The sequence below is a fragment of the Triticum aestivum genome, chromosome 5D, assembly GCF_018294505.1.
Source record: "Triticum aestivum cultivar Chinese Spring chromosome 5D, IWGSC CS RefSeq v2.1, whole genome shotgun sequence".
NCBI classification, from domain to species: domain Eukaryota; kingdom Viridiplantae; phylum Streptophyta; class Magnoliopsida; order Poales; family Poaceae; genus Triticum; species Triticum aestivum.
The window spans coordinates 270,131,844-270,203,932 of NC_057808.1; positions in this window are offsets into that span (position 1 = coordinate 270,131,844).

Sequence of the window (72,089 nt, forward strand, 5' to 3'; positions counted from 1 at the left end):
AGGTTGGGAAGTAGGAGGAACTATTTTATCTCATGAGGAACTTGATGGAGAAGCTTTGGTTGTATGTCGTTCACTTAACGCACAGGTTGTGGAGGAGGAAAAGGGGCAGCGGTATAATCTTTTCCACACCCGTTACCTTATCAACTCAAAGATATGTCGAGTGATTGCCGATAGTGGCAGCTGCAACAATATTGCAAGCACGGAGATGGTCGAGAAGCTTCAATTGCAAACAAAACATCACCCACACCCATACCGCATGCAATGGCCAAATGATTGCAGCGCAATTAAGGTGATTAGCAGCATGCAAATACCAATTTTAGTAGGGACATATCAGGATGATGTTGAGTGTGATGTGGTGCCGATGCACGCTTGTCACTTGCTTCTTGGGCGACCATGGTTGCATGACCGTGATGTGCAAATCAGCGGGCGTGCGAATCGCTTATGTTTTGTCCATAGAGGAGAAAAGTTCACTTGGCTTCCCATGACACCTGAGGAAGTCTATCTTGATGAGATGAAAAGAAAAGGAAAGAAAAAGGGAGAGAGTGATCATACACAATGAGTGAGCCACCAACATAGTGAGGGATTGTTTCCACAGCCAAATATGACCAAGCCCCGGGAAAAACAGGGATTAGTTATGATGGCTAGGAAAAGGGATATGCGGGCATTGAGAGAATCTAATACTCCATTCTTTGTACTCATGTACAAGGAAACTTTGTTGGCTACTAACGACTTAGCATCAAATCTTCCTAGTGTTGTCTTTGATCTTTTGCAGGAGTATGAGGATGTTTTTCCCAAGGAGGTACCACCTGGTTTGCCACCAAAGCGGGGCATTGAGCACCAAATCGACTTGGCTCCAGGCACCCCACTACCAAACTGACCACCATACCAAGCAAACCCCGAGGAGACGAAGGAAATTCAGAGGCAAGTAGAAGATCTTCTTAACAAAGGGTATGTAAGGGAAAGTCTTTCTCCTTGTGTTGTTCCCATTCTTTTAGTTCCCAAGAAAGACGGTACCATGCGCATGTGCACTGACTGTAGATCCATTAACAACATAACTGTGAGATATTGGCACCCTATTCCTAGGCTCGATGACATGCTTGATGAACTTTGTGGCTCCACCATATTTTCCAAAATTGATTTGCGAAGTGGTTACCACCAAATAAGAATGAAAGAGGGTGACGAATGGAAAACTACATTTAAGACAAAATTTGGCTTCTATGAATGGTTGGTATGCCATTTGGATTAACAAATGCACCTAGTACTTTCATGAGATTGATGAATCATGTGCTTAGATCCTTCATTGGCTAGTTTGAAGTGGTTTACTTTGATGACATATTGATTTATAGCAAAACTTTGGAGGATCATGTTCGACATATAAAATGTGTGCTTGCTATCCTACGGGAGGAAAAGTTGTATGCTAACGTGGAAAAGTGCACATTTTGCACAAACAAGGTTGCGTTTCTTGGCTTTGTTGTTTCAGCAAATGGTGTGGAGGTCGATGAAGAGAACATCAAGGCTATTCGTGAGTGGATGCCTCCACAAAATGTGAGCCAAGTACGTAGCTTCCTCAGACTTGCAGGTTTCTACCGACGGTTCCTGAAGGATTTCAGCACCTTGCTGCACCCATGAATGAGTTAACGAAGAAAGACACTCCATTCCAATGGCGAGATGCCCAAGACAAGTCCTTCCAAGAACTGAAGATGAGATTGAAATCAGCCACATTGCTTTCACTTCCTGATTTTGGTAAGACATTTGAGATTGAATGTGATGCAAGTGGTGTTGGCATTGGTGGAGTTCTAATGCAAGAAGGTAAACCCATTCCCTACTTTAGTGAGAAGCTTAATGGTCCAACTCTTAATTATTCCATCTATGATAAAGAATTACATGCACTTGTTCGATCTTTGGAAACATGGCAGCATTACTTATGGCCAAAAGAGTTTGTAATACATTCTGACCATGAATCTTTAAAACATCTAAAGGGCCAACTCAAACTGAACCGTAGACATGCAAAATGGAGTGAGTTCATAGAGTCTTTTTGTCAAGTACAAGAAAAGGAAGGATAACATTGTTGCCGACGCATTGTCTCACGCTGGTGGTCTCTTCTACTTCTTGAGCTTGCGTTGGTTTTTCCTTGAAGAGGAAAGGGTGATGCAGCAAAGTAGAGTAAGTATTTCCCTCAGTTTTGAGAACCAAGGTATCAATCTAGTAGGAGATAACGCGCAAGTCACCGAATACCTGCACAAACAAACACCAACTTGCACCCAACACGATAAAGAGGTTGTCAATCCCTTCAAGGTTATTTGCAAAGTGATATCTGATAGAGATGGATAAACGGTAAAGTAATATTTTTGGTGTTTTTGGTTTATGGAACGGAAAGTAAAAGATTGCAAAGGAAGTAAATCGGAAACTAAAATTGTAGATCAGAAACTTATATGATGGAAAATAGACCCGGGGGCCATAGGTTTCACTAGAGGCTTCACTCAAGATAGAAAATATTATGGTGGGTGAACAAATTACTGCCGAGCAATTGATAGAAAAGCGCATAATTATGACGATATCTAAGGCAATCACTACAAAAAAAATACATTTCCGTGATGATACGTGTTTGTCGCAGTAGGTAACGTTTTCTATCATGCATGTACATCCATGACGATTTTATGACAGGATCAAGATAGTCATACTTGTGCTGTTGTAGAAGTGTTCCATGACATTACCAAAATTATAATCACGGAAGTTTCCACTTCCATGACGATAAATCGTGCATCATAGAAGTGCTTTCATCAAGGGTGACTGACACGTGGCATCGACCGTAACGGGTGGACGTTAAGCTATCGGGTCCGGTTTTGGATCCGATAACCCGTTAACAGCCCAGACCAATGGGGATTTTCCACGTGTAAAATTCTCATTGCCCGGAGGAAACACGTGTTGGCTCACCGTTGGGACAGATGTCATCCACTCATTGGACAGGAGGCGCCTATGATACGTCGAGACGTGGCACAGCCAACAGAGGCCCATTTCAGTGAAAAGGCCGGCCCAGCTAAAGGCCCACCATGTTTTTTCAGACACTAGTGGGCTGGCCCAATTTATTTTGATCAAACTTCCTCCCTATTAACCTGGAAGTTCTTTTCAGATTAACAGCATGCCATGTTTTGGGTCAAATTGAGGCCCATACCAGATCAGGCCCGTTCACGGCCTGCCGTGTTTTGGGACAAATTACGGCCCATATAAGATCAGGCCCGTTAACACGCCACTGTTCTTCTGGGACGTTGCCGGCCCGGTTTAACTTTAGGCCATTTAATGGCCCATGCAGAAACTGGGCTATTTCTTGTCCGAAGTAACTTTAGGCCTCTTAGTGGCCCTTAGTCTTTGTGGATAAATTTCAGCCCAACTGGCCTGTTAATGGCCCGTGTAACAGTTGGGCCTAATTACAGCCCGCGTTGAATCCGGCCTGCTTACAGCCCATCTGATAATGGCCCGTGACACTTTTAGGCCTATGGCCCACGTAGATACCGGCCTGCTTAAAGCCAATAATTTTATTGGACCAAACAGGCCCGAGATATATTTTGGCCTGTTAACTGCTCGTCCTATTTGGGCCAAACATGGGCCTTAGGCAATTTCGGCCTGTATTGGCCCGTGATTTTTTCAGCTCAACGCTAGTGCAATCTAGGTTTTAGCCTGTTAAAAGCCCATGGCATTCTCTGGCCCAGCTGGCCAGAACTTTACTCGGCCTGTTAAAGGCGGGAAACAACTATAGGTTTAGACCTGCTAATGGCCCAAGATGATTATAGGCCCACGTTTTGGCCCATATGAGTAACAGGCTGGCCTGAAGACTGACAACACTGAGATCCACTGAACCTTCCGGCCTAAATTACAACATAAATAAACCTAGACTATACAACAAAGAAATTACAGCATATTACATCCCCTCGGCATCAAAGTTCGCCGCCAGTGATTATAAAGGGCAACCAGACCGCAGATTACATAAACTGGGCAGGTCGCCACCAGTGGAGTTAACAGGCGGACAAAATAATAGACAGAACCGACAGCACTCCAACACAGTTCAAGAAAGGTTAGCCCGGCCCAGGAGCTGCAGCGCAAGCATCTTAGCAACCTTATGAGACTGCACTTCTTTGGCGCTCATATCCACCAACTTAAGCTGCATAGCATCAATAAACGTCATGTACTTACGATTAATCTTGCATAGAGATTGGATTTCTAGTCGTAGTTGAGCGCAAGCTTGTATTTCTGCTAGAATTTCAGACTGAAGAAGTCGAATAGATTCAGGCGGCAACTTCATCGAGCTTGTGTCACTGAGTAAGTTTGACACTACATCAAGATGTGACTTCGTGGTTTTATCCCTACCCTCAATATGTGTTGCCTTCTCCTCTGGAATATGTGTTAGAGGGACAAACAATGGGTTCGTCTCACTATCATTGTGGCAGTTCTTACTAGCAGCAGTGTTGTCACCCTGAAAGAGAAACAAGTAGGTAGATAACAGGTTTTGCACGTATAAGCATCAGCGCTGTCAATTCATCTCATTTCTTTGTCAAAAATAAAGAGACACGGTTTAAAATAGCATTAACATAATAGGCATTATTCATAGTTAAGACGGCAGGAAATGGCATTGTGCAGGAGCGGCCAGCTTCACCAGACCACTAGATTACAGATCAAGAACACAAGCATAGATGTAGTTCTAAACAATGTATAAGCATGAATGGGAGTGTACTATCAATTTATACCATTTCAGATTGGTAAATAAAGAGACACGATTTAAATAACATTAATATAATATGGCATTGTTCATAGTTGAGACATAGCATGATATGACATTGTGCTGTTGTTTGTAGTCTCACCACACCACTGGATTACAGATCAAGAATACAAGCATACACATAGTGGTAAAGAAGATAACTTGCTATGCTTAGTTTAATTTACATGGTACGAATAAGTAACTAGATTATACAACTATAGACTAAAATTGAGAAGGACAAACTTATGTTTATGAACTTCTACTTTATAAACTTTGAACAAGCAATTTGACGCAGGCGATAAAAATAAATAACATTTTCATTCATAGCTATCCAAATATAAACAACAACGTTTAAAGGCTCGAGGAGGACAAACTTACATTAGTAGTGAAGACAGGCTCTATAAAGGCCTTGTCCATATTGATGGGGGGGGGCAATTCAAGAAGTTTACCGCACACTCTTCTTCAAGAGTATTGCCTTTATTCTACATTTGTTAAGAGTAAATATAGATGTGAAAATATAGGAACAAATGGCGATTATTTAACTTAAGATGCAGAGTACAAATGTAAATACAGCATACAGGCAGAAGGCACTGACAAGAGCAATGCAGAGCTAAACTTCTTCAGTAACATTGGTTTTATTCAATATTTTGGCAAGAGTAAATGTAGATCAGATGTGTAGAAAAATGGAGGACAAGGGAAAATAAGCCGCAAAGTGTACATGAAGAACTAGCCGACAAATATAAGTACAGTGATGAAGGACAACAGATACTTACAAGAACAATGCAGAACTAAATTTCTTCATAAGAATTGGGTTTATTCTACATAAATTTAAGCATTAATATAGATATGATAATTTGGAGCAAACAGTGGATAAGCAAGCTATAATGCACAATGATGTCACATAATCCACCAGGTATGAATGAAAGGACATCGATAGGACAATAGGTATTCACAAGAGCAAAGCAGCGACCAGCATAGTTGCGATATCCTAGGTTTTGTGGCGCTGGTTCTATCGCCAATATACGTCGGGTGCTATGTGATTTCTCCACTAGCACCACCTTTTTCAAGGACTTTGCTTGTACTCCTTCAGGTTCTGCAATCACCTTCTTCCTTTTGGATGTCTGAAACACAAGAACAACATCTGAATGGAAAAACATGGTATGACGATAAATGGAATAGGTGTTGATAATGCATGGGCATGGCATCTTCACATATATCATGAGTAAACTAAGTAGATGGCGGTGCAATGAAGCAAAAGAAATGCAAGACACCTTATGCAAGATATGTGCAACCAATAAAACCTTGCCAAATTAGAACAGGCACCTTATTGGGTGAACAGGATAGGCCATCTGCCTTTGACTCCTTGAGCTCAGAATAGTCATTAGGATCATATTCTGAATACGAATCTATAGGTCGGGAGCATGTGGGTTTCATTGCATCCACAATGGACCTCAATCCCTTGATGCCAAGTTTGTTACCCATTGAACTGTTCTGCAATATTCTTCTCATGTGCGCATTCTTATATTCATTCTGATTACGTACAATATCTGTAAAGCATGAAAACACAAATAGTAGTGAGATTATCTTTGAAATGCAGAGGATATTGTAATATAATAGGGGCTCCCTGTAAACCCTTGTGTGCTATCACTGGATTCTGATGAGAGAGCCCATGTGTGCTGTAATATGGTGAGTAGATTAATATAATCTGGCACAACTACACAAAAAATAGGCTCCCTGTTGGGGGGCCCCAGATGTAAGGATAGTTGGCAGATGATAGGTTCATAATATACTGTATAGAAAGTTTATTGCCAAACCATGACAACGAGAGCGCAGAGCCAGTAGGCAGATCATAGTGTAGATAATAGGGGTACACCATAACCAACATAAATAAATCGGGAAAGCGGAATTGGCTGGAAAATATAGTGTTTTGCCGCTACTAATATGAAGCCTATCGATCACCTACAGGCCAGCTCTATTCATCTGAAGGCGCACAACTGTTACTATCAGTTTAGTCTATCAAAGACCGCGCGGCTCCCACCATTTCCGGGGTATTATGGAAGACCAACTCGAAGTGCAAAATCATTTAGCAGAACCGGCCCAATAGAGGTGTCGACTGCAGATGTCCCTGCTCCCCTTCCTGACAAGGAACATACTATGCTTACTAAAGAAGAACAGAAGAGGAACATGTTAAAGAACAGAAGAGGAAGCATATTATTGAGATTCCCCTTCTTTCTATACAATGTTGGTTGCCCACCCATGATGAATCAGAGCGCCCAAAGAAATGCAATTCCATGATGTGTCTCTATATGTGGCCACATGCATTTGGAAAATCAAGTGGGAACATTACCTGACCAATTAAATGTGTGTCTGTTAACTAATGTCAGTATCATATCACAATTCGTATTTGGAGATGTAAGCTTCGGACTTATGATTGGTGTGTTTTTTAGCTTCAAGAGTGGACTGCTGCTAGTGCGACACAAAGCAGCTACACAGATCATAGTGTAGATATAACGGAAAAACGGTAAGCATCAGGAGTAAAACCAGCAAAGTGGAGGAATATATGTGCTAGTATGGCCGGTACGGCTAGAAAGGCTTTGGATACCAGGTCTCTTCAACTGAAGGTGCGGTACAGTTAATATCAGTGTAACTCTCAAAGGCGACACAGCTCCCCGCATTTCCTTGCTAATCTTATAGGATTCAAGTGGGCAGGCCACTACAATTCCTATTCCTATGTTTATAAAATCCTACGAATCAAAGAGGCCCGAAGAGTTCAAAGTGTCCATCACAACCGAGCATATAGACCTCTACACTGCAAATGTCCCTGCTCATCTTCACTATAAGGAACATAATGTACTACTATCATACTCCCTCCATTCCAAAATATAAGTCTTTGTAGCGATTTCCACTATGGATCACATACAGATGTATACAGATACATTTTAGAGTGTAGATTCACTCATTTTGCTCCATATGTAGTCCGTGGTGGAATCTATACAAAGACTTGTATGTAGGAATGGAGAGAGTACTTATTAAAGAAGAACGGAAGAGGAACATGCTAAAGAAGAGCAAGCAGATTTTGGATAGTTAAATGTTCGTTGCGCAGTGCCCACACATGATGAACCAGAGCGCATTAAGAATGCAACTCCCTGTTGTCTCTCTATATGTGGTGCACGTGCTTTTTGAAAGTAAAGTAGGAACATCAGCTGACCAATTAAGCGTTATCTATTTTAGTAATATCATCATCATATCAGATTCGTATTTGAGCAACAAGTTTGGAATTATGAGTGGCACGTTGTTTAGCTTGATGGGTTCAGGAGCAGTGCTAAGCAGCTACGATGATGGTACTGAATATAAAGGCATGTCTGCATGCAAGTCGCGTGACTTTTGTCATTTGGGTCAGTCGACCATTTCAGGCGGTTGGATGAAGATCCTATGTCTCCTAACCCTTCTTCTTCCTCGTCTATGATTCTTCCCATACAGAACACCGCACGGGCCGCCGGCCGAACCACCGGCCCTGACCCCTCCGCCCTCCCCTGAACCGCCCCCACCGTCTGTGTTCCTCCACCAGCCCCACCCCCACCCCCGCCCCCACCCGCGTCAAGTTTTCTTTGTTCAGCGAGGCCCCACCACCGCCCCCCACAACCACCATCCCCACCCGAGACCCTTCCTTCACACCGGCGAACTCCGGCGAGCTCTCAAAAATTGACTGACCCAATTTTGAAATTTAGTCTACTGTCATTTAACTAGTGTGGAATATAAAAGGGGGAAACCATAAGCATTGTGAGTACAGTGTTGAGCGTGCCATGGTGGATCTGAAGGTGCAAACCGACCAAAGGAAACTTCACAACCAATGTTTGCTTTCAACTAACAAGTAAGTGATGGACAAGAAATCAGAGTAAAGTAGTGGCGATCTATTTTCTTGCTGCGATAAATAAGTTGAGCAGATACGAAAGAGTACCGCCTCTGGTGCAGCGTCGTGTATGCATCTGCTGAGAATTTGACGGTGCCGCGGTAGCAATGGCTGTCGGCGGCGTGAAAGCAGATCTAGGAGGGTAGACGAGGGCGGCGGGGCGCGGTGTGCGAGATGGTCGTAGGAGCAGCGCCAGCAAGGTGGACGACGGCGGGGATGAAGCGAGAGGACGGGATGCAAGGATCCCGGTCCGAAGCCGTGGATGAGAGAGGTCAATCTCTTGTAATGGACGATGGCGTCGGGGTATCAGCTCCGGCATGGTGGAGGAGGATGGCGGTGGATGGGTTGGCGGACGGAGGAGGCTGGGGTGGAGAGGGTGTTTTGGCGCCCACGGAGTACGAATGGGGAAATGGAGGGAGAAAGGGAGGGGGGAACCATGTCTTCAGGGCGCGCTTGTCTCAAATGCAAGGAAATTTACAAACCTATCCCCCATTTAAAATTTCCTACATCACAACAATATTAGTTGGTTGGGGATAGGACGATAATCTCGCATACACCAAATATTTGCCGACGAGAGTTTGTTTTGGCGCCCACCGTGTATGAATCGGGGAGGGAGTCGGTTTCAGCCAAGGAGACACTGTGTTTTTGCGCCCACCGTGTATGAATCCGGGTGAGAGGCAGTTATGTCATGTTTGGGTGAAATTACAAACCTACCCCTATCTAAACCTATAGAAATCGAACCGATAGGCTTTGCGTGTTAGGGATAGGCAGTAATTTCCATCTCGCAGATTTTGGTTTCGGACTGTTATTGTGACTTTCCCCGCTTCGTTCAAAATTTTGCAGAGCAAGAGTGGACGTTTACTGTGCCAACTCAATTCGAATCCAGTTTGTATTCTATTTTTGTTCGGGCAGGATCCATTTTATACATCACTTTCTTATATATACTTTCAAAAGCACAACACCCTTTATACATAAATATGGTTTACAAATGGCATGATCTCAGATTCGTAAGGTTGTATCCATCTTAATTTGGATTTTCAAATATTTGAAACCACTTTATGTTGAAATCCAATGTATGCATTCCTCGCTAACTGTCTCCAATTAATGTGTGTTTCATGCGTTTTTTTACTTCTCAAACATGTATAATGTGTTTCACACACGCAACATATAGTGTAATCCCGTTTAGACATTAATTGCATATAAACCATGCATTGTCTCTAATTAAAGAGTCTAAGGATCACTAATATTGATAACCTATATAACATTACACGTGTCCCCAAATTCAAATGAATATGCATGTTTGATACACCAATTTGCGTTATGATATTATTGATGTCGTAATCTCCAGTTTAAATATTTTAATCCCCTTTAATCCAGATATTCGTCTCATATAGCTATCACTCATGCTTATAAAGGAGTTTCTCTAGACCTATACGCGTTCATCGTCTCTCGGGTATCTCTTGTGCTACCTGTATGTCGACAATGATCTTTTATCTTCGTAACACACTGACAGTACTCTCTCCCTCGACCTTCATCACTCTATCTCTCTCTAAGTATATCTCGCTCCCTGCTATGTGTCTCTAACTATGATTCTCCATGTGAAATCTCTTTCTCTCACAGAAACACAAACTTCGTCTCCCGGGGTCTCATTTCTCTCTACTATTCCCCTATGTGTCACTCGCACACCCCTCTCACACAGAGATGTCTTTCGCTCCTTAGGTATGAGAAGCTACGACTCTTCCTCTTAAATATCTCTTTCTCACACACAAACACAAACTCTGTCTCCCAGGGTCTCATATCTCTCCACCATTCTCTTGTATGTCGCTCACACACACTCTCTCTCCCTAGATATATCTTGCGCTCCCTCATATGTCTCTCTAGGTCTCACTCTCGTTGTGAAATATCTTTCTCTCTCGCAGACACAAAACTCTGTCTCTCGGGATCTCATTTCGCTCTGATATTTGTTTGTATGTGACTCACATGCACCCTCAATCTATCTCTCTCACACCCACACACATAACTTAGCCTTCTGATCCACTCGACTCCTATCTGTAACGCACACTAGCTAGCATCTTTATCTTTCTATTTATCTGTTTCTCCATCAACCTTCTTTCTCGCCCTCACTCTTGCTTCCTATCACGCACACTATATATGTTTCTCTCTACATGCAGTCAAGTGCCCTCTTTTTATTTTTCTCTCACACACACATAACTTCACCCTCTGAACCACCCGGCGGTCATCTCCAACACTCAAACTAGCCTATGTCCCTCTAGCTAGCATCTCTATCTCTGTATCTATCTATAGTTCCTCCGTCAACATTTCTTTCTCGCACGCACTCTTGCTTCTTATCACCCAGACTATATATGTCTCTCCATGCATGCATTTATAGGTTGATCTCTTTTGCACAATCGTTGTGTCTCGCTCCCTCTGCTCGCCATAGATGCATGCTCCAGCCCACGCCACTATCTCTTAAAGACAAAAACACATGCTCAATTATCGGGCCTTCTTCCCTGCACTCTCACATGCATGCATATTGTCATACCGATCCGTCTCTGCCATGTCGTTGATCTTATGACTTATGTCTTCTTTCTTTTATCTCGATCATGCGAGCGTGCACACACACACATCCCACGTATACATGTATACCTCTCGCACATGCATGTTCAAGTTCTCCTATGTCTCCATACGTAGTTAATTACCCTCAACCCTAACGCCACATTGAATCGTTCTCTTCTTGTGTGCACATAACTTCCGCCTTGATGGGTAAAACACACACTCACACTTAACAATATCCTTATAGCTACCCCCCTCTCCCACTCTTCCCCTATATCCCCGAAACCAATAAGACCATCCCTTCGTTTAATTCTCGCCTAGATGCACCATCGATATATAGTAGTCTTCCTCGGTGTCTCTCGAACAAACACGTTCTCTCGATGTCGACTCCGCTCACGCGCACACGCCTTCTCTTCCCTCTCTATGGGCCTTTTCTCTCTCGCACCCCTTCGTTGGTGGCCTCTGCCATACACATCACCTCTCTATGATGAAGCCACGCACACTTAAATTACATCTGCCATCGAGGACCCCACGTCACACACACACGCACCCCCCACCCACCCACCCACCCCCACACACACACTAAGACTCCATCTCACACACACATGCTCTAGGCGGAGCATTTGTTCCTACCACCCTTCGTCCAACCTTACCCGTATGATAAACAATCACCTTAATTTACTTGTATAACATGGACAAATTCCACTTTACTTTAGTAGTTAGCAAACTTATCATCTCTACTCTTATAAAAAAACGAGTTGGGTGATGATGGTGTGCCTGCCATCTTGTAATATAGACCGTCTGATCTATATCTAACGGATAGAAAGCAAACTATGACAATTTTACAAAAGATACCCGCACCTCTCTCCACATTTAGAGCATGATTGGTTTTCTGCCAATATTTGGCTAGCCAAATGTTGGAATTGCCAAATATTGGCAATACCAAGACTTGCCAAATATTGGCAACTTTATGTGAGATAGGCAGGACAACTCGGTAACCAACCAAGTAGTAGCGAATATTTGGCACAATGCCAAACATTGGCATGCCTATTTTTGGCACCAAACCAATTATGCTCTTATGGACAAGGCCTTGCCTCATTCATCCTTATCTCCCACAACCTCATTGCTGAGCAATTAAAAAAGGAAGTCTCTGGAACAATCTAGCATGGTGTCCGCTGCCGCCTGCTGGCGCCGTCCATCCCCATGCCTCCGCCTAGTCCGACCACCAGTCACCACCATGCTCCACTCCTCCTCACCTTATCTCTCATCTTTCATTTTTTTGATGAAATTCTCGAGATACCAGTTTTCCAATAAAATTCTCGAGATATCATTAGTTTTTATACATGGGATTACTCCTGCATGGGTTAATCACAACAGGTGTTTTGTAAAAAAATGCATATTGATGTTCCGTGCAATGCACGAGCATCTTTCTAGTAATTATATAACACAAATCACGAGCAGGAAGTGACATTTGTTTTACACAACCACATTAACATGGCCACGTAAATCACTAGCTAAAGTGTAATACCATTATACTTATATCCCGATGCAAAAGGTTGAGTACATGTCCGAAGCGTAGAGTCACACACATGCACTATGTCTCTCAAAATCTGTCACACACACACCAGTTACGTGACGCCCACTTAAGCAGACACATATGTTACAATTTGTGCACCCACGAGTACACGTGATGGTGCACATTTATTTAAGCCGGACGGCGAACCCAAACAATAGCTGCATTCATTCCCCTCTCGCTGCCTCTTCTCTGGTCGCTGTCGCCCGGTAGCCATGGCCCGACCGAAAGTAACGACATACGCCATACTCCCGCCGGAGCGGCGCTTTAATCTGGAAATTTTGGTGGTCATGCATGCATCTTTTTGTGCTAGCACTCCTATATAAGGGTTGACCGGTCGCTTCCCGCGGACGTGCGCGGGCGGTGGAAGAGGAAGGAGAAGGGAAGCGGACTGTGGAGTAACGTTTTTACCACAATTTCTTAGGAAACTGAGTGCAATAATTGAGTAGTTTTGCAAACTACCAGTACTACACCTGATACGGTTCAAAACCAATACCACCACCACGCCCGCGTCTGACCACCCTGGCCGACCCAACCCCCCTCCCTCGTCGGCGCATGCTTCCCGTGTGAAACGGTCAGCGTCGCCCCGGAACGTCAGTGCCGCATTAATGCCCGGCCAGAGCGGAGGCGACCTCTCACTGGTGCCGGCTTTGAAGCAGTGCGACGGCCGAGAGAGCGCCGCTTCCCAATGCACGCGACTGCTCCGCGTCGAAGCTGGCCATAGTTTGGATGGGTCTCCATCGTGGGGAGCCACACTAACTGCGATGATATGGACTCCCGTTGCCCATGGTTATGGATCTTTCCATCTATGAAGAACAAATGGGACTGGAACTACGAGACGGACATGTACCCAGGAGTGGACGTACGAACCTGAGTAATGTAGCGCAGTAAGTGAAGTAGAAAGGCACAAATAGTATGAACATGTGTGGCATATAGGCATTTGTCTCTTACTACCACTAAATGTTGTACGTGCAATGCACGGTGATGTTATGGAGTACGTGCCTAAGTACTCTACTACTACTATATTAATTGGAGGCACATATTAGGTTTTATATTTGTTTACCTGTATGCCCCGAGACCTTCCAACTAGACGTGTCTTTCTCTCCGGGTCGCACTTTGTATCATTCATACCACTAGTACTACTACGTGTGGTCTCCGACCCAGAAGTGGAAGAAGTGGAGACGCTCTACCACGATGTTCATGTCCCACTCCTTTCGCTGACGTGTGGGACATCCAGCACGTGCCGTGTTTGGCACTCCTTCATCATAAGAGTTGAAACGCTAGCATTCATCAGAAATAAAAAATAAATATAAATCAGCAGTGATACTATACCACGCGGTTTCCTTGCTCCTCGATATTGGAAAGAATACTTCCATTCACCGACATGTGGGACGTCGACCATCTTGGTCAACTTGCCATGCATGCAGAACTCCAAGGGAGAGTCACCCCGGTCGTCGCGCCACAGTAATAATGACTAATGAGTCGTCAAATTATAGGCCCAACCATTCCCACTGTGAAGTTGCTCGGATGAAGGAACCATCATGACTTTGTTGAATTCCGCTTCTTGAAGAAAACTACTGTACCAGCAGTACTGCTAGCTACAGTAGTTACTCCAGCAGAGGCCTCCTTTGGTTCATAGGATATGAACTTTATATTCCTATAGAGAAATAGATGCCATTTGATGCATAGGATAGGAATTTTTCCATTGAGTCTAGGCTAATGTACTGGTAATTTGCTCTAAAAACTACAGTAGTAACTAGTACCGGTACATGCTCATAAATAATTAAACAAACATACGGGCGACATAGACACGCACACTAACTACTAGTACTACTACTTCTCACATGCTGGCCATACACCGTCGTTCTCCTTCCCGGCTTTGTCAGCGACACCCCACCATGCTTGGATCTCCGCCGTCCTCTCCGCAGCAGCGCGTGCATCCTCTTCTTTCTTGCGGCGGCGGGCCTCTCTTTTCTTGATTGCTTTCTGACTTTTCCGCTCCCTCTGTGCGGCATTGGCCGCCTCTTGCTCTACCGCCCATTCGGCCTTGGCAGCTTCAAATTCCGCCCACGTAGGTGTGAGGTCGCGAGCGGCGGTGAACTCGGCACTGCGGGATGCCTTCGCTTCCCTACCATTTTGTGTGCGGTCGTGGGCGGCGAGGAACTCGGCGTGGCGGGATGCCATCGCTTCCTTACCGGTTAGTGTGCGGCACGGTGGCATGAAAGATGCTTGGTGACAGCTCTGGGGTGGAGTGGCCGGACAACCGTATAGTGCATTGGTTTTTCAAGAGCTCAAGGACAGAAGACGAAGGAAATCTGGACGCCTGGTTGCATGGACGCCTGGTTGTCAATACGTGCCGCATACGCTTCAAAGGCTCGTCATCCATGAGTTCACATTTTACCACCACGCCAGCGTCTGACCGCCCTGGCCTACCGAAACCCCTTCCATCACAAGCACACGCTTCTGGCCTGAAACGGTCACCGTCTCTCCAGAACGTAAATGCGCATTCACCAGACTTAACTGCAGGTGCAGTTGGTGTGTCACTAACATGCGGGCCAGATGCCCATTGGGCCCACATGTCAGTGACCCAATGCACCTGCAATTAAGTCACTGAAGCAGCGTCTGCATTCACGCCCGACGCGACCTCTCACTGGCGCCGGCATTGCAGCAGCGTGACGGCCGAGAGAGCGCCACCTGCACGGCATCCCGGTGCAAGCGATTGCTCCGTGTTAACGACACAATGGCCATCCTTCCGTCCACCGCCCACATTAATGACACGCGGCTGCCGATGAACCTACTCCGGCGCCAGCCAGCCATCAGTCTGTCGCGGGTCATTGACATTCGCCTGCTATATTAACTTGAGCCCCAGCTCCCAGCCATAGCCAAAGACCCACACTCATTCTCCTCCGGTCCCTTCGTTCTGTCGGCACCACTCCAACCATGGCCTCCTGGCGCTCCAAAGCTCTCTTGGACGTACTGTCGCAGGAGCAGACGAAGGACATCGGCGGCTCCGCTCCGGGTGCGCTCCAAAGCTCTCTTGGACGTACCGTCGCAGGAGCAGATGAAGGAGATTGCCAGCTCCCCCCCCCCCCGGCCGCCCTCCGCCGCCACGACCACGAAGCCGGCAGCGAGGAAGAGTAGTACACGGTAGGTCGCCGCCGCTCTAGTCCCAGGAAGGCCACGGCTCCTCCACTCAGTCGACGCCAAGCTTGGTGGGATAAACATCAGCGGCCGATTAGCCGCTTGACGGCGACGTGGAGGCGGAAATCTTCAGAACCTTGTGCTCCGGAGGAGGAGGTTATCGAGGCGGATGAGGAGGAGGCAAAGGCAATGGCCGACTTTCTCGGATTCATGGCCAGACATGGTGGTCGGGCGCCAGCGGTCATTTAGATTAGGTTTACAGTAGATTTTAGTACAGTTTGTGCGCAGTATGTAATGAATTTCATCCAGTTTATAGGAAAAGTTTTCAAAATGTAATGAATTTCATTCGGTTAATTTGAAATTTGCTTTGTTTGCACGAATTTCGTCCGATTAGTTCATATAGTTGTCGAAAGGTATGCGGGCAGCATTGGATGGCATCCATCAGTGTCCTCAGACAAATGCCGTTGTAAATTTGTGGTCCAGCGCTGAAGATGCCCTAACTATCATGTTATAATTGCTAATAGTGCTCCATTATTTCGCAGGGAACAGTTATCCCTCGATCAAAATCAGATCCGTCGTGTTTCGCACTCCTCCCACGTAAGAGTGTAGACTCTTGCTTACATAAAAATGGAGCAAGTGGATGGCACTGTAGCACGTCATATCACTCAAACTAGCCCGCCTAACGCGCGGGAAAGCACCGCCCTCGTCATTATTCTGGATTTCTATCGATCGATCGCACGAAAATGTTACGCTTTGCAAGTTCAAAAGGAAAAGGCGGCACACTTACGACTCGTACGCGTTGCACCCCCGACAATCCGGCTCGCACGCCGCTCACCAGAGGGGACACGCATTGTCTTGCAATTTCACTGACATGTGGGACTGCAATTGAATAACCCGTCGATAGCTGAAATCTAATTGCTCGGCGGGCGTCGGCTGAGAAGAGAGAGACGAGGGAGGGAGAAGAGATCGCCTGCCCGTTGCGCATGGACTCCAAGAAATATATGGTGATATGTGAGGTGGGCCATGCGGGAGTCCGGACCGCTTCCAAGCCCTCTTCTGACCGCCCTGGCCCACCAGAACCCCCCCCACCACCACCTCCCCGCACGCGCTCCCCCCTCAGACGCCAGCTGCCCGCATTCATAGCAAGTAGTACTAGTAAAATTCTGGGCTATAAGCCCGCTTATGTGGAGGAGAGAGGGGCATTGAGAAAGTCAAGGAGTGGGCTCTGCAAGAGCCCGTCTCTACACGTGCTCTAGGTATAAAAAAACTTATTCTAAAATAAGAGGCATAGAAAAACAATTGTGTCTAAAAAAAGAAAGGTAAAAAACATTTGAGAGGAAATAGATAGAGAGAAAGTGAGAAAAAGTTGTAACCTTATAGCCAACCTTATAGTCAACACTATGGTAGTATTACATGAGGAAGGAGGGAGTGGTGCACATGCCAAGTTCACTAGGCTGCCGTGTTTCACACTCCTTTGTCGTAACAGTGGAGACAATAGCTTTCATAAAAAATAAACAATGAATACTCGTTGCTCGTCCTCTATATCGAAAAGAATACTTTCATTCGCCGACATGTGGGACGTCGACCATCCTGGCCCACCTGCCATGCACAAAATTATCCTGGTCCACCCAGGTCGTTGTGCAGGCCCAACCTTTCCCACTGTAAGTTGGTCGGACGAAGGAACCATCATGACTTCGTTGAATTCCGCTTCTTCAAGAAAACTTAATGTACCCACAATACTGCTACCACATGCGAAGACTGGATGGCACTGTACCACGTCATATCACTGAAACCCACTAGGCCAAACTAGCCCGCCTAGGATTTGTACTCCCTCTGTTTCAAAGTTAGTAGTACAAAGTTGAGTCATCTATTTTGGAACGGAGGGAGTACGTCTCTGTAATGCTATGATTTTGTGTTGTACGTCTCTGTACTTTTGCTACGATTTCCCTACCCTATGAACCAAATGAGGCCTGAATGTATCCGTGTCGACTATTGTCTGATCGATCGCTAAGCCTACTATTTTAGGAGCTTGGGCTATTGGCCGATCAACGACGGACCAGTATAAGCGTACCACAAGCTCATCAGCCCCAACATTTCTCTTCGGTGAGTGTTTTGCAAGTACTATAGCTTGGGCTACTAACACCAAGAATCATCAAACAAGCCCTACTGATATGATAAACAGTTCAAACTTACATCTAAGCATGCCATATATTACATCAAAAGCTGGTGAGGATACATCTATTTCCATAACTCGGAGAGGGTTCGCATGATTCACTATCAAACAAAAGTAGCAAGTACCGCCCACACAAGACAGTGCACTAGCCCTAAGATGGTTTGATAACATGCATTGTTGGTAATTAAACACAATGCAAACTACCCTGAAGGATTAGCACGACCAACTATTTCTTGTCATCGGTCTCTCGGGCAATGACCACAGCACGGACAGCGGCATGGGAATCGATCTCTCGGGCGATGTCCACAGGACGGACCGCGACATCGGAATCGATCTCTCGGGCGATGTCCATAGGATGGACAGCGGCATCGGAATCGATCTCCGGGGCGATGTCAACAGGACGGACCACGACATCAAAAACGATCTCTGAGGCGTTGTCCACAGGACGGGCCACGACATCGGAATCATCAAGGACGTCCACCGGCACCTGCACAACCCTAACATATTAGCAAGCACATTGCAAATGATCAAAAACCACAACTATGGTAAACCATTATTTTTTTTACCTTGTGCAGCTCACCGGGGAATCCCATCCCTCCGGGGGACATCTCCTTGTCCTCGATGGGGGCCATCTCCTTTCCAGGGGAATACTGCTTCTCAACGATGACTATCTCCTCAAACTCAGCCTTGAGCCTCGCATAGGTGGCCATTAGAGTTTCTGTGGTAGGTACGGTGGGGCCCTTGCTGTTGTTCCAACTTTCTTTGAGGAGTTCGTCCGCCAACGTCGTCAACTCTTTGGCCAGTGCTTGTTTCTTGGAGTTCTTCGTCTCCATGGGTTGGCCCGCCAACATGGTCAACTTGTCGGTCGGTGCTCGCTTCCTGGAGATCGCTGTCACTAGTGGGTTGTCCACCGGCAACTCTTTTCCTAGTGCTCCAGGATCCATCAACGAACTGACAAACAAAAAGCAATCGAAAGGAAACCACAATCGCAATGAAAACGGGAAAAGAATAGGCTGTGAGAATCGGTCGGTGCTTCGCAAAAAGAAGATTTTTGGAATGAAAATATAGTAGCATCACTGATTCGCCCACCTTTCCTTCGTCGTACAGAAGAAAAATGGCAGAAGTGAATAGCCTGGAGTGAGGTTATCTTCAAGAAAGGGGAGAAAGGGCTTCAACGAGCGTTGCAGTGAAATGATGGTTGCTTCGTCCAGTCCAACTTCGAGGACACTTTGAGGCCACTTTACCACTGCTAGTAAAGGTGTGGGTTTTGTAATATGACGGGTCATGACGGCCACACCGGGGTGACCGGTGAGTCTCGACTGTAGCACATCGCTGTGATTTGGTGGATGGCACGCGGGCCCGGATGCTTTGATGTCCCGCATGTAGATAGAGTGCCTAGTCATATAGGACTACTCAATATTGTGCACCGCGACCAAGGCGGAGAGGAAAACGAGAGAACTACGTCTTTATTTATGGTGTAGATTCACTCATTTTGCTCTACTCCCTCCATCCCAAAATTCTTGTCTTAAATTCGTCTAAATACGGATGTATCAAGTCACGTTTTATTATTAGATGCATCTGTATCTAGACAAATGTAAGACAAGAATTTTGGGATGGAGGGAGTACTACTCATTTAGGGTGTAGTCTAGTCACTTGTTGAAACCTCTAGAAAGGCAAATACTCCTTTCCGTTTTATAGGGCTATACTAGCAAGTAGTACTACAATAGTGGGCTCAAATAGCAATTTTGTCTCATGCAAGAGCCTGGCTATATGCGTGCTCCAAGGCACCGCACCACGCCCCACCCCTACACAAAGACTGCCACGCAAGCGTTCGCAACTGCGACGTTCGGGTTGTGTTTGGCTCTTCGCCTCTTCGAGAAGACGAACAATGATGTTACTACTACTTCTACAGTATCAAATCCACTGCTACATGTCCGTCCACCGCATCCGGGAGGGATAGCTTGTTGTAGTACTCTATAAGGCTAGTTGTAATGGGAGTATCATAGGTAGTACTCCCTCCGTTCCTAAATATTTGTCTTTCTAGAGATTTCAACAAGTGACTACATACGGAGCAAAATGAGTGAATCTACACTCTAAAATATGTATATATACATCTGTATGTGGCAGTCCATTTGAAATCTCTAAAAAGAAAAATATTTAGGAACGAAGGGAGTATCATGCATGCCAACTAGGCAAATTTGATGAGGTGGCATAGAATTAAATGAAGAAAGAGAGGGTTGAGTATCATATCATGATACCGTATCATATTAAATGTTGTGCTACTATGTGTCATGCATGTTAATAAATGAAGTCATCTATGATACTAAGATATGATACTATGCACTACGGATGTGTAGTATCATACACTAGTATCATATGCATGATACTAGTATATGATACTTTCCATTACGACCAGCCTAAGCAAAAGCATGTCCTCATCTGCGAGCCACCGCGCGCATGGGCGAGGGAGAAGGCGTGTAGTAGTAAAATCAAGCTTCTCCTCGTTGTACGAGTTGACGCGACACATCATAGCACTGGCCCCACATGGTTGCATCTAAACTTGACTGAAAGACCCGCAGTGTACAATATATTTGCTGCAACCTCTAACATTTACCCCACCACAAATTAAAATATATATTCCTGTCTTGACCAGATGAGCGTGCAAACTACAATCACCAAGATGACGGTAGGGCCAGAAAATTATTTTAATCAAAAAAAATCTTCGAGACGGCCTCATAGCCTGGAGCCGACCCCAACGATTTTAAGCTTGCTGGCACGGTACACGCTATCCTAGACTACTCTACACATGAAACTGCCACACGAGCGTCCGGGCTGCACTTGGCTCTTCACCTCTTCGAGAAGTCGAACAATAATGAAGTACTACTGCAATGGAGGAGTACTACAGTATGCTTCTGGCCATCTGACACCGAATGGACTGCTGCATGTCCACCGCGTGCGGGAGGGAGAGTGTGTAGCGAAAGCTTCTCCTAGTCCTGCCAGCCACCACGTTCATGGGCGAGGGAGGGACGCAGCTTCATTAACTTACTTCTCCAGCCTTTGCGTGTATGACAGGTGGGCCTAACAGGTGGGTGGCCCACCTATCATGCAGCCAAAGGCAAGTGCAATTAAGGCACCGGAGCTCAGTCTGCGAGTGTCGGTGCCAAAACCGGCGGATCTCAGGTAGGGGGTCCCGAACTATGCGTCTAGGATCGATGGTAACAGGAGACGGGGGACATGATGTTTACCCAGGTTCGGGCCCTCTCTATGGAGGTAATACCCTACTTCCTGCTTGATTGATCTTGATGAATATGAGAATTACAAGAGTTGATCTACCACGAGATCGTAATGGCTAAACCCTACAAGCCTAGCCTATGAATATGGTAATGAATCTGTCCTATCCGGACTATGATCTCCGGTTTATATAGACACCGGAGAGATCTAGGGTTACATGGGGTCGGTTACATAAGAAGGAATCTTCACAGCTGGTCGCCTAGCTTGCCTTCTATGCCAAGGAAAATCCAATCCGGACACGGGTATAGTCTTCAGCCTTCGTATCTTCATAGCTCCTCAGTCCGGCCCAATGACTAACAGGCCGGACGCCCGAGGACCCCTTAGTCCAGGACTCCCTCAGTAGCCCCTGAACCTGGCTTCAATGACGAGGAGTCCGGCGCGCAGATTGTCTTCGGCATTGCAAGGTGGGTTCCCTTTTTCCGAACTCCAAGATAGTCTTCGGATGTGATGATTGTATCCGGACCTGTTATACACCACGCACAACCGCAGAGGGAATATAATATTTGCACGAATCTAATATGTTGACAGCTTCTTTACAACACGACATCGCGTCTGTCCGGTTATAATTTTGAACCGTTTTTCTTCTGCCATCCCACGTTTCGAGACGCGGTTGCTATTGGCATGTCTTGTCAACGCAGAGATCGTGTCCCCTTATTGCGGGGTTCTCATCAATGCGGGCATGGGTAACCCAACGGTGTCGTTTGCACAGCCCTTGGGAATAGGCGAATCTTAAGGCGAGTGAGGAGGCGTTTAATGTTTGCTGCCTTTATAAGGGTATAAGGATTCCCTCTTCCTCTTCTCATGCTTTCTCTCTGTCTCAGCCTTCCCGATCTCGAGCTCCAGTGCCCAAGTTCTCATCTCCTTTCCACTCAAGCAACCATGTCCGAATCCGGTGGTCAGGGAGAGTGGATGGTCTCCTCCGTCAAGGAGGAGGACATTACTGAGCTCCGAGCGGCCGGATATTTGGCGAAGGGAATAGCCCACCGCTAGCCGGTCAAGGGAGAAATCGTCCCAACGCCGGAGCCCGACGAGAGGGTAGTATTCCTTCCTCATTTCTTCCACGGGCTGGGGTTTCCACTCCACCCTTTCGTCCGCGGGCTGATGTATTATTATGGGATAGATTTCCATGATCTGTCCCCGAATTCCTTCCTCAACATCTCGACGTTTATCGTCGTGTGTGAGGCCTTCCTCCTCATCCAGCCCCACTTCGGGCTGTGGCTTAAAGTCTTCAACGTGAAGCCGAAGGTGGTGGATGGCCAGCACGCGGAGTGCGGGGGAGCCATGGTGAGCAAGCTATCCAACGTCTCCTGGCCCAAAGGCACTTTTGTGGAGACAGTAAAGGAATGGCAGAAGCACTGGTTCTACATCACAGAACCTCGCGGCACCACCTGGGCCGCGGCTGCCGAATTCCGCTCTGGTGCTCCCATGTGACTCACCTCCTGGGTCGAGAAGAGTCCGGACTGGTGTTCACCTGACGAGCTGATAGCGCTGCAGACGCGCGTTCAAAGCATGGTGACCAAGAACGTCAAGCTCGTTGACGTCATCCAGGTGATGCTGGTCCGCCGGATTCTTCTGTGCGAGCGTCGAAGCCGTCCTTTGTGGGAGTTCAATTCGAAGAAGCACCAGACCTTGGTAAGGCTCTTCGAGACTACTCACGAAGGCACCTGTAAGTTGCTTTTTAAGGGCAACGAGAACCACCGGCCACGGATTCAGACCGAGGTCATGATTGTACACACCCCGCCAGCAAGGTATATTATTTCTGACGTATCCCCAACCTCATTGTTTCGAGGGTGACGTCCGAGCTTTTATCATGGTTCCTTTAGGACTGGATGGAGAGGGCGAAGCAGATCCAGTGTCCGGCTCCGCTGCCTGAAGAACCGGTCATCCCGCGCCTAGCGGAGATGCTGGTGCCGGCGCCATACAAGGCGCTAGAGAAGAAGGCCAAGAAGAAGGCCAAGGGGGCCAAGAGTGGCCCCCGTCGCAAGGGCACTTCTGACGCGACGTCCGAAGACGACGAGGCCCATTCCTCTCTCCCTGAGGACAATGACGAGGCGGAGGAGGAGGTGGAGGAGAACAACCCTCCTCCCGAGGAGAAGAAGAAGAGGGCGGCCTCGGCACATCCGGAGGCGAAAGCGCTGTCGGAGTAAGTGGCCACGGGTAGCCAAGCCGGCTACCCCTGGCTCTTCAGAAAATTTACCAGGCCTTTGGGCCTTCAAGCGCTCCAAGCATTTGGGCCGCCTTCCCCGGCCGACTACCGCTAAAGCCGACTCCCGGAAGGCGACCCAGCCTCACCGACTCCAAGAAGCCGGCCAAGAGAAACGCCGACTCCTAGAAGCCGGCCGAGACCACAACCACTCCTACTTAACGACGACCTGACGGGGCATGGCCACAGTGCGGCCCACGACCCCCGAAGCCCGAGGCGGGCATGGCTACAGGAGGCCGTACGGGAGGGATGTCTCCCGTGCGGCCCGGCACTGTAGCCACGCCAGCTACGACGTCATCCACGACCCCCTCCTGTACGGCCCAAGGACTGCGGGCCCCTTCAGCCAGAGAGAGGCGTGAAGGCGGCCCGGCTTTCCCTAGTCGGCCAGGAGCATAGCCGGCCTCCAGAAGCCGGCGACTCCCTTCCTCGAAGCAGGAGCCCCATTAAGGAGACAAGACGAGGTGAGGCAACAGTGATAGCCCCCGACGCGGATCACTGTAGCCACGCTTACCTCGACAAAGCCCTCATCATCAGAGGCGCGGCTACAGTAAGCAGCCGCCGACAAGACCCTAGGCGGTGGGGCCGGCCTGTCGACCGAGTAGCCGGTAGCCGGCGGGACCCAGCAGCCGGCGGGACCCAGCAGCCGGCGGAGAAGCCGGCAAGCGTAGACACTGACGGCTGGGACCAGATCCCAGCCGGATTACCATTGTACCCCCGGGGGGTAGGCCTATATAAACCCCCCGGAGCACCCATGCAAAGGGTTGGCCACTGAGCATAGTTCGCACCCAAGCATAGTTGGCACCTCTGCATGTTTGGCTTCCAAGCATAGCACACACACACACACCATAGATAGAGAGAAGCAAGAGCTAGCCTTGTTCTTCTTCTCCCTTGATCCCAACAGCTCTAGGAGCGATTGTAGCTACTCTTTATCGAGCTAGTGATCATGCGGAGACCCCGCAGAGCAGGACTAGGGGTGTTATCTCCTCGGAGAGCCCCGAACCTGGGTAAGATTCGCCGGCGTGCATGTCTTCGCCTCATCCCGTTTCCAGGCACCGGCGACGTTTTATTGGCTCCCACAATGATAAGCCATCCTTTGGCATATGTCGCACCAACCACCCGACATTTGGCGCCCACCGTGGGGCCAGGTGCACCGTCGTCCGGAGACCTGTTCTGGACGGGAACCTTCTTCCTTCCCCGCGAGCGCAGCCAGCCTGCTGCGCCCGATGGCGCTTGCCCCGACGCGCTGCAAGGCGTCGACGACGCCTGCGCAGCGAGCCGCCTCGCCGATCTGCTCGGCGAGACTCGCATCTCCGACGAGCCTGCGTCCGACGCAGGCACCGACTACCCCGAGAGCCGCCTCGTCAGCCTCCTCGACCAACTTCACGTCTCCAGCGAGCCTGCTGCGGACATGGAGTCTGTCGGCTCCACCGACCCGATGCTCATCGACTCCGACACCGCGTCGCTCGACGCCTACCCCTCCGACGTGGTGGTCTTCGACGACCCACTCCCTCGAGCTGACAGCGGCAGCAGCGCTGTCACCGAAGTGCTGGTCATCAGCCACGTCTCCAACTCGGGCGGGAGCGCCCGCGACGCTCAGCAAGCAGCGATGCACGACCTCTCCATCCCCCTCCCGGCCGACGCCGACGCCGAGACCCTGGAGGCACGCCGTCTTGCCCTCATCACGGAGAGCAAGAAGATAGCCTCGATGAGACGCCTCACCGAGGCCCACCAGCGCGAAGTCGACCGCGCCGCCTTCGGGACGCCGCCTCCGAGCGGCCCGAGCCGAGCCGGCTTCGTCCAGAAGCGCGGCGCAGCCGTTGCCAGCATGCTGGGCGCAGATCGCCCCGTCTATGCCACCCCGCTCGAGAATCTGCGAGCCGCTCAGGCGGCAGCAGAGGAGCTCAATGGGCTGGGAGCCGATGAGCTCCCCTACATGACAAGACGGATCCAGCAGCTGATCGACGCGGCTGCAGAACGGCACGAAGCCGGCGCCCGAGCTGATAGCCATCCCCCGCGCCGGGAGCACGCCGCGACGTCCCGCTCGCCGACTGCGAGCGGCACGCGCCAGAAGAAAGACAAGGAGCCGGCTGCCAGCCGCAGCCGGACCCGCATCACTATCGAGCGCGACGCGGAAGGCCGCTCTCGGGCGGTCGAACATCAGGGAAACCTGCCGCCTCCCCCGCCTCGAAGAGAAAGACGCCTCACTCCGCCGCCCATCACACATCCGACTCTTGGCGACCGACTCGGCCGCCGAGAAGGAGTCGGCGAGAGCGACGCCCGCCACAGGATCGACCGCCTGGCCCGATCCTTGGCGTTAGAAGAAGAAGACGATGTCGGCCCGCCATGCTTTGGCCCCCGCATCCGCGACGAGCCCTTTCCCAAAGGGTTCTCGCTCCCCAGAGACATGCCCAAGTACAACGGCTCGGTGAAGCCGGAAGATTGGCTCATCGACTACTCCACAGCCGTCAGCATCGCCAACGGCAACCGGCGCGTTGCCGTGAAGTACGTCCCCCTGATGCTGCAGGGCACGGCGCGCACATGGCTCAACAGCCTCAAGCCATACAGCATCAACAGCTGGCTGGACTTCACCGAGGTTTTCGTCCGCAACTTCACCAGCACCTACAAGCGGCCTCCCAAGCCTCGCCAGCTCTCCCTCTGCGTCCAAGGGCCCAACGAGTCGACCCGCGACTACCTCACGCGATGGGCCGAGCTCCGCAACTCCTGCGAGGGAGTGCATGAGGTCCAGGCCATCGAGTACTTCACTGCCGGGTGCCGAGAGGGCACCCTCCTCAAGCACCGACTCCTCTGCGACGAGCCGGCTACCCTCGATGAGTTGCTGATCACCGCCGACAAGTACGCCACTGCCGACTCCTCCATGAAGACCGAGCTCCGAGTGGACGCCTCGGGGAAAGTGGTCGCCCCGGCTCCCAAGCGGCCGGCTGGCGACCCAACCGGCGCCCCTACCAGAACGACCACAAGCGCAAGGGCCCCATGCCGACTTCCTCCAGTCGGTAGGTAGCCACAGTTGAAGACGAGCAGCCCGAAGAGCGGCCTGCTCCCAAGAAGAAGGGAGGCCGGCCGCCCTGGCAGCCGTCCTTCTCCTACGAACAAGCACTCGATGCTCCCTGCAAGTTCCACAGCGGCGCGAAGCCGTCCAACCATACAACACGGAAATGCCACTGGCTCACCCGCATCACCAAGGGCGAAGGGATAGTGCCGCCTCCGCCCCCCGGCCCGCCGCCTCCAGCTCCCCAGCAGCCGGCGGCCCGGCCGGCAGTCGGCGCCATCCAAGACGAGTTCCCCGAAGCGCACGACGCCTACGTCGTCTTCACGAGTCAAGTCGACGACAAGCGCAGCCGACGCCGGCAACACCAAGAAGTAAACGCAGTCGCCTCTAGCACCGCCGAGTTCATGCATTGGTCGGAAAAGCCCATCAGCTGGAGCCAGGCCGACCACCCAGAGGTGATGCCTTCGCCTGGCTCCTATGCTATGGTCTTGGACGTCACCCTTGCGACGGAGAGGCGAGCTGCCAGATTTTCCCGCGTCCTGATAGACGGCGGAAGCAGTATCAACATACTGTACCGCGACACCATGGACAAGCTGAACATCAAAGCAAAGCAGCTCATGCCGAGCCGCACTGTCTTCCATGGTATCGTACCCGGCCTATCTTGCTCTCCAATCGGCAAGATCAAAATGGATGTTCTCTTCGGAGACAAAGATCACTTCCGCCGGGAAGCAATATGGTTCGAGGTGGTGGACCTGGAGAGCCCCTATCATGCGCTACTTGGCCGACCTGCTTTGGCCAAGTTCATGGCTGTGCCCCACTATGCCTACCTGAAGATGAAGATGCCGAGCTCGAAGGGGATCATCACGGTAGCCGGCGACTACAAGAAGTCCATCGAGTGTGCCATGGCCAGCAGCCGGCTGGCCGAGTCCCTCGTGGTGGCGGAAGAGAAGAAGATGCTGGAACGGGTTGTGGCCATGGCCGGCAAGCAGCCGACCTTGTCCCCCAACCCCAAGGACTGTGATGCGCAGGGCTCCTTCCAGCCTGCCAAAGAGACGAAGAAGATACCTCTAGACCCGGAGCACCCGGAGAGGTTCGCCGTGATTGGGGCGAACTTGGACAGTAAATAGGAAGGCGAGCTCGCCGACTTCCTCCGTGAGAATCGAGACATCTTTGCATGGTCCCCAAAGGACATGCCGGGTGTCCCGAAGGATTTCGCCGAGCACAAATTACATGTCCGAGCTGATGCGAAGCCGGTCAAGCAACCCCTCCGCCGACTATCAGAAGAGAAGCGAAGAATCGTGGGAGAAGAGATAGCCCGGCTCCTCGCAGCCGGCTTCATCATGGAAGTGTTCTTTCCAGAATGGCTTGCCAATCCAGTTCTGGTTTTGAAGAAGAATAACAAGTGGCGCATGTGTATAGACTACACAAGCTTGAACAAGGCCTGCCCAAAGGATCCGTTTGCTTTGCCACGGATTGACCAAGTGATAGACTCTACAGCCGGATGCGAGCTGTTGTGTTTTTTGGATGCATACTCAGGGTATCATCAGATCAAGTTGGACCCAGCTGACCGCCTGAAGACTGCCTTCATCACACCCTTTGGAGCTTTCTGCTACCTGACAATGACATTCGGCTTGAGAAACGCCGGTGCCACTTTTCAGCGTTGCATGCAGAAATGTCTCTTGAAACAACTCGGCAGAAATGCCCACGTCTACGTAGACGACATTGTGGTGAAGACAGAGAAGCGCGGTACCTTGCTGGAAGACCTGAAGGAAACATTCGCCAACTTGCGCCGATTCCAGATCAAGCTCAACCCCGAGAAGTGCGTGTTCGGAGTACCAGCCGGCCAGCTGCTAGGCTTCCTGGTCTCCGAACGCGGCATTGAGTGCAACCCTGTCAAGATCAAGGCCATCGAGAGGATGGAGATACCCACCAAGCTGCGAGATGTGCAGAAGTTCACTGGCTGCTTAGCCTCCCTGAACCGTTTTATCAGCCGACTAGGAGAGAAGGCCCTCCCCCTGTACCGACTCATGAAGAAGTCCACTCACTTTGAGTGGAATGATCAAGCCGACCAAGCCTTCCATGAGTTGAAGAAAATGTTGACCACTCCGCCTGTCCTGGCCGCGCCGACTGAGAAGGAGCCCATGCTCCTCTACATCGCCGCGACAAGCCGAGTCGTCAGCACTGTTGTTGTGGTCCAGCGCCCGGAGGAAGGCCGAGCCCAGCTGGTCCAGAGGCCGGTCTACTATCTCAGCGAAGTACTATCCAGCTCAAAGCAAAACTACCCGCACTACCAGAAGATGTGCTATGGGGTGTACTTCGCTGCCAAGAAATTGAAGCCCTACTTCCAAGAGCACCCCATCACGGTCGTGTGCACTGCCCCGCTCGCCGAGATCATAGGCAGCCGGGATGCATCCGGCCGGGTGGCCAAATGGGCCATTGCCTTGGCGCCCTACACGATTTTCTATCAACCCCGCACCGCCATCAAGTCGCAAGCATTGGCCGACTTCCTCGTCGACTGGGCCGAGACCCAGTACTTACCGCCGGCTCCCGACTCTACCCATTGGCGGATGCACTTTGACGGGTCCAAGATGCGCACCGGCTTGGGAGCCGGCATCGTCCTCACCTCTCCCAAAGGCGACAAGCTCAAGTACACGCTGCAGATCCACTTCGCCGCCTCCAACAACGTGGCCGAGTACGAGGCGCTCGTACATGGGCTCCGGCTAGCCAAAGAGCTCGGCATACGCCGGATCCTGTGCTACGGCGACTCCGACTTAGTGGTCCAGCAATCATCTGGCGATTGGGACGCCAAGGACGCGAACATGGCGAGCTACCGCTTCCTCGTCCAGCAGATGAGCGGATACTTCGAAGGGTGCGAGTTCCTTCATGTGCCAAGGGCCGACAACGACCAAGCAGATGCCCTAGCACGGATCGGCTCCACCCGACAAGCCATACCGACTGGCGTCTCCCTCCAACGCCTCCTCAAGCCGTCCATCAAGCCGTCTCCAGAGTCGGATTCCATCTTCGTACCGCCTGCGCCAGAAACAGCCGGATCCGGCTCAAGAAATCCCGCAGGCGGCACGGGGACTTCGACGACTGCCCCGGGAACTGACGTAGTCGCACCCGGCCCAGGGACCTCAGAGCCCGGCCCGGGGACTGCAGCAGTCGGCCCGGGGACTGCAACGACGCAAGAAGTGGTGGTCGACCCCAACGCAACACCCAACCCACCCACCCGAGTCATGGTGGCCACGATAACAGCAGAAGAAGTCACAGCTCCCTCATGGGCCCAGCCCATCCTCAAGTTCCTAGTCAGCAGAGAGCTGCCGACTGATGAGATCGCAGCAAGACTAGTGCAACGACGAGCCGCAGCATACACAATAATCAACAGGGAGCTTGTGAAGCGCAGCGTCACTGGAGTCTTCCAGCGTTGCGTCGAGCCAGAAAAAGGAGTGGCAATCCTCAAAGACATCCACCAAGGCGAATGCGGCCACCACGCCGCCTCAAGATCCCTCGTGGCCAAGGCTTTCCGCCATGGGTTCTTCTGGCCGACTGCCTTGGAGGATGCTAAAGAAATAGTCAAGACCTGCAGAGGATGTCAAGTCTTCAGTTCCAAACAACACCTGCCGGCTTCTGCCCTCAAGACCATTCCCCTCACCTGGCCTTTCGCCGTCTGGGGACTGGACATGGTGGGCCCTTTCAAGACGGCCCGCGGTGGCTTGACACATCTACTCGTTGCTGTGGACAAGTTCACAAAGTGGATCGAAGCCAAGCCCATCAAGAAGCTGAACGGGCCGACTGCCGTGACATTCATCACCGACATCACTACTCGGTACGGCGTGCCGCACAGCATCATCACCGACAACGGCACGAACTTCGCCAAAGGCGCACTGGCACGTTTCTGCGCGACACAGGGCATCCGACTGGACTTAGCGTCCGTTGCCCACCCGCAGTCAAACGGCCAGGTCGAGCGAGCAAATGGACTTATCCTCTCCGGCATCAAACCCCGACTGGTTGTACCACTGGAGCGATCGGCCGGCTGCTGGCTCGAAGAGCTGCCGGCTGTCCTCTGGAGTCTGCGCACTACACCCAACAAGTCAACCGGCTTCACTCCATTCTTCCTCGTGTACGGTGCCGAGGCTGTCATCCCAACAGACATCGAGTTCGACTCGCCTCGGATCACCATGTACACGGAGGAGGAAGCCAAAGAAGCAAGAGAAGACGGCGTCGACCTACTGGAAGAAGGCCGGCTGTTAGCCCTCAGCCGGTCCGCCATCTACCAGCAAGGCCTGCGCCGCTACTACAACCGCAAGGTCAAGCCAAGATCCTTCCAAGAGGGCGACCTTGTGCTCCGGCTGATCCAGCGAACAGCCGGCCAGCACAAGCTCTCGGCCCCTTGGGAAGGCCCCTTCGTCGTCAGCAAGGCACTCGGCAACGACTCCTACTACTTGATCGACGCGCAAAAGCCAAGAGCACGCAAGAGAGACGACTCCGGCAAGGAGTCGGAGCGACCATGGAACGCAAACCTCCTAAGACGATTTTACAGCTGAAAAGCAGTATGTATCACGCTACCCCTTTTGTATTAAGTTACAAACCAACAGGCCCCCCGAACAGTACTCGGGGACTGCCTTTTATTTATCTATGGATGACGAGTGTCATATCCATGAATGTCTTATTACATTTTGAATTCTTGTCCGGCACCGGGTCCGACTAGTCGGCCCGGGGACTGGCCGCCTTAAGCTATATTATAAGTTCTTCCCGAAGTCAGCAAAGTAGTGCGCCGGCTCCCCAGTCCTCTCTTGTTGAAAGTCGCAGCTCAAAGAACTGACTGTCCGACTAGCAAGAGAGAAGACAGAAAGGACGCCCACACGAAAACGGCTAAGGAACAACTAACCTATATAGCAAAAAGACGGCCTCCATATATGCCTGCCGGCTGTCACAGCAGCCGGCTGGCCGGCTTCCTAAAAACTTAGCTTAAGTCCGACCGAGCTAAAAGTACTTCCCCCTCCCCAATCGGCCAGGCACTCCCCGGCTACAGATTGCAGAGCAACTGTTTGACTAGGGAGACGGCAACCAAGGGAGGGCGGCAAAGGAAAAAAGCAGAAGGACAAAAAGCGAAAGTACAAGGAAAGACCGATTGCATAACTTATATACATAAAAGCCCCCGATAGGCGGCAACAGACTTGAGTTTCAATACACCCAGTGGGTGGAACTGCGCAGACTTAACCAAAACATTGTTCAAAAGTAACAAGACAGGAAACAAAAGAAAGAAGACAAAGGCGCGAAGGCCGAGTTGGTCGGTGAAGGCAGCTCGCCGGCTGAAGGAGTGGCCGCCTAGCTGGTCCCGGCTTGACCGCCTCCCGCAACAGGAGACGCACTCGCACGCAGCGTAGTGCTGGAGGCGCGGTCAGGCTGGCCGGCTGCTCCACCAGCCGGCTCGACGTCTTCACCCTCCTCCTCCTCCTCTTCGCCCTCGTCGCTGGAGTCGATCTCCTCCGCCGAGTCCTCGCCGTACGCCGGGTCCAGCCCGAACCAATCTTCCGGCTGGGCGACTCCATTGTCGTCCACCTCGGGGGCGAAGACGTTGGTGTCGGTGTAGTCGGCGATCGCCGAAGCCCGTCGAATGATGGCCGGCCGCGCCGGCTCCAGCTCCGCGTCGGCTTGCTGCCGCCAGGTGGCCAGCTGGTCCAGATTCAGGCCTGGGTACCAGGCCTTGACGAACTCCAGCGCCCGCCCGGCGCCGGAGCGAGCCGCTGACGCCTTCCAAGCCTCGAAGCGCCCGACGGCCACCTCCAGCCAGTCGGCGGTCCGACTGGGAGTGCGCGGGATCACTTGGCCGGGCCAGAGGGCGGCCAGGACCTGCGACCCGGCACGCTGAAGCCGGCGGAGCAGCCTGTGAGCCGGCTGGATACGAGCCTGGATCGCCAGGAGCTGCTCCTCCAGCGAGCGGCCGGCAGTCGGCGAAATCTCGAAGCCGGCTTGCCTCTTCGCCTGGCGACGAGCTTCGATGGCCTGGTTGGCGGCAGTGGAATAGCCGGGGAAGTACTCTGCGCAGAAAAGAAAAGAAGAACCCCAAGTCAGAAAAACAAGTCAAAATGACAGATGGCAAGAAAGGACGAAGGGGTAGACGACTTACCGTCAACCAGATCCTCAATCTGGCCATAGCCGGAGACCAGAGTCTGCCTGGCTTCGTCCCAGGCGGCCGCCTCCGTCTCGAACTCGGCCTGGAGGGCGGCTTCGCGGTCCTGCGCGGCCTTCAGCGCCGCCTTGTGGCTTTCCTCCTGGTCGGCCAGCTTCTTGACCAGGCGGTCGCGCTCCTGCACCAAGGCGGCGAGCTCCGCGTCCTTGGCACGAAGAGCAGTCTGGGACTCCCCCAGCTGTGCCCTCAGACTGGCGTTGGCCGCTGCAGAGATAGAAGAACAAGAAGAACGATGAGAAATCATCAAGGAAGATCCGAGCCGACTGCTCAGCAGTCGGCCCGAATCTCGGGGACTACACCCAGTGGGTGCGCTGACGCGCCCCCACATGAGATAGAGATCAAGTCACATACCTCGGCTTTCAGTGAGATCGGCGGTCTTCTGCGTCAGCTCCCGAGCCTGGGAGTTGAAGGCGGCCGCTCGGAGGTTGTGGTAGTCCTGCAAGATGGACAGAAGACCGAAGTAAGAACAAAAGCAGCAAAAACCAAATCTCCAAGAAGTTCCAAGCCGCCTGCTCAGCAGCCGACTCGGAACTCGGGGACTACACCCAGTGGGTGCGCTGACGCGCCCCCACGAGAAAAGTCAATGGCAAAATTGAGAATACTAACCCGGATGGCAGCCCGCGTGGCGAGGAATTCATCGGTGAACTGCCTCAGCGTCGCGGCTTGGTTCTGGAGCCAGGTCCGGATGTCTTGTGCAGCGATGTTCACCACGGCTGTCCCTCCGCCTGGCGTCCAACCGGAGGTAGCGCTGGCCGCCTCCGCGTCTCGGGCCGACGAGCTGGAGCCCACAGCCGGCCGTGGCTCCGACGCCGCTTTCTGCGGCTCCGACATGGCCTTCCCTGCGCACCGGCTTGGCGGAACCCGGACCGCCACCGCAGCTCCCGCAGCCGGCTCGCCTTCCGCCGACTGTTCGGGCGCAGGCTCGGTCTGACCGCCTTGGGCCGCCCTAGTCGGAGGGGTCGGCCCCGGCGCCTCCCTCACGAAGATGACGTCGTCGCCGCTTCCACCCAGACCCGGCTGGGAACCGCTGGCTCCCCCTGGCGAGGGATCCGCGTCCCCGGGCGCCATGGCGCGCAGGGGGGTGACCATCAAGGCCTCCCCTGCCGCCGCTTCGGCCTCGGCCTCTGCCTGGGCCTTGGCTGCAGCCTCGGCGAGCGCCTTCGCCGCCTCCTCCTCCCGAGCTGCCTGGGCGGCGGCTGCCCTCCGTGCCTCCGCCTCCCGCGCTTCCTGCTCCTCCCGCACCTCCTGCGCGTTCCTTTCCGTCACCTCCAGGAGGGCGGCGCGGGGATCTACGCGGCGGGTGGTGCTCCCAGAGCCCCCTGGCGACTCGACAACGGAGCCGGCAGCCGCCCGCTCGAGTGACAGTGGAGCTCTGATCAAAGAAAAGAAGACAAAGGTTCAGAAGACCACCCAAGAAAAGAAAGAAGGAGAATACACAGAAAGAAAGAAAGCTTACGCTGACACAGCCTGCGGCTGCTTCACCACTTTGCGGAAGCGAGCCGCCTTCGCGGCCGCTTCTTCCCGCCTGGTGGCTGCCGCCCCACCCCTCGGCTTCTTCGTCCGGCTACCGAACATGCCCTGGGTGGCGCGACGTTTCTGGCCTCTACCCCGAGCAGGCTGCGCGCCGGAGGAGCCCGCGCCGCGTCCGGAGGCTGGCTGGCGGGGCGGGACGACTTCGGCTTCGTCCTCGTCCGGCCAATCATCGAAGGTCGCGGAGAACCCGGCGCCGCCTGCTTCGCCGCCGGCTTGGCCACCAGCCGGCTCGGCGGCTTCCTCCATATGGACCGCCCCCAGATCGGGGTCCTCCTGGTCGTGCTCGGTCCGGTCGGGGACGAAGCGGCGCTCCACGTCCGCCCCGCTGGCCGGCCGAAGCAGAGGATTCTGTCGAAAGAGCGAGCCGACTGAGTTAGAGTCGGCCCGGAGGAACTCGGCGACAAAGAGAAAAAGAGAAGGGGAGTGTACCGTAGGCGGAGGATTGGCGCGGCTGTATGGCTCCTTGCCGAATTGCCAGTCGTCGGGAAGCTGGCAGTTGGCGAGGTAGTTCACCATGTCGGCCGCGTCGGCCTGCGGCATCTCCTTGGTACACATCCGGCTCGGATCGAGCTGGCCGCTCATCTGACAGATCAGATGAGGCCGGCTCTGGAGCGGGAGGACCCGGCGTGTGACGAACGCGGCCAGGAGGTCGGGCCCCGTCAGGCCCTCCGTCTGGACCATCACCCGCAGGCGGGCGATGGCGGCGTTTCCTCCCTGCGACAGCGTCACCGCCCGGAAGGACCACTGGGGCAGCCTCCCCGCCGGCGGGCCGGCTACGTAAGCCGGCAGGTTGACGTAGTCGCCCCGTGGAGCGATGTTCCGCACGTAGAAGTATGATTTCTGCCACTTCTTCACCGATTGGATCAGCGTGATGACGGGGAAGGGGTTGTCGGCGCCCGATCTCCGCGACGCGATGAAGGCGCCAGTGTGGGCCGGCACGCCCTGGCTGCGCGTACCCAGCTTCGACTGGAAGAACTCCCCCCAGAGCTCAAGGGTGGGGAGGACGCCGAGATAGCCCTCGCACAGGGTGACGAAGGCCGACAGCAGCACCACCGCGTTGGGGGTGAGGTGGTGCGGCTGGAGCTGATAGAAGTCCAGCCAGGTGCGGAAGAAGGCGCTCACTGGCAAGCCGAAGCCGCGCAGGAAGTGCGAGCGGAAGACCACCCGCTCGCCATCCCGCGGCGCCGGCCTGATTTCTTTCTCCGGCGCGAGGCGGACCTCCACTTTGTCCGCACTGGGCAGACGCCGTGTGTCGCGGAGGAAGTCGATGTGGTCGTTGTGGACGATGGAGCCATCCCAATCCCCGCCACGCTGCTCTACGTGGGGAGGCATGGCGGAAGCTAGCACGGCGGCGGAGGAGCGTGCGGAGGAAGAGCGCGGCGGCGAGGCGCTGTTGCGAGAACGAGCAAGGCAAGAAGACGAAGGAAGTAGGAGGAGCGTGCGAGGGCCTGCCGCCCTCCACCTCCCCCTACTTATAGCCTCACGCGGCCGAAGAGGCCGGACGTGGGGGGAGACGTGGGATTAACTGCGCCCACTCCCCCCACGTCTCGCGTTTATTACGCATAAGTGCGAGCCGAAACTGCCGCACGGAACGTGCGGGCGGTTCCGGGATACAAAAGATCCGCGCCTGGGCTGGGGCGCGGACGTGGCGGGCCCCCTCTCTGCGGCAACGTCCCGTCTCGCGCGTGGGCTGGCAGGCTTTCCGGCTACGTGGCGCGCCGTCGGCCCGGCCGGCCCGCGGCCCGGCGCACATGCCAGCGGGTTCCCGCCCTCCGACTCCAGAAGATTTCGGCTCAGGCGACGTGCCTGACCAAGGCCGGCTCCCAGCTGCCGGCTTGTCGCGATGGGAAGCTGTTCGAGCTTCTCGAACCCTACTCCACCTCGAAGCCCGATCAGCTTCGGGGACTACTGTCGGAGTAAGTGGCCACGGGTAGCCAAACCGGCTACCCCTGGCTCTTCAGAAAATTTATCAGGCCTTTGGGCCTTCAAGCACTCCAAGCATTTGGGCCGCCTTCCCGGGCCGGCTACCACTAAAGCCGACTCCCGGAAGGCGACCCAGCCTCACCGACTCCAAGAAGCCGGCCAAGAAGACGCCGACTCCTAGAAGCCGGCCAAGACCACAACCACTCCTACTTAACGACGACCTGACGGGGCATGGCCACAGTGCGGCCCACGACCCCCGAAGCCCGAGGCGGGCATGGCTACAGGAGGCCGTACGGGAGGGATGTCTCCCGTGCGGCCCGGCACTGTAGCCACGCCAGCTACGACGTCATCCACGACCCCCTCCTGTACGGCCCAAGGACTGCGGGCCCCTTCAGCCAGAGAGAGGCGTGAAGGCGGCCCGGCTTTCCCTAGTCGGCCAGGAGCATAGCCGGCCTCCAGAAGCCGGCGACTCCCTTCCTCGAAGCAGGAGCCCCATTAAGGAGACAAGACGAGGTGAGGCAACAGTGATAGCCCCCGACGTGGATCACTGTAGCCACGCTTACCTCGACAAAGCCCTCATCATCAGAGGCGCGGCTACAGTAAGCAGCCGCCGACAAGACCCTAGGCGGTGGGGCCGGCCTGTCGACCGAGTAGCCGGCAGCCGGCGGGACCCACCAGCCGGCGGGACCCAGCAGCCGGCGGAGAAGCCGGCAAGCGTAGACACTGACGGCTGGGACCAGATCCCAGCCGGATTACCATTGTACCCCGGGGGGTAGGCCTATATAAACCCCCCGGAGCACCCATGCAAAGGGTTGGCCACTGAGCATAGTTCGCACCCAAGCATAGTTGGCACCTCTGCATGTTTGGCTTCCAAGCATAGCACACACACACACACCATAGATAGAGAGAAGCAAGAGCTAGCCTTGTTCTTCTTCTCCCTTGATCCCAACAGCTCTAGGAGCGATTGTAGCTACTCTTTATCGAGCTAGTGATCATGCGGAGACCCCGCAGAGCAGGACTAGGGGTGTTATCTCCTCGGAGAGCCCCGAACCTGGGTAAGATTCGCCGGCGTGCATGTCTTCGCCTCATCCCGTTTCCCCAGGCACCGGCGACGTTTTATTGGCTCCCACATGATAAGCCATCCTTTGGCATATGTCGCACCAAACCCACTCCGACTCCCCCGGGGCCAGGGATGACACCAAAGTGTTGTCCTGGAGGGCCGGTCCGAACCGGGGAGGAGGCCAGGACGCTGTCGGGGAGGCGCCACGAGGCGAAGCCTCCACTGCCGGACACATGGGGGAGACGATCCCCATGGAAACTGGCGAAGAGGGCCGCATCCAGTTTGGCCCTCAGCCGAATACGATTCAGGAGACCCATATGGCTCCGGAGTTGGGCGTGCAGCCCCCTTTGAAGGAGGGGGTGCGCCGCTTCCGCCGGTGGTCCCTGTCCATCCAGGGGCGCCAGAGAACCTGATGGAGGCGCTGTGAGGCGCCTCCGTTATGGACGGGCACCGTGTCCTTATGGGCGCAGTGATTGAGAAGGTTCAGTCCGCCAAGAGTGGACCGAACGAGGCCAGCAGCAACCTCTTGATAGGTTTCGAGGTAAGTGACATAGAAAGAGAAAAAAACCATGTAGTCAGTAGCCCCTGAGACACTGTCCGGCGAGAAGAACCGGACAGAGGATCTATTACGAGCTCGGCGAGGTTAAGGTTCGGCTCCAGGAGAAGCAAGGTGAGTGACGACTTGTTGTGTGTTCGGAAAGAATAGGCGCTGTATATTGATCGTAGTGTCGTAATATGTGCAGGAGCCGCGACCGAGGTCGAGGCCCTAAGGAAGGCCCTGGGCGACGCCGAGGAGAAGGCTGTCCAGCAGCAAGCCGCCCATAAGAAGCTCAAGGCCTGGGTCAAAGAAGTCCAGCAGGAGCTCCAGGATGCGGTGAAGAAATGTGAGGCCTTGGAGCATGATGCGTCGGTTCAAGGGACCGAACTCGCCAAGGCTCGTCAGAACACGGAGGCCGCACGGAATGAGGTCCAGGACACCCTCCAGGAGATCCAGGAGGCCAAGAAGATCGCGGCGGGTAAGGCATTTAAGATGCAAAGCAAGTATGCGGAGAAGCAGTACCTTTTACTAACCCGGGTTCGGAGTTCCCCAGGGGCTTTTGCGGATTTACCACGCAGTGTATCGGACGCCGCAGAGTTCTACCGAGCCGAAGGAGGGGTTCTACGGAGAAGCTATTCTGGTCGCAATATGCGGCGCCAGAGCATCCCGTGTCCTTCACTGATCAGCTGAAACAGCTGGTGGAGCTACATAGGGTGGCCGAACTAGCCATGAAGGATTTGATAATCCGGCTATGGCCAGCCGAAGCTATGCCTGGCAGCTACTTCGGACTCGTGAGGTGGATGGTGAACGCCTGTCCTCGGCTGGACGTCGTCAAGCGCTCGGCCTGTATTGAAGGTGCGCGCATGGCTTTCGCCCGTTGCAAGATGTGGTGGGCGAAGATGGACGCCGTCGAGGTGACCAGAGGGCCACCGGAGGGCAAGGAGCACCGCACACCCGAGCGGTATTTTGCGGATGTCCTGGAGGGGTCTCACCTTGCGGCAGCACAATGTTCGCAGGACATCGTATTTGAATAAATGTATTCATGTTGCCTTTGCCTTGTATTATGAAAACAAAGCCTGTTTGTAATATAATTTTTGTTATGCTTTAATTGTTTCCTCCTGTGCGGCAGTGTTGTATGTAATCTGAGGGTTGGCTAGTCGTCGGCTTCTGCCCGAACGTAGGTAGTACGGAGGTGTTCGGGATGGAATCTAAACAATCTTGATCCAATTATATGGTCCTTGAAGGAGTTGTTTAGCACAACAAACAAGGCAATCAGACTATGCGGCTTAAACGCCCTCACTTAGCCATAGGAGTTTTATAATAAGCATGGGCGCAGCCCCTGGTTCGAACCAGAGTGCTGTCAGCATCTGATCGGGAAGTACCGATCTTTCGCATAATGCGGAAAAAATCTCCAATGATTTGTAACCCTCGAACAGCTGACCGGCTCTCGCCGCATCATGACAGTAAGTTTTCGGCTTTCTCTACTGAGGCGCTCATCCGGTTTAGACCAGGGCACAATCTCAGCAGTTCTTCCTTTACTACCCTAGCCGATGTAGCGGAACGTAGGGTAGCAAACACAGGAGCCGGGCAACCCAACTATTGACCAAAGACATGATTCGGAGCCGATGCATATAATGCTTAATTCGGGGTGCCGAACTTCTCTATAAGAAGTGTTCGGACTTTGTTGCCGTGTTATGGGGTGATGAGGAGCCCCTGGCAAATATGAAACGTACCAGAGTGTACGGTTGCTAGGAAATAAGTAATTTAAAAGGAAAACAGAAGGAGAACAGCGATAGTATCTGGGGCCCTTGAACTTGGACCACGAACTGATTCCATTATAGTTGGGTTAATGCGTCAAAGCACATTGGTACAAAATAATGCAATAAGCAACCGGCTATTTGACATGCCACAACCAAAGGCGAGCTGCGTGTGGGTCCTGAAAACAGATAGAGTAATCGTTGGATAGGCCTCTAGGGTTTCCAATCCGGTGTACTTATCCTTTGACAGGACCATTAATCAGGCCGTCGAAGGAGGCTCGCATAAGAGAAACCTGAAAAAAGGGAAAAGGAAAGGGAAACAGTAAAGTGATATGTGTGTCCGGGATCGGTCTAGCCGAACTGTAGATCCCAGGCTAGCTTGTGCCTCCGTCGATGCCCATGGAATTTTGAGTGCGTAATTATGTACGCGTGGTACGAATGCCACTACCTCATCGGGACTGGGACGGAGGCCGAGTTGCTAATCGAGCTCTTGACAAGCTGTGTTGTCCTATTGCGGTGTGGTCCGGACCCTCTTAGTGATGTCCAGGGTCTCGGCACCCGGATTAGGGTTCTGCTTGAGAAGGCCACTCTGTACCTCTGCTGCTAGGGCGGCTGTGTGCTCCTCTGTTCGGAGGGAGCGTTTAGTGTTGCCGTTGACTATTATGACGCCGCATGGACCGGGCATCTTGAGCTTGAGATAAGCGTAGTGTGGCACTGTGTTGAATCTGGCAAATGCGGTTCGTCCGAGCAGTGCGTGGTAGCCGCTGCGGAAGGGGACGATATCGAAGATTAACTCTTCGCTTCGGAAGTTGTCCGAAGAACCGAAGACCACCTCCAGTGTGATTGAGCCCGTACAACGGGCCTCTACGCCTGGTATGACTCCTTTAAAGGTAGTCCTTGTGGGTTTGATTCGTGAGGCACTAATGCCCATCTCCCACACTGTATCCTGATAGAGTAGGTTGAGGCTGCTTCCACCGTCCATTAGGACTCGTGTTAGGTGAAATCCGTCGATGATTGGGTCGAGGACCAGTGCGGCCGAACCGCCATGGCGGATACTAGTTGGGTGATCTCGATGATCGAAGGTGATCGGGAATGACGACCACGGATTGAATTTTGGGGCGACTGGCTCTACCACGTAGACGTCCCTGAGTGCTCGCTTGCGCTCCGTTTTGGGGATGTGTGTAGCGTAAATCATGTTCACCGTTTTGACTTGAGGGGGAAATTTCTTCTGCCCCCCAGTGTTCGGCTGCCGGGGCTCTTCGTCCTCGTCCTCGCTCTGCGATCCCTTTTCTTTGTTCTCGGCATTTAACTTGCAAGCCTGTTTAAAAACCCAACAATCTCTGTTGGTATGATTGGCTTGTTTATCTGGGGTGCCATGTATCTGGCACGGACGATCGAGTATGCGGTCCAGGCTGGATGGCCCTTCACTATTCCTTTTGTAGGGCTTCTTCCGTTGGCCGGACTTGGAGCCGCTGAATCTGGCGTTAACTGTGGTGTCATCGGTGTTATCACCATTGTTTCGACGTTTGTGCCTATTGCGCCGGAGCTTGCCGGTGTTGTTCTTAGCCTCGGAGGGGCCTGCCTCGCTGGCTGTGTTTTTGCTATGAGCCAGCTAGCTGTCCTCACCCGCACAAAAGTGGGTCATGAGTGCTGTGAAGGCTGCCATGGATTTCGGCTTTTCTTGGCCGAGGTGGCGGGCGAGCCATTCATCGGGGATGCTGTGTTTGAAGGCTGCGAGGGCTTCGGCATCCGGACAGTCAACAATCTGGTTCTTTTTGGTTAGGAACCTATTCCAGAATTTTCTGGCTGATTCTCCGGGTTGTTGGACTATATGACTTAAGTCATAGGCATCTGGTGGCCAGACATAAGTACCTTGGAAGTTGTCAAGAAAAGCTTCTTCCAAGTCCTCCCAGCTGCCGATGGAATTTTCGGGCAGGCTGTTTAACCAGTGTCTGGCTGGTCCTTTTAATTTTAGTGGGAGGTATTTGATGGCGTGGAGATCGTCCCCTCGGGCCATATGGATGTGGAGAATAAAATCTTCGATCCACACTGCGGGATCGGTTGTTTCGTCGTATGATTCAATATTGACAGGCTTGAACCCCTCGGGGAATTCGTGATCAAGTACTTCATATGTGAAGCAGAGAGGGTGTGCGGCGCCTCTATATCGGACCGCGTCACGGCGCACCTCCGATGAAGTCCGTCTGTGGTTATCGCCAATAGGTAGCCGTCATCCCGAGTCGGGAAGCATCCTCGCGATCCGTAGATTGATCTGGTGTGTCCTGCTCTATTGTCCAGATCCTGTCGAAGGTCGTATGTATGGTCCCGAGCTATTCTGTCCCTGTTTTTGCAAGGCGGTGGGGCGGGCTGTTGTTCGGCCTGAGTTGCCGTTTTATCCCGGCCGTGGGGTGGTCGGTCCGCCGCACTATCCCGACCACGTGGTGGTCGGTCCGCATTGTGTGAGGGAGGTATGTGATCTAGTGCCTCCTCCTCAAACTAAGGTAGCAGTCTGCGCTTTGGGTAACTCTTGGATGGGCGCTTGAGGCCGTATCCTTCGGCTGTTAGGACATCGGTCCATCTATCAATGAGTAGGTCTTGATCGACTTGGAGTTGCTGTTGCTTTTTCTTTAGGCTTCTTGAAGTAGCTATTAGCTGGTGCTTGAAGCGCTCCTGCTTTAGGGGTGTCTCAGGCACGATGAAATCCTTGCTGCCGAGGCTCTCCTCATCCTCAGAGATTGGACGATAACTATCGTCATCCGGGTCATTGGGCATGGCCTGTTTATCAGGGTTATCTTGCCCGTTGTCTTGTTCCTCCTGTTCGGATGTAGCTCCAATAGGGTCTTCATTATTTTTGGCGTCGTCCAGAGTACTATTTTCTCCGGTGCCAGTGTTGCCATATTTTGAGCGACGAGGCTTAGAACGGCGTTTAGGGCGCCAGTGCTTGGACTGTGTCTCAGAAGATTTATTCGCAACTGGATCTTCTTTGTCATTGTCGCTGGCTTTTTAGGTGTGTCGACCATGTACACATCGTACGAAGAGGTGGCCGTCCAACGTCCAGTAAATGGCGGGTCTTGGCCTTGCTCCTTGTTGGCATCATCGTCCATACTGTCGATGTCTTCGAAGCCATAATCAAGCTCGTCGGTTAAGTCTTCGACAGTGGCTATGAACTGGGTGGCGGGTGGGAAGCGAAATTCCCCATCATCAGCCTCTAGTTCGAACCGGACATAGTTCAGCTGTGAGTCCCCTGTCAGGGACAGGTTTTTTAATGAATTTAGCACATCGCCCAAGGGCGAGTGTTGGAAAACGTCTGCGGCACTGAACTCGAAGATTGATGACCGATCCAGCTCGGTATCTCCAGGCGCATGCGGTTCGGAGTTTATAGCCGGAAACGAGTCCGGAATTCTGTTGGCGCAGATATTCCTTGATGTTGAGTCTGTGTGCGGCTCCAACGCCGCGGACTCTGTGGCTTCGAATGGTGCAATCTGCTCCGGATCTAAGGCCGTAGCGGTTACAGGAACCATCTCCTGAACCTGGTCCGATGACAGATTTAAGTCATGTTCATCGAAGCGAGGGGGAGCGATCGCCGCGGTCTCGAATCCATTGAAGATCAAGTCTCCACGGATATCCGCGACGTAGTTCAAGCTTCCAAATTTGACCTGGTGGCCAGGGGCGTAGCTATCGATCTGCTCCAGATGGCCAAGCGAGTTGGCCCGCAGCACGAAGCCGCCGAATACGAAAATCTGTCCGGGGAGGAAGGTTTCCCCTTGGACAGCATCACTATCGACGATTGAAGGGGCCATCGAACCTTTCGTCGACAGCACAGTGGAACTCTCAATGAACGCACCAATGTCGGTGTCAAAACTGGCGGATCTCAGGTAGGGGTCCCGAACTGTGCGTCTAAGGTCGATGGTAGCAGGAGACGGGGGACACGATGTTTACCCAGGTTCGGGCCCTCTCTATGGAGGTAATACCCTACTTCCTGCTTGATTGATCTTGATGAATATGAGTATTACAAGAGTTGACCTACCACGATATCATAATGGCTAAACCCTAGAAGTCTAGCCTGTATGACTATGGTAATGAGTGTATCCTTTCCGGACTAACCCCTCCGGTTTATATAGACACCGGGGGGATCTAGGGTTACATAGAGTCGGTTACATAAGAAGGAATCTTCATAGTCGGTCACCAAGCTTGCCTTCCACGACAAGGAGAGTCCAATCCGGACACGGGTACAGTCTTCGGCCTTCACGTCTTCACAGCCCATCAGTCCGGCCCAAGGAATAACAGGTCGGACGCCCGAGGACCCCTTAGTCCAGGACTCCCTCAGCGAGGGAGAGGGTGTTTTAGTAATCAAACTTCTCGTTGTTGTACGAGTTGACGCGACACATCAAAGCACTGCACTCAATATACTCCCTCTATGTCAGTTTACAAGTCTTGCATGTGTACCTAGGTCGTTAATTTGACCAACTTAATAAGAGGCATGCATTACAAGAAATATATCATTAAAAACTTCAAATATTCTATTTTTTTAATGATATATTTTTACGTTAAACAGTTTATTTTATATAAGTTACATCGATGACCTAGATACACGTGCAAGCCTTGTAAACTGAGATGGAGGGAGTATTTCAATAATTTGCGTTTACCGATGCATTAATTACAACGCATGCATGCATGTCGTGACTTTCCTTTTGATACCTGCATGTGTTGATTTAATGCACCTTGCCAAATTTTGACTATAAATTTAACTAACCAAATGTTCATGCATGTCACAAAAAATTACATCTTTCAAAACTATGTTCAAATACGAATCAAACGATATAATTTTTGTTAACATGCACTAACATTTTGTCAGTTAAATCTTTGGTCAAAATTTAGCACCAATTACAAAGGGGCCCAATAAATATTGTGCTCTCACATTTTGTTTTGAGGATACTCCCACATAGAAAATATAAATAATAATGCATGTTGGGGCAGCCCACGTTTCTGATAATTTTAGCCGTGAGCTTGTTCACAAATTTTACGAGGGGGTGGTTGTTCATTTAATGGAGGGTCTTGTACCAGACTTGAATGATACAAAGTGCGACTTGGCACACCATAACACCACTTGGAATAAGTGGGTAACTATCTCAAAAAACAATCAACAACTCAAAAAAAACGGTGACCTCGAACGTACACAATTTTAAACGATTGTTTTGATGGAGTGAAAAAGGAAAACTACCCCACTACGTATATATAGGTCGGAGCCTCCGCGTTTGCTTGCTAGGGTTACTCTATTCACACACTCTCATCCTCTCCAGATCTAAACAAGATAGCGGTGGTAACACTGTCTTTCTCCCTTCAAAAAACACTGTCTTTCTATCCTCACCGCTGGTTACAAATCCGGACGTATACCACTCCACCGGTGAAGGGGAGGAGGGGCAGCATTTAGGCCATCGTCGACAGCGAGGGAGGAGACCCACTGCCAGTCGCACCGTTATCTCTGGCCGAGCGCCGGCGCCGGAGGTCCTCCGATCCCTTCATAGTTGCCCTAGTGTGGGCGGATCTGGCCTCCCGCCACCCACCTATCCACATCCCAATGAAACTGCCCTGGCTCTACTTCCCCAGCTCCCTACGTCGCTGCATGTGCATCATTTTCTACCTCTCAACCCCTCTCGATCGGATGGTCCAACATCACCTTTTTTCTATTGTTAGAGGTAAAGCTACTTCATGGAGTCGAATCTTGTACTTGGTTCAAACAAGAAATAAAGTGGGGGTGGGGGAATTGAGTATGTACATTGTACTTGGTACAAACAGGAAGGAAAGGGGGTGAAAGTAGTACAGACTGGTCATCCAACCGGTCTCTTGGTCGAAAAGGGAAATATAGGTGAAACGATGTACAAAGTGGTATGGCCAGGACTAGATTTGCTATCCACACATAGGAGTAGGTGGCTAGAGTGAACAAAAATGGGACCAACCCAGATATGTTTCTTGGATGTTTGTTTCTCGGGGCAACAAACTCTTAATCACCACTTTATGCCCCGGGTTAGGTACATGGTGCTGGACTGCTGGTGCACCCACTGTCCCATGCCCTTATACCAAATATTTAGTTGTTCTTAATCTAGTGACCCTGGTAAAATGAAGCCATGCCACTGTTATAAGCCATGACAAGTTTAGCCAAATGTTTTTGCCTGTAATTGTTTGAGACTCTGAGTGTTTCCTCTGTAGCTTTTTGTGCAAACAGGGATATCCATTTCACCTGGTTGCTGTTGTGACCTTTTGGTGCACTGCACAAAACACTTCTTAAAAGAAGTGACTTTTGTGTTGTTTAACTGGAATGTCAGAATGGAACAGTTGGTTCATTTCGGTGGAACTGCACAAAGGGAGATCTGTGTTCCAATCCTCATCATCCATATTGGCACCATAACCTTCCTTTAGGTAAGAATGATATTTAATGCATGTGTTCATCTCTATTTTGCGACTGCCATGAGAAAATAATGCTATTGTTTACTAGTACACTTGTACTCCCTCACTGACAAAACCAATTCTGAAATAGAAGGCCAATCATGTACTTGGTTTCACCAACTGGTGAGGAGAAAGAGAAACAGAGCATGAAGAGGAAGAAGAAGAAGAATAAACAGTGCCAAGGTGATCTTGCTGAAGCCAGAGGCCTCAGTCGAGGCCATTCAAGGGCTCCGTCAACGTCTACCTTACATGTGAGACGATCCTCCAGGGAGCCCTTCCACTTCTGCTGTCTCTCCTGCAAGGTCACTTAATTAATTAGGAGTACTTAAGTACCACTAATTTATTGCTGCCTAATTTTCCTGTCGGAGTTAAACAAATCTTTAGTAGCACCCTATGCTGAATCATGTACGTGTGTATGTTTGTCTGTGGAGGTGAATCATGTGGTGGAGCAGGGAGGGAATCTTGGTAGTGTCATGACATAATAGTGCTATTGTTTTGCATGTCAATTTATTGCCATTGGTTCAATGATGCAATGGTTTGCATATTGTCCATCATGAATTTGATGCTACTGTTAGAGTAATATGCTAATGTCTTTCTATCCTTTCTCACTAAGCTAATCAAGGTTTCACCTTGTTCCTACTTGTGCAAACAGGGATCATGTTGTGCCAATCATACATTTTACTGGAATTACACAAGACAATACAATGAACTGTATCCCAGCCAGTGCTTTAACTCTGCTGGAACTTCTTGATAATCTTTCGATATAATCTCAGCACTGGTAAACAAGAGTTATTTCAACCATACATTCGAAGTGCACAAAAATATATACTATTGAGTGATTCCAGTGAGTGCTTTATCATCTCTTCTGGGACTACATGAATAAGCTTTTTTGCTCAGGTTGGTACCGGCCTAAGGCCTTCATCCATATTAGTTTGCTGTCATCTCTATTTGTATCGTGCTACTGTCATGAGAAACTCCTTTATCTTTGCACATTAAAGTTTTGCAACCTATGATACATGCCAATGCTTTGAGTGTTAAGCTAATTGGCACTGATTAAATAAACTAATACCTCTCTTTAAGCAAGACTACTATGTTGCTAACTTTACCCATTAAGATAATGAGGGTGCTTCTATTTGTTAGTGTATGTTTCATCAACTAGTCCCACTATTACAGTAATCTCGCTCTCTCAATATATGTGCCAACAGGGATGCTCGATTTTGGTGGAATTGCACAAAAACTTTGGGTGCTTCATTGCCTCGACAACTTCCTTCCTTTCCTATCAGTCGCTAATCTGGGCTTGCTTGTTTCCTTTGCTGTCAGTCGCTTTGCTTATCTCGGCTTCCAGTCAAAGGAAATAGTAATTGATATGCTACCTCACACAGGTTGGTACTGGTCTTTATCCTGATTATTGTGCTTGTTATGTATTGGCAATTTGGTATTGTGCTACTGTTTGCCGATTTCATAAAGGAGTAACTTGGAGCCTGAACTCGAAGGTAAATCATTACATTGGGTGATTTCAGTAGAACTACACAAAAAGATAAGATGGAAAGATACTTATGCTACTGCTACGTACTCCAAAGTTCACTCAGACAAGCATCGATGTTGACAAGAAGAAGTGCCTATATTCATTCGAGTATCAACCGGTGTCAACCAGTTGTCAAACTCCAACTATTAGGAGAGTGAATGCCAAAAATATTGCTTGGCGCATAGCCCAGAAAAACGCAGTCCAGTCTTTGGTCCCAACTTGTGCCTTTTGGTTATCGGCACATATGGTAGCGAATTGTATGGCATGGAGTCTAAAGATTCTAGACAAGTTGGTTGATGCGTATATTCATTCGGCACTTAATCAGTCTGCATGCCAGGAATGCTCCATTTTAGTTGAACTGCACAAAAAAATTAGGTGGTTCATTTTCTCAACCGCCACCTTTCTTGTCTGCAATGTAGAATTTTGGCGAGCTACAGGACCAAGATGAGCCAGTAAACTAGTTGGATGAAAGTAGTGGCCAAGTTGCTCAAACCTCCCTCGGCACAAGGCCACTATTTGAGGATAAACCTACAAGCAAAGTTCAGATTGTCTGTGCTTCCTCTTATGTATTCGAAAGTTTACTCGTACAAGCATTAATTTTAGCAAGAAGTACCTCCGACTGAACACCATTTACCAGTCTGTACCCTAGCTAGTTAAAGTTCGTCCATGGATGATATTGGCTGTAATCTCATTCATTTGGATGCATAAACATATTGAACATGTGTATATCTGAATCTTTTTGTGAATTATCTATGAATATTGTTGTGTGATCTATCAATCATTTGGATGCATAGACATGTTGAACTTGTGTATATATGAATCTTTTGAGTTGTTGATTGTGAATGATGGCTATGAATATGAACGTGTCCAGTGAACCTGAGTTTGATACAAATGTTTACCTATTCTGTTGTACTTGTGTGTGAACTTGTTAGTATGTCTACTGTGGGATTTGTGACGTGTGGGTGTCAACGGCACACCTTCTTCCCGAGAAGAATTGCACCTACTTTGTTAGGGTAGCAATGGTGCATCAGCTCTTTTTAATATTTTTGCTCTGTCTTCCCCCCTCCCCTGCTCAACCCCTGCCCTAATGTTTTTGTCCTCAAAACAAACATAGTACTGCGTTGTTTTTGGGGCTTGATGAAAAATAGAGTGCTGGTTTCTGTAGGTTGGCCCGCCCAGCAAATGGGTTGCTGGTCCACCACGGACTGGGAGGCTAAAAATACAAGTTGTATGGTGCAGAGGCAAGTAAAAAACGCCATCGAGAGCCATCCACTAAAGAAAAAAAATCATGTCTGATGTGCTTCTTCAGTCGCGCCGCCGGCCCCCTCTTTAATCCAGTTCGCTCGGGGATCTAGCTGGTATCTTTTTTTTTCAGAGGGCGAACAAGTATCAGCTAGGCCTAGGTTTTGTTTTTTTAACATGCGTAGCCCACGACATTCAGAGACAGTGGTTTCAACTTATTTTTTGAGGTCCATACCAGCCTATGGGCCTCCTAGCGTAGGTTTTACTTTTTCTTAAAGATCGGCAACCCAATGTATTTTTTTAATAAAACGCAGATCTCTGTTCTGTTTATCTATATATAAGAATAATAATGTTGTGTCCAATTTATGTTTCCCTTCTAACCACATTATATATATTTATATTATTACTATTATTGTATATTTTATAGAGACTTATATATACATTATAAAAACATCCCACGTGTTATTAACTTATAAAAGTAAATGTTTAACGGAAGTTGGCAAGGAAAATCCTGGTTGTTTTTGACTCACAGGCAAGGAAAATCCTGGTGATTGTGTACAAAAGCTTGCGAAGATTTTAAGGACCAATGTAATAATAACGCACTCATTTTTATTTTTAGCAATAACTCGCTAATTTGTTAATTTTATATATAAAAAATGTGTCGCTCCGATTTATTTTTTGATATTAATTGCTCCTTCTAACCTAACATTATATATAGAATGAGCCTAGCTAATTCGTGTATTTCAAGAAAGTGCAAATGGGCTGGGATTTCTTAGAAAATATTAAATGGGCCGCATTGACGCGAATTATTTGTTCACCCAGCCCAGCAAATGGACTGTACATTCTAGAAAACACGGGTTAAATATATGCCACATTTTTGCAGGCTGACATGTGGGCCAATAGGTCGAAGCCTACGCAGGGCATTGTCAACTTGGTCAACAAATGATTATGACATCCACGGCATTGGATTTATATCCAACGGTCGGCATGCACCTTCAATCTCTCGTATTCTTCCTCCAGCATCGCCGGGACCGCCTGGTCCTACCTCAGGCGGCTAGCGGCTCTGCTTAGCACGCATCGCTGCCAAGCGCTACCCCCTGCCGGCCAGGCTATCCCTCCACCCCTCCACACCTCCTCTTATTCTCCACTGACTGCAGCCCCACACCGCACCACAACCAGTTATAACACTTGTACTCCTCTCAATCTGCGACTCCACTACCGCGTCTTCCCATCTCCGGGTCGTTCCCGTCCGGGGCCTCGCCGTCGTCCACCGCCTCGCTGCGCTCGGCGCGGCGTGGTCAACAAACGAGAGTCATCGGAAGAGGACTGTACTTGGAGAGCTTGACGGCTGGGACCCACGAGGTCCATGGTCACACGCAAGGAAAGTTCCTCCTTACTAAGCTGGAAAAAAAATGTTTCCTCCCCCTGACAGCTGGGACCCACCGGCTATATCTTCGCATGGAAGGAAGTGCCTCCTTGTTATGCAAAAAAACTATTCCTCCCGTTGACAGCTGGGACCCGTCAGGTTTGGTGGCTGACTTGTGGGCCTATTAAGCGGACGTGTACGTAGGGCTTCGTCAACTTAATCAACAAATGATTCTGGCAGCTGGACCGTTGGATGTTAATCCAACAGCCGTACTCCTTCTTCGACATCTGTTCTTGCTCCTGTCTCCTGTGGGCGGCACCGCGGCAGTGTTGCCACACACCCGAACCAGTCAAATTTCCCACTCCTCTCAATCTGTGACTCCACTGCTGCGTATTCCCCATCTTCGGGTCGTTCTAGTCTGGGGCCTCATCGTCGTCCATCGGCTTTTGTGCGCTCGGCACGGTGTGGTCAACATGGTCAACAAACGAGAGACATCGGAAGATGACTGTACATGAGAGGCTGACAGTGGGGACGCACCACGCCCATGGACGCATGCATGCCACTGCATCCTTTTTACCCTGAAAAATAATGTTTTCTCCCCCTGACTGCTCAGACCCACCAGCTACATCTTCACACGCAAGGAAGTGCGTCCTTATTACGGGCAAAAAAAAAACCCCATGATAGCTAGGACCCAGCAGCTATATCTTCGCACGCAAGGAAGTGCGTTCTTATCCTCCCTGACAGCTGGGACCCACCTGGTCGAAGCATACGTACCGTTGTCTGTCCTGTCAGAACGTGTACGTACATACTGGTCGATCGATCGCTCTGCAATGATGAACCGTGGCCGAGTAAGTAGCGGCACATGTCATGGTAGAGCCCCCCAGGTAGCAGTTCAGGCTGTCCCGTCTAAACCGTGTACACGTACATACAGCCACACGCCAAAAAAATGGCCACGCACGTACATACGGGCGGGGTCTCGAACACCTACTCGCGCATAGTACGATCAGGGCTTGTGTACATGGCTGGGTCGGAATGGAGAAACTACGTCATCCCGTTCATGGGGAGGCAACGGAATGAGTCGTGTTCATCGGGAGGCAACGGCATATGTCATGTTCATCGGGAGCCAACCGGCTTGGACAGAATAGCCGATCAAAATGAGGCCTGGTGTACCGCAAAACGGAGGAAACGGCCTTGCATTCGACCGGCCACGGTTGAAATGGGATCCTTTTCATCGGGAGGGGTCTGGCGTACCACAAAACGGAGGAAACAGACTTCTCTTGGACCTCCTACGGTCGAGACGGGGTCCTGTTGATCGGGAAGGCTGTGGCGTACCGCAAAACGGAGGAAACGGACTTGTGTTGGAGCGCTACGGTCGAAACAGGGGTCCTGTTCATCGGGAGGGGTGTGGCGTACCGCAAAACGTGACTCCACGGGATACTGTTCATCTCCACCGTCGACCTCCTCCAGCATCCATGGGCTACTGTTCATCCACCGTCGACCTCCTCCAGCCTCCACCTGTGACTGTTCATCCATGGGCTCCTGTTCATCCAGCCACCACCGGTCCTCCACCGGCTACTGTTCAACCAGCCCCCTCCACGGGGTCCTGTTCAACCACCCCTCCACGGGCTACTGTTCATCCAGCCCTCCACGGGGTCCTGTTCATCCACCCCCAACCGGCTCAATCGATCGGGGTCCTTTTCATCCAGCAGCAACAGCCTCTACTACAACGGGGTCCTGTTCATCCACCCCCCACCAGGAACTGTTCATCCAACCCCCCCAACAACGCTCAATGTTCATCAAGAGGCAGCGGGTTCGCGGCTTCCGTTAGCAGCAGTAGCGAAGGAATCGCTCGATCGGGTTCAGTTAACAGCCATCGATCGATCGCTCGGGTTCTGTAACGCATAGCCTGCAGTGCAATCACTCGGGTTCAGTAGGCGAACGCATCGCTCGGGTTCAGGTAGAGCCCAACGCCTCGCACCCACGCGCGTACCTGTATGAGAGAAACGCGCATCGCTCGGCCCACGACCGCCCACCGTAACCGGGAACTCCCCGATATTTTCCTCGCCCTTGCTTCTACCATGGTTTTCCGTGTCATGGACGGCCCAAAGAATGTCATGCAGCTACGTCTCCTGCCCACCTAGGACGAAAAGCCCATTTTCTGTCATGATTTTTTGTCATAGAAGTAGGAGCCCACCACATCTATGATGATACCGGGTTTTGTCACAATTATCGTCATAAGCATGACAGGAAAAAAATTCGTTCAGCCCAAAATGTCATGGATCTGTCTTTTTTTGTAGTGAATGATCATGATTATAGGCATCACGTCTGTATCAAGTAGACCGACTCCTGCATGCATCTACTACTATTACTCCACACATCGACCGACTCCTGCCTGCATCTAGAGTATTAAGTTCATAGAACGGAGTAACGCAAGTAAGATGACATGATGTAGCAGGATAAAGTCAAGCAACATGATGAAAACCCCATCTTGTTATCCTCGATGGCAACAATACAATACATGTCGGTTCCCCTTCTGTCATTGGGACCGAGCACCGCAAGGTTGAACCCAAAGCTATGCACTTCTCCCATTGCAAGAAAAACCAATCTAGTTGGCCAAACCAAATCGATAGTTCGAAGAGACTTGCAAATATATCAAATCATGCATATAAGAATTCATAGAAGATTCAAATAATATTCATAGATAAGCTGATCATAAATCCACAAATCATCGGATCTCGACAAACACACCGCAAAATAGTATTAGATCGGATAGATCTCTAAGAGCATCGAGGAGAACATGGTATTGAGAATCAAAGAGAGATAAGAAGCCATCTAGCTACTAGCTATGGACCCATAGGTCTGAGGTAAACTACACACACTTCATCGGAGAGGCAATGGTGTTGATGGAGAAGCCCTCCGTGATCGAATCCCCCTCTGGCAGGACGCCGAAAAAGGCCCCTAGATGGGATCTCACGGGTACAGAAGGTTGCGGCGGTGAAGAAGTGTTTTTGTGGCTCTCCTTGTAGTAGGTTATGGAATAGTTGAGAATATATAAGCGGAAGAAATAGGTCGGTGGAGTCACAAGGGGCCCACAAGGGTGGGGGCGCACCCTACCCGCCTGGGCGCGCTCTCCGACCTCGTGGCTTCCCTGACGTGTACTCCAAGTCCTCCGGATGTCTTCTGGTCCAAGAAAAATCATCGCGAAAGTTTCATTCCATTTGGACTTCATTTGGTATTCCTTTTCTGCGAAACTCTAAAACAAGGAAAAAACAGAAACTGGCACTGGGCTCTAGGTTAATAGGTTAGTGCAAAAAATAATACAAACTAGCATATTAATGCATATAAAACATCCAAAATAGATAATATACTAGCATGGAACAATAAAAAATTATAGATACATTGGAGACGTATCAAGCATCCCCAAGCTTAATTCCTGCTCGTCCTCGAGTAGGTAAGTGATAAAAACAGAAATTTTGATGTGGAATGCTACCTAACATATTTATCCATGTAATTTCTTTATTGTGGCATGAATGTTTAGATCCGTATGATTCAACACAAAATTTTAATATTGACATAAAAACAATAATACTTCAAGCATACTAACAGGGTAATTATGTCTTCTCAAAATAACATGGCCAAAGAAAGCTTATCCCTACAAAATCATATAGTCTGGCTATGCTCCATCTTCATCACACAAAATATTCAAATCATGCACAACCCCGATGACAAGCCAAGCAATTGTTTCATACTTTTGATGTTCTCAAACTTTTTCAACTTTCACGCAATACATGAGCTTGAGCCATGGACATAGCACTATAGGTGGAATAGATGGTGGTTGTGGAGAAGGCAAAAAGAAGGAGATAGTCTCACATCAACTAGGCGTATCAACGCGCTATGGAGATGCCCATTAATAGATATCGATGTGACTGAGTAGGGATTGCCATGCAACGGATGCACTAGAGTTATAAGTTTATGAAAGCTCAAAAAGAAACTAAGTGGGTGTGCATCCAACTTGCTTGCTCACAAAGACCTAGGGCAATTTGAGGAAGCCCATCATTGGAATATACAAGCCAAGTTCTATAATTAAAAATTCCCACTAGTATATGAAAGTGACAATATAGGAGCCTCTCTATCATGAAGATCATGGTGCTACTTTGAAGCACAAGTGTGGTAACAGGATAGTAGCATTGCCCCTTCTCTCTTTTCTCTCATTCATTTTTTCATTTTTTTATTTGCGCCTTCTCTCATTTTTTTGGCCTCTTTTTTTCGTCTGGAGTCTCATCCCAACTTGTGGGTGAATCATAGTCTCCATCATCCTTTCCTCACTTGGGACAATGCTCTAATAATGAAGATCATCACACTTTTATTTACTTACAACTCAAGAATTACAACTCGATACTTAGAACAAAATAAGACTCTATATGGATGCCTCCGTCGGTGTACCGGATGTGCAATGAATCAAGAGTGACATGTATGAAAGGATTATGACCGGTGGCTTTGCCGCAAATACAATGTCAACTACATGATCATGCATAGCAATATGACAATGATGGAACGTGTCATAATAAATGAAACGGTGGAAAGTTGCATGGCAATATATCTCGGAATGGCTATGGAAATGCCATAATAGGTAGGTATGGTGGCTGGTTTGAGGAAGGTATATGGTGGGTGTATGGTACCGGTGAAAGTTGCGCGGCACAAGAGAGGCTACCAATGGTGGAAGGGTGAGAGTGCGTATAGTCCATGGACTCAACATTAGTCATAAAGAACTCATATAATTATTGCAAAAATCTATTAGTTATCGAAATGAAGTACTACGCGCATGCTACTAGGGGGATAGATTGGTAGGAAAAGACCATCGCTCGTCCCCGACCGCCACTCATAAGGAAGACAATCAATAAATAAATCATGCTCCGACTTCATCACATAATGGTTCACCATACGTGCATGCTACGGGAATCACAAACTTTAACTCAACTATTTCTCAAATTCACAACTACTCACTAGCATGACTCTTATGTCACCATCTTTATATCTCAAAACAATCATAAGGAACCAAACTTCTCATATCACCATCTTTATATCTCAAAACAATCATAAGGAATCAAACTTCTCATAGTATTCAATGCACTTTATATGAAAGTTTTTATTATATCCCTCTTGGATGCCTATCATATTAGGACTAAATTTATAACCAAAGCTAATTACCATGTTGTTTAGATACTCTCAAAATAATATAGGTGAAGCACGAGAGTTCATCAATTTCTATAAAATAAAACCACTGTCGTGCTCTAAAAGATATAAGTGAAGCACTAGAGCAATATTGCCTAGCTCAAAAGATATAAGTGAAGCACAAAGAGTATTCTAATAAATCATGATTCAAGCGTCTCTCTCTCAAAAGGTGTGTACAGCAAGGATGATTGTGGAAAACTAAAAAGCAAAGACTCAAATTGTACAAGACGCTCCAAGCGGGGATGCCTTCCGGGGCATCCCCAAGTAAAGTTGCCGATAGACGAAGACGAAAGAGGGGATGCCTTCCGGGGCATCCCCAAGCTTAGGCTCTTGGTATCCTTGAATATTACCTTGGGGTGCCTTGGGCATCCCCATGCTTAGGCTCTTGGCACTCCTTATTCCATAGTCCATCAAATCCTTACCCAAAACATGAAAACTTCACAACACAAAACTCAACAGAAAATCTCGTAAGCTCCGTTAGTATAAGAAAATAAATCACAAATTTTGGTACTATTGTGAACTCATTCTTTATTTATATTTGTGTAATATCTACTGTATTCCAACTTTCCATGGTTCATACCCACCGATACTAGCCATAGATTCATCAAAGTAAGCAAACAACACATAGAAAACAGAATCTGTCAAAAATAGAACAGTGTGTAGCAATCTGGATATTTCGAATATTTCTGTAACTACAAAAATTCTAAAAACTTAGGACGACCTAAGAAATTTGTTTATTAATCTTCTGCAAAAAGAATCAATAATTTGTCACGCTCCTGTTAAAAATGAGAATTGTTTTCCTGAGCGCAAAAGTTTTTGTTTTTCAGCAAGATCAAATCAACTATCACCGTAAGCTATCCCAAAGGTCTTACTTGGCACAAACACTAATTAAAACACAAAACCACATCTAAGCAGAGGCTAGATGAAAAATTTATTGCAAAACAGAACCTAAAAAGAAAAAAAAATAAAGTTGGGTTGCCTCGCAACAAGCGCTATTGTTTAACGCCCTTAGCTAGGCATAAAACACGAATAGATCTAGATATTCTGGTCTCCCCCTTTTGGGAAGCAAAGAGAAAATATCTTATCCATGGCATTTATCTTTCTATTTTGTGAAAGCACATGGCCATTAATAGTAGAAGAAAGATTAAGCACATTACGAAAATTTGCATCTAAACTAGTCTTCATCTCTTTTATTATTTCATTTTGATAGAAACACATAATAGCGGCTGATTCAACACCCTTTTCCTTGGGGTGCGCAAATATGGTTTTCATCTTCTCATAAGTGTCGATGGCATCCCCTCCAAGAAAAACCATTTTCAAATATAGAATCCAAAACTTGCTTAAGAGAAGGAGGTAGGCCAATATAAAAGCTTTTTAAATATATCTCAATCTGATATTGGGGCACATAGCTAGCTCGAATCCTCAACAGCCTATCCCAAGCATCTTTCAAAGATTCATCAAGACAATAACAAAAAATTCCGGGATCATCTTCATCAAAATTGAAATCTTCCTTAACCACCCCGGTAATTCTTTCCATAGCATCATTATTTATGAGCTTAGAAAAGGACAGAGGGGTCGTCCAAAGTAGTAACACTACTACAGGATACTGCTAATGCGACACTATGATCAGAGACCCTTTGCCGAAACTGTGTGTGATGCAATAATCGCAAACAGTGGTGTAAAAAACCGTCAAAAAGGTGCAAAACGTTTGCGATGGCGGCGACATCAAACACGGTTAAGATTTTAGTTGCGTGTGCGATGAAGGACACACGGTTAATCCATTCAAACTGTTTGCGATGAGGCAGAACAACAGAAATGGGCAGCCATAACAATGTGTGTGCGATGCAGGACACACGGTTAATCCATTCGAACTGTTTGCGATGAGATAGAACAACAGAAACAGGCAGCCATATCAATGTGTGTGCGATATACGGCATACTGTTAACTCGGACGAACTGTTTTCGATTAGGGAACACAACAGAAACAGTTCAACTTAACAAGATGTGTGTGATATGCAACATATAGTTCACATGGATGAACTATTTGCGATGAGCCAAAAGAACACAAACGAGCCGTGTAAACAAGATGTGTGTGATACGTGGCAAACAGCCGACTCGGATGAACTGTTTGCGATGAGAAATTACAACACAGACGGTCAATATAGTTACTTTGTGTGCGATTCTGTGTGTACAAAAAACTTTGAAAAATGCAAACTAGTTGCTTGCGGTGACTAGGAGTATCGCACACGATGCATCTGCGAGTACTCGTGTGTGATGATTAGTATGTTACACATACGTTTCCTTATGTTAACATGTGTGTGAATTTGCAATGTGGATAGTTAATATGCAAATGCCTTCTGGACATCGTGCACACGCTTAAACTCAATGAACTGTGTACGGTACTAATACTTTCCATGAAATTTTTTGAACTTGGGTAACAGTATTTGAGTAACATATATAGAGTGGTTACACTATTCGACAAAAGGAGGATCTTGGTAACACGGTTTTGACAACCATATGGTCCATATCTACATACTTAACATAGTAACAACTATCACATTTAAAGAGGCTAAGGGCCAACAACCATATGGTCCATATCTACATACTTAACATATATAGTAACAACTAGCACATTTTAAGAGGCTAAGGGCCAACAACCACAACTATCCACTGGAAGCAGCTTGATCACGGCAACTCGGCATCTCGTCAATGAAAAGGAAGAGCCCTCCTGTGCCTTGGTAGAGCAGGAGTAGAACAGTGTCTCCAATTTTCCAATATGGATGCATTGCCATGAGAAGCGAGAACTTGTTAATTTGAATGGTTCCATTTTTGTGGGAAATGCAGTACCTTGCTGTCGGATCACGGGTTCCGGAAAAACCCTCAAGGTTCGAACACTTGGGTGCGCGCGGAGATTTCCTCCCTACCGATCTACGCCCTAGCTCGCTAAGATCTCGCGGACGAACCCGACGAACTCACAACGCAAAGACACAAGATTTATGCTAGTTCAGGCCATCGTTGTGGTGTAAAACCCTACTCTAGTGTGGTGGTGGTGGATTGTCTCTTGGGCTGATGATGAACAGTACAAGGGGAAGAACAGCCTCCTGAGGTTGGGGTGTTCTTGTGTTTGGTATGTGGCTAAGGATTGGCTCTCGATCAGATGAGATCAAGCTGCTTCCTTTGGTGGTGGCTAGTCCTATTTATAGAGGCCCTAGTCCTCTTCCCAAATGTGAGCGGGAAGGGAGCCAACAACGGCCAATTCGAAAGGGGACAGCTAGTATAGCTTATCCTGACAAAAGCGGTCTTCGCCTGCAAAAGGCCCTGGCGGTGACGCCGTCTTGGGCTCCATGGTGACCTTCGTCCCGGCGTCCTGCTGGTCTTGGTCTCGTTGCACTGATAGGGAAACCTTTGCCTGATCCCTCGGTATTCCGAGCCTGCGCTGGCCTCCTTAGCACCAAAGAGGAAATAAGGACGCTGCGCGCGCTGGCGCCCGCCTGATCTTGATCGTCATGGCTCACGTCATGAGAGCCTCGCGAGGTTTTCCCTGCCTTGATATCTCCGCTTCTCGCGAGGCAGCCTGGTGAGGCCGCTCCTAAGGAGGTCTTGCGTCGTCCGCCTCGCGAGGCTTGGCCCCTCACGAGGGTCTTGAAAGCCTTGTTGACGAAGATGGGCCGTACAGGCGTGCTAGCGCAGCCACATCATGGGCCACAGGCAGGCAAGTCTGGGGACCCCCGTTCCTAGAACACCGACAGTAGCCCCCGGGCCCAAGGTGCGCTCGGGCTTGGCTTTGCGGCGAAGCTAAAGGTCAAGCGCGGAGCGCCACGGGCCCCAAAAGCCTGCGGCCTTGGTCGAAGCGTGGCGGTTGATTGGACGTGGGCGTCTCCACTTCCCCATGCTGCCTCGGCAACTACTCGATTTGACAAGTCCCTGCGACATGCAAGGAAAATCATCATTACCTGTGATCGTGGGAGGCGCCGGTTGGCCTTCTTCCGCTATAAATGGGGAGGGGCGGAGCCCCCGTCGCCCATCTCTTCTTGGTTCACTTGCTTCTTCCTTGTTGCTCCACCGCTAGCAGCAATGGCGTCGTCGAAGAGGTTTTCCGCCGCGGAGAAGGGCAAGGCCCCTCGGGAGGGACCTGGCTCCCCGGCGCCCAAACGAGGACATGGTCGTCCCCGCAAGCATGCCGCACCCCCGCCGTGGCCCCCGCCTCTCGGGGTGGCGCCGCAGTGCGCGGCAGGAGTCGCTCTGGTCACGGCAGTCCTGTCAATGAGAGGAGGTGCGCCGTGGTTGCGCGACCTCCCCGACCGTGGTTCCATGCGTCAGAGGTGCTGCTGGAGTTTGTTGTCTGGTCGGAGGATCCGGCCGGCAGCTGGCTCCAGCTCCCCCGCTTCTTTGCCGACGAGCTGCCGGCCTCCGGTCCAGGCGGGCTCTGGCTGCAGGCAGACGGTTGTTGTAGCCGGGCTTCTTGGGTCGCGGTCGAGGTCTCCGTCGCGGGCAACATAGCTCTAGCCCGCGGTTGGCAGACGTTCGCCCGCGCGCGCGGCCTGGGCAGGCGGTGCACCCTCCACTTCAAGTTCGACGGCGACGCCACCCTCTTCGTGAGGGTGTTCGGGGAAGATGGTCGCCGCGCCGGATGCTGCCCCGAGGTGAACGACGGCGAGGAGGTGCTCGGCCTTGGCGATGGTCGGGACGAGGAGTAGGACGAACCCGCCGGCCGTGCCTTGTCTGGCTATGGTGGCTCCTCCCTTTGCGACAGTTCCAGCAATGGCGGCCTTGATCAGCCGCCACGCCGCCGCGCCCACTTCATAGGTGGTAGCGGGTCGTCACGTCTCCGCACATCGGTGAAGCGCGAGGAGGGGTCCGACTAGACCCGTGACGTCGCCAAGGCCCTGCCCCCGTCGGCTGCTGCAGGGGCGAGCGCCGCTTTTGTCATGTTCCCCTTTTCCTTCCAGCATCGAAATGAAACCAGCATGGGCCCGGAGGGGCGTGTATCGAACCATAACTTATTAACCATTATGCTACGCTTGTTGTTTCAGTGCTGTGTGGCTATTTTGCACAAAGATAACTTAGCCTGGTGCATTCGGGGCGCCCTCCTCCTTACGAAGCGTTTATTTCCTCGTGTCCATCTTGACCTAGTGGTCTGTGATTGCTCAGGAACTGCAAAAAAATTGTTAGGGAGTTTGCCAGGAGATTTGTCGTTCACCCACGCCTTGACCCGGCGCTTTGTATCGCGGTACCCGTGGGGCACGGATTAGGAGAGATGCGCCAGCTTTCGGGCTCGAACGAGGGTGGTTCGCGAGAAGGCAGAGAGAACAAAAACGCTCGTGAGGGCACCTGCCTAGCCCCCCTCGCGAGGTATGCGAGAGAGAGAACACGAGCGAACCAGAGCCGGAAGTGCGGTAAGAGGCGAGCGAATCGAATCAGCAAGGAACACCAAAAGCAAACTTCGATTAAGGAAAAGCGAGCCAACTACGGAAAGCAAATGAAAAGCCGCGTCCGGCACCTAATCTAGTCTTCAAGTCTTCTCACCAGCGAGGAGCTAAGTGCTGCCACTAGGCATGGGAGGGAGCCCCAGGGCCTGAGGCCGGCGCTCCTGAGACTCCGGGGCATGTACAGCCCCACTCATTATTATGTGAGAGTGTCATGGGCGGCGATTCTTCACAGGCACCGGGCCTTCTTCACAGGCTCTAGGCCTTTCTTCATAGCCTCTGGGCCTTGCTTCATGGGTAGAACTTCCGGAGGTGCTGGATGTTCCAGGCGTTCTGGATAGGTATCCCGTCCTACGTCTCCAGGCACGCGGCGCCAGGCCTGGAGACATGGACGACCCTGAACGGGCCCTCCCACATGGGTGAAAGCTTGTGCAGCCCTTCCCTGTAGAGGACCCGCCTCAGGACGAGGTCACCCACCTCAAGCGTCCTGGAGTGGATGTTGCGGCAGTGGTATCGCCGCAGCGCCTGCTAGTACCTTGCCGCCCTCAGTGCAGCTTCCCGACGACATTCCTCCCCCAGCACGAGGTCCATCCCCCGCGTGGCGTCCTGCTGGGTTTCATCGAACGCCAGGACCCGTGCGGAGCGATGCTTAACCTCGTGAGGAAGGACTGCTTCAGCTCCGTAGACAAGGAAGAATGGGGTCTCGCCCGTTGGTTTGGTGGCGGTGGTGCGTATGGACCACAGCATGGACTGGAGCTCGTCGTGCCAGCCCCTGCCACAGGCCTCGAGCTTCTTCTTGAAGGTCCTGGTATTGAGGCCCCTCAGGACCTCCGCGTTGGCGCGTTCGGCCTGACCATTGTTCCTGGGGTGCGCCACCGAAGCGTAGCAGATCTGCGTTCCAAGGTTAGCATAGTAGGTTTTGAAGAGGTTACTAGTGAACTGCGAGCCATTATCTGTGATGATGCGGTTGGGGACCCCGAAGCGGCTCACGAGGCCCTTGATGAACTTGACAGCAAAGCCAGCTGGGATGGTACGGGCGGCTTCCACTTTCGCCCACTTGGTGAACTTGTCGATGGCGACGTAGAGGTAGCGGTAGCCCCCAGGCGCTCGAGGGAACGGGCCCAAGATGTCCAGCCCCCAGACCACGAACGGCCACGTGAGCGGAATGGTCTAGAGGCCCTGAGCCGGCTAATGAATTTTCTTGGCGTGGAACTGGCAGGCTTCGCACGACTTCACCAACTCAACTGCGTCGTTGAGCGCAGTGGGCCAGTAGAACCCACTGCGAAATACTTTGCCGACGAGGGTCCATGCTGACGAGTGGTGCCCACAGTCCCCACCATGTATGTCAATTGGCAGCTCCTTCCCCTGGTCCCTGGAAATGCAGCGCAGGGAAACGTTGTTTGGCCGCTTCCTGCACAACTCACCATCCTAGATGCAGTACGCCGTGGCTTGCCGAACCACACGCTATGCATCCTCCTCCTTCTCTGGCAGCGCCCCTTGCATTAGATATTCCTTGAATTCCTTGGTCCAGCATCCCTCCTGAGGTTCGAGCGCCAAGAGCAAGCGAGCTCCTGAGGTCGGGCCACAGGCCGGGGCTCCTGTGGCAGGAGGCTGTGGGAGCTCCTCCTGAGGCTGAGCAGTGCTTGAAAGTGGTGGTGTCGCCGATGGCTTGAAGAGTCGTTCCTCAAAGACACCGGCCTCTTGTGGCTGCCGCTTGGATGCTCTCCTGGCGATGTCGTCGGCTTCCTTGTTGGTGCCCTGGGGCACGTGCTGCAGCTCAAGGCCCAAGAACTGCTTCTCCATCTTGCGCACCTCCGCGAGGTATGCCTCCATATGCTCGTCCTTCGGCTCGTATACCTTGTTGGAGAAGTTGACGAGGAGCTGCGAGTCGCCTCTAACGGTAAGGCGCTTCACCCCCAGAGCTGCCGCGGCCTTCAGGCCAGCTATGAGGCCTTCGTATTCCGCGATGTTGTTGGAGACCTTCTTGCCCTACTAAAAGCAGAGCTACACGGCGTAGTAGAGCTTATCCTGAGTGGGCGAGAGGAGTACTGCTCCAGCCCCTGCGCCCTGGTGCGCGAAGGCGCCATCGAAGTACATGACCCAACCGTCTGGTGCCTCACTTCCTGGCGAGGTGGACCGGTCTTCGCCTACTTCAAGTGTCGGGACGTCCATCCATTCCGCCACAAAATCAGCGAGCGCGGCTCCCTTGATGACCCAGGTAGTGCCGAACTCTAACTGGAATGCTTGCAGCTCGATGTTCCACTCAGCGACCCTTCCAGCAGAATTGGGGCTCCTGAGCACCCTCTCCAATGGGTAGGCTGAGACAACCTTGATGGGGTGCCCCTGGAAGTAGTGCTGCAGCTTGCGCGAGGCCACCAAGAGTGCGAGCAGAAGCTTCTGTGGCATGGGATATCGCGCCCTCGCATCTCGCAACACGGTGCTGACGAAATACACCGGGTGTTCGACGAGGGCTGGAGCGGTGTCTGGGCTCGTGTCTTGTAGAAGTTGAGATGCCTCCTGAGGTGACGGGACTCCTAACGCCTGATTGTTTGTGGGAATTTTGGCGGCGTCATCCTGTTGAGCTTGGTCTTCTGTCGGCACTGCCACGGCTCTTGCGGCGCCTTCTTGATCTTGCATTGCTTCAGTTGTAGCCCGGCGCAGCGCGCCCTTGGCTTGGTGCTCCTCCCGAACCGCCACCAGTGTTGCGCTGGCGGAGTACAGGGTAGCGGCGAGGTAGAGTACTAGGGGCTCGAGGGGTCGTGGCGCTACCATCACCGGAGGGCTGGTCAGGTATCTCTTGAGGTCTTGAAAAGCTCGGTCGGCCTCCTGGGTCCACTCAAATGGGCCCTTCTTCGTCATCAGCTTGAAGAAGGGTAGGGCGCATTCCCCTAGCTTGGAGATGAAGCGTCCCAACGCAGTTACCTGGCCAGCCAGCTTCTGCATCTCCCTAAGGGTCTGCGGAGGGCTCATGTCCTCGATGGCCTTGATCTTCTCTGGATTCGCCTCGATCTCTCTGTGGGACACGAGGAAGCCCAGCAGCTTGCCGGAAGGGACGCCGAACACGCACTTCTCCGGGTTAAGCCACAAGTTCACTTGGCGCAGGCTCGCGAAGGTCTCCTCTAGGTCTTCAATCAAGGTCATTGCCTCCCGAGACTTCACCATAATGTCGTCGACATAGGCCTTTGTGTTTCTCCCGAGCTGCCGCCCCAAGGCGATGTCCATCAGTCGCTGAAAGGTTGCGCCCGCGTTGCACAATCCAAAGGGCATGCAGGTGTAGTAGTACACCCCACACGGGGTCAGGAAGGCTGTTTTCTCCACATCTTCTACCGCCATCTTGATCTGGTGATATCCTGAGAACGCATCCAGGAAGCACAGCAGGTCGCACTCGGTGGTGGAGTCGACGATCTGATCGATGCATGGGAGCGGGAATGGAACTTGGGGGCAGGCTTTGTTAAGGTTGGTGAAGTCGACGTACATCCGTTCCTTCCCGCCTTTCTTCGGCACTACGACGGGGTTCGCCAGCCATTCGGGATACCGAACCTCGCGAATGGCACCCGCCGCCTCCAGCTTGCGGGTCTCTTGGATGATGAAGGCCTGCTTCTCAGTGGACTGTCGTCTTGCCCGCTGATGTCTACTACACAACCTTCTTCTTGTAGATGTTGTTGGGCCTCCAAGTGCAGAGGTTTGTAGGACAGTAGCAAATTTCCCTCAAGTGGATGACCTAAGGTTTATCAATCCGTGGGAGGCGTAGGATGAAGATGTTCTCTCTCAAGCAACCCTACAACCAAATAACAAAGAGACTCTTGTGTCCCCAACACACCCAATACAATGGTAAATTGTATAGGTGCACTAGTTCGGCGAAGAGATGGTGATACAAGTGCAATATGGATGGTAGATATAGGTTTTTCTAATCTGAAAATATAAAAACAGCAAGGTAAATAATGATAAAAGTGAGCACAAACGGTATTGCAATGCTAGGAAACAAGGCCTAGGGTTCATACTTTCACTAGTGCAAGTTCTCTCAACAATAATAACATAATTGGATCATATAACTATCCCTCAACATGCAACAAAGAGTCACTCCAAAGTCACTAATAGCGGAGAACAAACAAAGAGATTATGGTAGGGTACGAAACCACCTCAAAGTTATTCTTTCCAATCAATCCGTTGGGCTATTCCTATAAGTGTCACAAACAGCCCTAGAGTTCGTACTAGAATAACACCTAAAGACACAAATCAACCAAAACCCTAATGTCACCTAGATACTCCAATGTCACCTCAAGTATCCGTGGGTATGATTATACGATATGCATCACACAATCTCAGATTCATCTATTCAACCAACACATAGAACCTCAAAGAGTGCCCCAAAGTTTCCACCTGAGAATCAAGACGAAAACGTGTGCCAACCCCTATGCATAGGTTCATGGGCAGAACCCGCAAGTTGATCACCAAAACATACATCAAGTGAATCACGTGATATCCCATTGTCACCACAGATACGCACGGCAAGCCATACATCAAGTGTTTTCAAATCATTAAAGACTCAATCCGATAAGATTACTTCAAAGGGAAAACTCAATCCATTACAAGAGAGTAGAGGGGGAGAAGAAACATAAGATCCAACTATAATAGCAAAGCTCGCGGTACATCAAGATCGTGCCAAATCAAGAACACGAGAGAGAGAGATCAAACACATAGCTACTGGTACATACCCTCAGCCCCGAGGGTGAACTACTCTCTCCTCGTCATGGAGAGCGCCGGGATGATGAAGATGGCCACCGGTGAGGGTTCCCCCCTCCGGCAGGGTGCCGGAACAGGGTCCTGAGAGGTTTTTGGTGGCTACAGAGGCTTGCGGTGGCGGAACTCCAGATATATTCTGTTCCTCGAAGGTTTTAGGGTATATGGATATATATAGGCGCAAGAAATACGTCAGGGGAGCCACGAGGGGCCCACGAGGGTGGAGGGCGCGCCCCCTGCCTCGTGCCTTCCTCGTTGCTTTCTTGACGTGGACTCCAAGTCTACCGGGTTGCTTTCCTTCCAAAAATAACTTCTCCAGAAGGTTTCATTCCGTTTCGACTCCGTTTGATATTCCTTTTCTTCGAAACACTGAAACAAGGGAAAAAACAGGAACTGGCACTGGGCTCTGGGTCAATAGGATAGTCCCAAAAATAATATAAAAGTGCATAGTAAAGCCCAATAAACATCCAAGATGGATAATATAATAGCATGAATACTTCATAAATTATAGATACGTTGGAGACGTATCACCCGCTACTGCACGGGGCGTACATTGGGGCATACCCTTCAATGATGCTGAATCATCTCTCTCGAGACTCCTACCAGCTGATTGGGCTCCCACACAAATATATCCTTGTTTGCGCGCAAGAACTTCACCAATGCTTCCTCTTGACCTTGGTCGAGGCTGGCACCTATGGTAAAGGTGGCTCCTGAGGGCCCGTCCTCGTTGACTGGCACCTGCTTGGTTTCCGCCTTGTCTTGTGTGAACAACTGCTTCTTCTTGGTCGGTACGGCTCCCTTGGGCTCGGAGGTGCCCGCGTCGGCAGGCTGCGCCGCTGCGACAGTTTCGAGGGCGAGCTTGAGCGCCGCCAGGGCCTCCTTGGCGTCCCCTTTGACAGTGAGGACGCCCTTGCTCCCAGGCATCTTCATGAGGTTGTAGGTTGGATGAGTCGCTGCCATGAACTGGGCCAGAGCCGGGTACCCGAGAATGGCGTTGTACGGGAGGCCGATGCAGGCGAAGTCGAAGTCGACCAGCTCGGTGCGGTAGTTGTCGCGCGTGCCGAAGGTGACGGGAAGGCGGAACTGTCCCAGAGAGCAGGCAGTGCCACCACGAACTCCTGAGAAAGGCTTGCTGAGGCTGAGCCGCTGGAGTGGCATGTGACGAAGGCTGAAGGCCTCCACGGAGAGCAAGTTGAGGCCGGCACCGTCGTCGATGAGGGTCTTGGTAACAGCCACGTTGCCGATGGTGGGCGTGAAGAGCATTGGGAGCATGCCCGAGCCGGCGGTGGAGTCGGGGTGGTCCTTTGAGCTGAAGGTGAGGTCGGCCTCCAGCGCAGCCCAACCCGGCGGAGCCCCCGGGCGCTTGGCAGCGGCACCAATCTGGCGGAGGAACGGCTTGACGTGGCGATCTGAAGGCGGTGCTTGAGAGCCGCCTAGCAGGGCCGCGACTGCGTGGTGCGCCGGTACCGCGTAGCGAGTAGTGAAGAGGTCACGGAGTTCCCCCCAGGATGCCATCGTGGATCCAGGGAGGTTGAGCAGCCAGGCGCGTGGCTCACCGGCAAGGGCCATGGGGAGCCAGTTGGCCATGACCTTGTCGTCGCCCCCGGTCTCGAGGACGGCCTCCTCGTATGCCAACAGGGAAGCTGACGGGTCTGCCGCACCGTCGTAGCGCGGCGGCATCTCTGGCCTGAACTTGGGTGGCCATCGCACCTGCCGCAGGGCGGAGGCCAGGGCTCGGAGCCCCCTGGCCCCGTCGTGAGCACCGCCCGTTGGAGCCGGTGGCGGGGCACCTGCCATGAGGGCGAAGTGCGGTGGCGCGGAGCGTAGGCTGGTGGAGAGGAGCTACGGCGCACCCCTAACTGGCGCGCCAAATGTCGGATCACAGGTTCCGGCAAAACCCTCAAGGTTCGAACACTGGGGTGCGCGCGGAGCTTTCCTCCCTACCGATCTACGCCCTAGTTTGCTAAGATCTCGTGCACGAACCCGATGAACTCATGACGCAAAGACACAAGATTTATACTAGTTCGGGCCACCGTTGTGGTGTAATACCCTACTCCAGTGTGGTGGTGGTGGATTGCCTCTTGGGCTGATGATGAACAGTACAAGGGGAAGAACAGCCTCCTAAGGTTGGGGTGTTCTTGTGTTCGGTGTGTGGCTAAGGATTGGCTCTCGATCAGATGAGATCAAGCTGCTTCCTTTGGTGGTGGCTAGTCCTATTTATAGAGGCCCTGGTCCTCTTCCCGAATGTTGAGCGGGAAGGGAGCCAACAACGGCCAATTCGAAAGGGGATAGCTATTACAGCTTATCCTGACAAAAGCGGTCTTCGCCTGCAAAAGGCCCTGGCGGTGACGCCGTCTTGGGCTCCATGGTGACCTCCGTCCTGGCATCCTGCTGGTCTTGGTCTCGTTGCACTGATAGGGAAACCTTTGCCTGATGCCTCGGTACTCCGCGCTTGCGCTGGCCTCCTTAGCACCAAAGAGGAAACAAGGACGTTGTGCGCACTGGCGCCCGCCTGATCTTGATCGTCATGGCTCACGTCATGAGAGCCTCGCGAGGTTTGCACAGCCTTGATATCTCCGCTTCTCGCGAGGCAGCCTGGTGAGGCCGCTCCTGAGGAGGTCTTGCGTCGTCCGCCTCTCGAGGCTTGGCCCCTCGCGAGGGTCTTGAAAGCCTTGTTGACGAAGATGGGCCGTACAGGCCTGCTAGCGCAACCACATCGCGGGCCGCAGGCAGGCAAGTCTGGGGACCCCCGTTCCCAGAACGCCGACACTTGCAATCACTTTGGCGTTATTAGCAGGCACAAGTGTAATTTGACCACGCCGGGAAATCGATCCAGGAACTGCTACAGGGGGCAATTTATGTTGACATGTAGAATAAAAAACAATTGTAACATATCGTTGAAGATATATATAGGTTATGAGCATCAACATTAAAATAAGACTTTTTACCAGCGCTGTGTGCACACAATTGGTCTTGTTCAGTGTGTGCACCATAGGTCTAATTAATCCCATCCAAAATCTAGCGTTCATACGTTGTGCTATCTCTGTCAGATTATCAACAAAGTTTATGACATGCTTCAAGTCCTTCCAGTGAAATTTGGTACGCTAAGTAACATACAGATCGTTCACTATGCATCCAACATACCCTGCTTAAAAGGTGGAAAGGTATTATTTATTCAGAACATGGCAGAAGAATATATAGTGCGCATAAATTGGTAAATAGAATTTGTTACTGCCTAGGAACGGAGTCAGAATATGATATCATAATTGGTTTCTTAAATAGTGATCAATTGGTTGCTTAAATAGTAATATGGCAGCATGGAGAAAGTTGAAAGGACACTAACCCCGATCAGACTTTGATTGGCTGATGACGTTGGGGAAGTAAACATCCATGTTAATTAGACCAGGCTGTGGTGCATGCACTAGAATTTTATTGCCAGCTTTCGGTTCATAACACTTAGACATTTTTCTCCAAAGGTCCGCATTAAAATAGGAGTGACCATCTTTATCAAGTTTTACGCTAACCGTCATTGTAAATCCATGCTGCATTGTCATTAAAATAGTTTGTCATTTAGTTTTTTTCCAATGATCGACATACCGCCTCAAATGCAACGTGGTCAAATTTGACATTTTCCCGGGCTCATTTACCATATTTAGGGGATTATGTGCATTTTCTAAGCATCAATGGACATAATTCAAATTCGAACAATCGGTGCATGAAAAGGTGCACAAGAACGGTCTGGAAAACCATGCTCGTGTTATTTAGTACATTCTCATGCCTTTTACAAGGAATGGGCAGATATTTCAAGGAAATGTGTGGCAATAGTCAACCATAAACGCGTCATTTACTGGGTTAACAACTATACAAAAAATGAAACACATGGTTGGAAAACATGATGCCTGGCGTGGTTCCATGGTATGGCATCACCATGCCCTGGTAAAAATTGGAGATTGTTTTCCTTATGTCGTGATGCACGCATTTCATAAAATCAAACCATCACCGAGGAAGTTTCATGGTTTCGAGGGGGAAATCACCAAGATTGAAGGGGGGGTCAAAATTTCCTTTGTCCTTTGTCCACGAGTTTTTTACGATGAACATACAACCTGCAAATCACCGCGTTCAAATTTGGCACTTTTTCGGGTTCATTTTTCATATTTAGGGGATTATGTGCATTTCCTAGGCATTAATGCGCATAATTCAAGTTCAAACAATCGGTGCATGAAAGGGTCCACAAGAACGGCCTGGAAAACCATGATCGTGCCATTTAGTAAATTCTCATGCCTTTTACAAGGAATAGACAGATATTTCGATGAAATGTGTGGCAATAGTCAACCACAAATGTTTGTTTGTTGGGTTTTCAACTATAGAAAAAATGGATAAATGCTTAAAAACATGACGCCTGGCATGGTGCCATGGTATGACCTCACCATGCCCTGGTAAAAATTTGAGAAGGTTTGGCTTATGTCGTCATGCACGCCCTTCATAAATCGAACCATCACCGAGGAAGTTCCACGCTTTCAATAGGGAAATCCCCAAGATTGAAGGGGAATCCAAATTTTCTTCGTTCTTTGCCCTGGAGTTTTTTCTACAACGAACATACACCCTGCAAATCACTGTGTTCAAATTTGGCATTTTTCCGGGCTCATTTACCATATTTAGGGGATTATGTGCATTTTCTTGGCATTTAGCGCATATAAATCCAATCCAGCTATAGGTGCATGGGTGTGATGTGAGGGACGTGGATTGCCGTTTGATCGCAGTGCATCCTACGGTGCACACGCGTGGTCTGCGTGTCTGGGGTTCCGGCCAATCATAACGCAACACAAAATAGGCTCAGCGCACACTGTTTTCGGAAGCGACAGAGATGAACCGTGTTCGATAATGAACGAGCAAAATTGTAAGGGAATCCAAATTTCTGTTGTCCTTTGTCACTGAGCTCTTGAATACTACCGCACTGTACGGCTGCCCGGCCCCTTCGTCCCAGAGCTCTCTCCAAGCTTCCTCCATGGCACTACAGTGCACAGTAACTGGTAAGGAAGCGATGGCATCCCGCCGCGCCGCGTTCCTCGCCGCCCGCGACCGCACACATGGTAAGGAAGCGATGGCATCTCGCCGCGCTGAGTTCATCGCCGCCGGTGGCCAGACAGTTACATGGGCGGACTTTGAGGCTGCCATGGCCGAATGGGTGGTGGATCTAGAGGCGGCCAAAGCCGCACAGAAGGAGCAGAAAGGGCAAAAAGCAGTCAAGAAAAGAGAGTCCCGCCGCCACAAGAAAAAAGAGGCCGCATGCCGTGTTGGGGACAGCTTGGCGGAGATCGAAGCACGGTGGGCTGCCGCCGACAATGCCGGGAAGGAGAATGCCGGCGTCTGGCCAGCATGCCCTGATGGCAGCATGTGAGGAGTAGTTTAAGTTTGTAGTATTAGAGCAAATTACCAGTAGTACTTTAAGTTTGTAGTATTAACGTACAATGTTGGTAAGAGCATCCTTTGAGGGCTTTGAGCGTTGATTAGCATGTGTGCCCATGTGCATTTTTTTACGTTAATCATTAGAAGATCACAAAACACACGGTTTCTATGTCGTACCCGTCTGCGTTTTTTTGCGTTAATGACCCATAAATCAGTTACTTGTGCGATGTTTCCTAATAAACCAGGCGTACCATTGACCGAAAAAAATCAAGTACACGTGTACATTTTTTTGGAGACGGGATCTGCCAACTTTCTTTTTTCTCACACACGAGTATTTTACGCGCTTCGTCTGCGTTGTGTGTTTCCCCGCCCAAGTTTCAAGTTTCGTAGCGAAATTTTCATTAGGCGCGCGATTTCAGAATTTATTCCTCGACATCATCCCCACCCTCACTATCCCCCCCTCGCGCCTCCCCCTACCGGCATCTTAAACTGTTGCCGGCGCAACCACAACTTCAACTACATCTACGTTCTGCTCGAATCTAGTCAGGTAACCCACCGATCTCTATCACGGCCCCGGCCTGATTGCTTAAATGACGCATGCAAAACATCTTCATGCCTCCAAATCCCCCTCGCCAGGAGCTGATGGCGGTCCATGGCGCGATGGCTACTGTGCGTGTTGACCCGGAGGAACACCTCGCCTCCGCCGCCACCGCCGACATGGTGCAGGCTCTGGCCCAGATGAAGTCCCCCAACGACTACCCCCAGGACTTAACAGGTAAGATCTGACCAGCTAAATCTTACCAATACCACTTGAAACGGCTATGATTTGTACGGTTGATGTATTAAGCATGTTCGTGCCTTGTTTATTTCAGTACTGCACACTGTGTGATGTTCAAATATTACCGTGTCCAGCTCAATTTCACCAATACCAGCAACAAACTTACAATACATGACTCAGGATATCTCTAGAGATGTTGCCCATTTGCTATTTTTAGTGGATGCTAACCCTGTTGTACTTAACATGCTTGTCCATGTACTTACGCAGGGTCATAACGGCCGATGCTTTTGTTTGCCGTCGAGGGAGCTGCCTCTCATGTCTTACAGTAC